Consider the following 71,910-nt stretch of genomic DNA (forward strand, 5'->3'; position numbering starts at 1 on the left):
GGAGAGAGACAGGCTTTCCTCAAATGCAGAGCACTTTATCTTGCACAGCGAAGGTTCCAGGGCATCATGGCAGCCCCAGCCAGACAGGCGGCTGCAGAGAGAAGGTCCATTGCAACCAGAGGACACGACAACTGTCACACTTGGCACAGACAGCAGCTCCCACTGGTTTTTGCAACTGAAAAACCACAGGGGTCTCCAGGTGTGTGTCTTCTGTATGTGACATGCATTTGTGCCCACTGGAGTGCCAAGGGGCAGGTAGGCTGTGAAATCCAGCAGGCGCCTGCACCAGCCTCTCAGCAGGGCCGCCTCCTTCCACAGCGGCTTCTCTGCTGATATGACAAGTGCTCTGTATAGGCTGAACACGGCCTCAGAGACACCTGTCAGTGGAGAAAGGATACTGTCCTGAGAACTGGCAAGAATGTGGAGAAAGTGAGAGACATCTGGAATACAAAATCAATCCTGAGAATCACATCAGTGGCATTGAGATGATTCCTCCAATTGTACAGTCAACATAACACATGAAAGGCAAACTAATGCCAGTCACTATGCATATAATTACAGACTGAGTTATACATTTCAGGAAGTAGGTTATCAGAAAAAAATACGATTATCAGAACTTTAACAGTCAAGATGTGCTATTAGAAATGAGAACATACACAGAAAAAAGGTGCATTGGAAAGAAAAAGCGTATCACAGAGATGAGGACGGAAATGGCACAGCATCACAGACCCTCTGCTTCCCCCATCTCCGCTGGACACACCCACACATGCACACACATGTACATGCATCAGTGGAGACATGTGTATACACACAGGTACACACATCGCTGTGTACACACACAGGTACACACATTGTTGCACACACACACGCATGCACATGTACACACATCAATAGAAACACATGTGCACACACACGTATACACACCCCTGGACACACGTGGATGTGCATACGGCCTCACCCTCGACTTTCAGTTGCTGATCAGAACAAAACTCACTTCATTTAAAGAAGAGCAATGGAAAAATGTAGCCAACTGAGGAAGAATTTGATGGTGAATGACACATTATAGGGCTTTTGCTTCTAGTTTTAATAAAAAATGATTTGCTGATGATTGATTTCAACTTAAAAAGAAAAAAGATAAGCTCAAATCGCAATGTTTTGTAACAGCCAATGAGGTTTCTGAGGACACAAAGGGGTGTAAATGACCGAAACTGGAGAAAGGGACCAGCCATTCATGGGAGATGAGTAGCAGAAAGACAAAAACGGTTGACAGTAAAGAGAAGCTGAGAAGCCAGCCACGCTTTTCACATCTGCGTATAAGCAGGGGTCAGCACCCTAACTAGCCCACCTCTGGCCGTTTCCCACAGGTCTCCCTGGAGTCCTTCACTGGGTCCTGAGGGCAAAAGCTGGGAGCAGGGAGTGAGTGCTGCCACAGACTCCTCCAAGATGCGCAGAGCCTCACCCTCACTCCTTCCTCACCTGGGAATCAGTCTCTGAAGACAGGCAATGAGAGCGAGATAGCCCAGAGGAACACTTCCCAGCCTGCGAACCTTCAGAGAAGGATGGGTCACAGCTCAGATGGGGCCTGGAACCAGTGTCCACACTCGGCACTCTGCTGATTAACCCTCAAATACGTGAGCACGTAGTGAACTGAATAAAACTAAGCTATAACCAAACCCCAACCCTACTCAAGCCACAGACTGGGCTGATGGATCTTCACTCCAGCAGCCTGACAGAATAAAGCCTATTCTTGTCGTTTTTGTTTGTTTGTGAGACAGTCTCACTCTGAGCCCTGGGTAGAGTGCCACAGTATTGTAGCTCACAGCAACCTCAAACTTTTGGGTTCAAGTGATCCTCCTGCCTCAGCCTCCTGAGTAGCTGGGACTACAGGTGCCTGCCACATTGCCTGGCTGGTTTTTCTATTTTCAGTAGAGATGGGGTTTTACTCTTGCTCAAGCTGGTCTCGAACTACTGAGCTCAGACAATCTACCCACCTTGGCATCCTAGAGTGCTGAGATTACAGGCATGAACCACCGTGCCTGGCCGTTAGGATTATTAAAATATTTATTCCTAGAATATAAACTTGGGGACACGTTTAGAAGCTCACACATGTCAAGACTCTGTCCTCCATGTAAATTGCCCCCCCACCCAAGTTTCAGGCCCCTCAGGAGGGCCATGTGCCTCGGTCTCCCCAGAGCCCCCCATTCCTGGAGCTGTGCTTAGGTAATGTCCCAGGTTCCTCTTACTCACCCCACTCTGTTGGTCCCATGGTGGCCCCTGAGCAGTCCAGGTGTGGAGGAGACAGGTAAGCATTCAGAAGGGGGATAACCATGTGGAGGGAACCACCCGCCCTCTCCTGCCTCCTTTCCAAAAGGCTCCAGGCCCTTCCCTAGCATCCCGGCTAATCCTGGTTATTAACTACGGTGCAGAGAACTGGAACCAGTTCCATCGCCCAGTGCTGCTTGGACAGTGGTTCACCAAAAAGGTATTCTTGTTAAATATACATCAGTAACTCCAATTTGGGGGGGTATTTTTACATGCATAGCAATAAAACCACAGAAAATGTTTCAATCATATCTTGATCAGCACATCCCCCTTGAAAAGCATCCACAAATTACACCCAAATCCAGCTATTTACACTTGAAATCTTGGCTTGTGCTCCATAAAGAAAATACTTCCTGTCCTAGAAATGTTAGGTAGAGTCTAAAGAAGCCAGAGCTGACCAGGGCAGCAATGCTGGTGATGCTGGAGTTGCTCCCTGGTGCCTTTGTGAAGCTTCAAGCCTCAGCCTCCCCCTCCACAGCTGATGTGCCCGATGCTCTGTGTATCGTGACGCCTCGCATTGTCATGTCTGCATTACTGACTGACACTAATTGATTCCCCACTGGAAGCTTTAGAAAGCGGAGGTTTGGAACATCAGACGGAAGTAGTGTCAACATTAAGAATTCTGCCACCAGATGGAGAAAGTGTCCCAGCCTAGTACAATTGCGGCAGGAAGATACTTACAAATGCCCTTTGTTGGGATTTCTCTGGCAAGTACACTTTACACCGACAAACAATAACCTCACCAGCTCTTCTTAGGCACAGTACTCCCCCTGTAGTTTTTGGTGTCTGTGACCACCCGTGGGGCTCTGCAATCTGTCTTTACCACATTTCACTATCATTCCTGTTGAGCATCTGAACTTCTTGAAAATCATTTAAGTTTTGTGTTTTTGTGACAATTAGCACTAAGTATGGCAAATTTCACTTTCAGTTCTACCGCTGATTAGATACAATATTGATGTTTGCACCAGGTTAAATTACCTCTCTGGGATAAGCTCTTCACCACCTGCTGCAGAGTAGCAACCACACAGAGTAACGAGACCAACCGCACATTTTACGTGTCGCCTTTATTTTGCAGAAAACTCTTCCTGCTGATTGTCTTTGGCTACTTTGGCAAAAGAAATACATAAAACAATGGTAGGTTTAACAGAGATTAGGTAATTATGCTCAAAATAAACACATTCTAGGGCGCAGAGCTGTCAAATTTCAAATTCAGCTAAAAGCTGCTGCCCCTGAACTATGACTGTACTGTCTGTAGCAGCTCTATTCTAACTATCTGAAAGCAACAAGGAGGAGATTTGAAAGTGTGCTTTTCATCTCACTAAAGTAGAACCAATGGGGTTTACAAGTTCTGGAGTGCGAGAGTCCCCCGTACGGGAAAAAGAAAGGTTCTGGACCCTGGCAAACAATACAGACAGTGACCCCTGGGGAATTGGGCCACCTGCATCTTTCCATCCTTGGATTCCCCAGTAGCAAGAAGCCCCTCAGGGCAACGCTGCTGCCATAGATGCCAGCAAAGGGACGGGAGGGGACTCTTGCTAAAGGCCAGAGCATGTATTCCCCTCCTACTCTGGAGAGACGTCAGGGACGCTTCACGTCCTTCCTTAAACCCCGCAGACGGCCATCTGTGCCTCGAGGTCAATCCCATCATCACTGGTCACCAGAACAAACAGTCACAGCACACCGTGAGACAGGGCCTTGATTCACATGGACGGTGGTGACACAGGCGTCCATGAGGCTACGAGGCGGCCTTGGGCAGAGGCGTCATACTGGCTGTCAGGAATGTCTGTGGCCGTGGCAGCCCCTTCGTACAGAGGAGACCCTGAGGAGGAGGAAGCCGAGACTCCGTGGCCAAGGGGTGTGTAGTGTGCAGGGGAGCCTCGGAAGAACTGGGCTCCCAGGCCGTTGGACACACCGGCCGTCGCCTGCGAGCCTGGAGTGATGGCGCCGTTGCTCACAGACCACAGGCTGGGGTACTGACTGCAACAGAAAACAGGGGAGTCAGGCCCGGGAAGAGCCACAGGCAGCCACAGGACAGACAGACCAATGCTCAAATCCCATCCCTAATAATTGCATTATATAATTTTTCAAAAAGGTCATTTTCTCCATATTTTTAAATGACTAACAACTACATTCTGAGAGGGTACAGAAGTTATTGTCACACATTAGGAAGAAGACTAGAAAGGTTATTCACAAATGCAGAGCTTACAGCAGAGTACTATTAAGTGCTTCGGTGAGTATCCAGACCAGCAGTTTTGCGCTCTCATTCAGAACATCCTATTCCCAGACATACTCCATCAAAGTTTCAGAAAATGAGCTTAGGCAGCTGCTTCTCACTGGCACACCCCATATCCCCTGCAGCCCTTCCTATGAGAAAGACAGGACCCTCCTATGCAGTCAGCAGTGAAAGGCATTCCGCAGAGTGACACCAGTGGGCAGGTGTCTGCACAGCGCCTCAAATCCACCGGGGAGGCAGGTCAGGAAGTCCCAGTTCTGCCTTTAATTAGCTCTGTCACTTTAGACTTGGCCCAAGACTACTTTTGACATTTTTTTCCCAATGTATCAAATGAGCAAGTTGGGAACGGGAATGAGTGTTAAATCCTCCAGTCTAAATGTGTAGAACTGAATCATATTCAATTATGGTAAAATTTTATGTGGGGAAAAATCCGTAACAGTCTTTCTGTGAGTAACAAGGCCTTGTTTACATTGCTCTTCTGCTTAGCAATCCATGTCCTATATTCAGTTGTACTTGACCTTGTACACAAGCCCAAGTTAGTCAAGGCTGATTATTATCCCATTTTATAGATGAAAGTTTTCATCTCTTGAGATGCCCAGTTACAGCTGCGGCATGGTCAGCAGTCTGTGGTCTGTGCGTTGCCTGACCGGGGACGGCCTCCTGAGTGGGCCCTTAGACCCGTGGAAAGTCCCCTGTCTGTGCACAATTTGCTTGTTTTTGGCCGGGGCTGGGTTTGAACCCACCACCTCCAGCATATGGGGCTGGCGCCCTATTCCTTTAAGCCACAGGCGCCACCCAATTTGATTCATTTTTAACGGTAGAAAATTAGAGAAACTGTTTCCTAGACAAGCAGAATTAGATCTTAGCGATACTGTGAATTCTAAACAATCTAGAATTCAATCTAATGCACAGCCCTTGAAGTCAAAGATCACTTGACCCTGCTTGCTCTGCTAAGAGCTAACAGCTCGACCAACCATTTCACACCTTGGGTCCCTTTCTTCAGTAGAAAGTGAGGGTTGACCTGTAGATTCACTATTGTACGTTTTTATATTGATCCTATTTACCACCCTGCTTGATTGTTAAGTTTTTCTCCACTACATCATTGCAAGTTAATAACATAACCGTCATTCTTTTAAACACTTAACCAGCACATATGATAAGGACTTATATCCACAGAAAAACCAACAAATTTAATTCCTTAATTTAATAGCCACTGCTGAAAAGGTTCTGGAAAAATTTCTTCACACTACACCTACTGACCCCACAATCCTACAATAGACAGGCTGAAATTGGGGTTATTCCCTATCTTCTTTCTATATAAGAGGAAGCTGAGGCTCACAGAGGCTCTGTCATATGAAACACAAGTGGCACAGCCAGGATGAAGGTACGGGTTTTGTTTTGGGATGGGATAGCCCAGCTCCCTTTTCACTCCACAGTTCTAAAAGAGCTCCAAGTCCTCCCAGGGAACAGACTGCAAGAAGGAACCCAATAGTCATGTACCCTGGGGTCCCTGGATATAGCTGGCTAAGGGGAGAGTTATAAATAAAAACCGCCCACCCCTCAGGGATGGGGCGGAGTGAGGAATAAGGGCCAATCTGAGAGGGGACAGGATAGCTGGAGGCAGAGTTCCCAGGACTGTTTGCAGCGCTTCCCACACACACATACCTAGAGCCAGCAGACGGACTGGCGTGACTCCCAGGGAGCATGCTGGCAGAGGCGGGCACTCCGAGGCCGGACCAGTTGTCATGGGACTGCAGCATGGATAAGCATGCGGACGAGTTGTCAGGGTAGGCTGGGGGGCAAAAAGGCGTAGCTGTTGGATGGGGTCTTCCAAAAACAACAGAGAGCCTAAAAGACTACCAATAACTGGGACTACCTAACATTGAAAACAAAACGTGTACGGGGCACTAAATAAGAAAGTAAGTCATTAGTCTGCCTCATCCGTTATCCAAGGCTAGTGTTTATTGCCAAATGTTCAAAAGTCCTCCCTAAAGACATCATGCCTAGGGACACTGGGAAATTACAGCTGACTGTACCCTCATTTATACAAAACACCGTTACAAAATGTGACAAAACACTTTCAAAATATTCTCTACATATTGACCACCTCTTTGTAACATTTTGCAATGAAGATTTTATAAATAAAGTACATTTATCTACAATTTCTCAGTTTCCCTGAGTGTGGCAACTTTGGGGGTGACTCTTAGGACACTCTGCAGGAAAACACCTTCCACTAAACCCAAGATTTTTTCTTCACAATTAAATCAGTAGATGCCCAGTACACATGAATCCTACCATAACGTGACTGGGGAATAGAACTGCTCACCTTTAAAACACACACACACACACACACACACGCACACACGCTATATGCAGAGGTGCCAAAAAATGTACACACATTTTACAAAATGAAAAAACTGCATTGAAACTGTAATACTCAAGTGATGTTTGACTTCTACAATTACAAAAGCTGTTCAATGAGACTTGTACTCATCTTTTGTTATCAGCATATATGGGATACTATAATTTTAATGTAGCTTTTTCTTTTCTTAAAATGTGTATATTTTGGCACCCTCTGTATATATACACTTAGATCTTCTGTAGCCGACCACCTCCCTACACTGACCCCCTCCTAAGTTGCCCTCATTTTCATAGACTGGACGTGCACCACTGAACGTACAGCAGTACAGCAGGCCTAGTTCTTTAAGGCCAACACCTCCGGATTGACCAGTTTGTAACAGGCCCATGGGTGGTCAACTTACAGAAGCTCTACTGTATACCACTGTGCTACCTTTAACCAGCTTCCTTCATAAGAATGAGCTACAGAAATGTTACTGCAGGCAAAGTTAACAATGTCACTTTCTTGCCTCCAAGTCTAGTTTCTGGCTGAAGGAGTCCCAAGTGCCATTTCCTTACCCAACAAGCTCTTTTCATTTTAAATCAGCTTTAATTACTTAATTGTTTTATGGTGTTCTCCGGCTATTTTCCTCCTTCTGGAGCCAGACAAAATTAAGTCTAGACATATGCAGGGTTGGGGAGAACTCAGCAAGGCATCATTATGGTCCGTCCCAGTGTTCATAGCATTGGAGCACCAGGAGAGTCACTGGAGACTTGTTAAAACCCAAATCACTGGGCCCACCCGAGAGCTGAGAGCTTCCAGTTCCATTAAGTCTGGGGCACGGACTAAGAACCCAGTTCTCAGGTGATGCTGGTGCCCGTGTCTGGGAGACACTCTTGGAGAATCACTGGTATAGTCAGGAATTTTTGTTCCTGGCTGATCCAACTTTATCACTTTACAGAGATTCATAAAATATTTGAACCTAGGCTCTATGCATTGAGATTAACCTACAGCTGTGTGGAGAGCCCCAGTAATCGGTCATTTTAGTAATTTAGAGCACTAACTCTAAGCCACATTGAACACTGCAAGCTTCAGAGTATAGATCTTGGTGCTTGAGCCAGTGGTGAGCAAACACGTCTCCTGTGGAGCCACTACAGACCTGGCTTGCATGTGGGCTCCAGAAGAGGGTCTCCCAGCCACCCACCAGCTCTGGCAGATGCAACTCGGGACTTACTTGGAGAGTTGTTCCGGTGAGCGTAGGGGCTGGGATATGGCGAGGACCGGTGGCTCCTCAGGGCCGGGTACCTCTCACAGCCGTGTGTGGGAGGGATGGGGAGGGGGCCTCCAAACTGAGCGTGGGGGTTGGCAGGTGGACAGAGGGTGCTGGTTCCAGGAATCAGCCAACCCCCTGCTGTGAGAAAAGAATGCTGAGTAACTAGCAATTGTATTACTTGTATTATTTCATGAAGAGGAAGAGAGCAGTGATCTGGGATCTTCTCCTCAGGAGCCTCTGATGGAGTGAAGTATCCTAAGGGTCTAACACTCAAAGCACAGCCTACATGGAGGCAGCACCGGGCCTCAGCTCCACACAATGTCTGCACTTAACCAGGTTCCCAGCCTGCAGGGCCCCTGAGTCCGTCTGGGAAGCTACTGCCTCAACCACTGTTTATTAGAATAACTGAGCAGGTCTGAGAGCTCCTGTTCCCCCAGGGAGGTCAGTTTCCTCTGTGAATACAAAGTTAAGACAGAAGGTAAAACCCAGGGGAATCCAAAGTGGAAACAGGGCTGAGCATGAATACAATGTAACAACAGAGGCCAGAGGCAGGGGTGAGACAGAACAGCCAGCGCTCTCCCAGCTCCTCACACCACCCACACAGTCCTTGCCTGTCCTGAACCCATTTTCTGCTTATTCTTCTAAGAGGACACCTCTAAACCCACTTTTTTCAAACCCTTAATTTTAATTCAGAAAAAGCAACCCTGGGGGAGACAACTACTCTGGTTTCAATTTCCAGACTACAGATAATTCTTCAGACCTCAACCTGAGGGAAGGACCCAGCTGTGCCCTGTCACCTGCCAGAGCCGCTCTTACCTAGGGGAGCTGTTCCATAAAAACAAAAATGCATGTTCAATTCAGCAAAGGATTCTTTCAGGAGGAACACACCACGTGCTAAGAGGTTAGCAAACATGCTACCTTTCCTACTACGTGCCAGCTGCTTAACATCACCAAGGCCCTTCCTTGGGTGCAGAGGACAGGTTAATTGGAGCCATTTCTCCCAGCAGATGACCTTCGTCCTGCACTCTGCTTCAGGGAACTCCAAAGGGGAAATGGACATAAAGAAGACTCTCCCTACCCTAGTTCCACCAAAACCAACATCCCCAGAACCAAAGTGGGCTAAGAAAAAAATGTGTTCCTAAGCATCACCCCAAGGGTGGTCCTTCAGTTTTCAATCATTAACAAAAGCAGAAACCATTTCAAAGAGGGTCTGGTGATCTAGAATCTCCTCCTGCCCCAAACAGGAGAATCTAAACATCCCCCCCAAGGCCTGAGTGATCCTGGGCAGCTGCAGCTGCCTAAAGGCAAAACAATAGTACCCAGGAGGTTCTCCTCAGCTGGATTAGGACAGAGGCTAGAAATGGTTATGTAGCATTGACAGCAGAGTGCCAAGTGCCCAGCACAGCAGAAGGGGCAGCCCGGCTCCCCAGTCACACCCAGAAACTGCTGTGGGCTCCACCTCTCGCTCTCAGCAAGCGTAGGCCCTGGCTAGCTCTCAGCAAGTCTGATCCCAAAACCAGCAGCGGGGGCAAGCAGAGTGCCACAAACCGTACATTGGGAGTACCCCGGTTGCTGACTGTCCCCAGGCTCTTCCAGCATGTCTTTGTGGTCGCTTCTGTCAGAAAGAGTGTTATCGGATTGTCAAAAAAGAGAAAACTCAGAAAACAGTATGTGCAGCAATAAACCGTCTTGGCGCGTATGTATCTCTTCATCCAAGGGAACGTACAGTTAGAATTCTCTCACCTTTCCTTTGCATCAAGGAAAGCTTTTGCAAATGGGTTGTATTTAATTTTAAGAGCTGTGATCTGAAAAATAAGAAATTGCATTTACTAGTACATTGCTCATTAGCCAGGAAATTGGATTTGGCATCAAGAAATTCAGAAACACCAGTAAGACTTTTAAAATATTCAAATATAATCAGACTTCTTTCCAGACAGTTTTCTATCTGAGTCTGAAGCAGCTGAATAATTGTAAGGAATAGTACATTTATGAAATGCTTTCAAAGCCAATGTTCTGAGTAAGATTCACAATCAAGTTAATCTACTACTGACTTTGTGTGCATAAATCAAAAATGACTCAAAACATGAGCTGGTTCTCAGAAAACAATGAAGTGGTAGTTCTAGGTTGCTGTCTACACTGACATCGGAAGCAGCAAATCACAGTTTCTACACTCTGGCGTTAGGCTGAGGCACCAGTTTGCAGGCACCTAACAGATATCTGACGTCCAGCTGAGTCCCACACTGCGCAGACATGGGGGATGCCCTCAACATTTGGGAACATTTCCAAACATTTCCCTTCTCCCACTCAAGTCTTGTTCTGCAGAAATTCTCTCAGTACTAACCCTACATGCCTTGTGCACCTTTCCATTTTAACATGTAGTTGATGCTTCTAGTTTTAGATACTTCTATGGAAAATTAAAAGGGGAAAATGCTTAAATTAAGACATTTTTCAACTCCCCCCCACCCTCCTCAAATTGCAGTGAATTATTTGAAAGGACACTAAACAGTCTCAACATGGGGCTGCACAGCCCCTCCTATTCCTGGAACCCCCAGGAAGGGACACCCCAAGAACAGCCTCCCTGCCTCTCCCCACCTCACCTCTGCACAGCCCCTCCCATTCCTGGAACCCTCAGGAAGGGGCACCCCAAGAACAGCCTCCCTGCCTCTCCCCGCCTCACCTCCTCATTCTGATACGCTGTCACAGCTATGAACTGGGTCTCCGGGAAGCAGTGGCTGGTGATCATGCGTTGGGGCCCTCCGACTCTCACTATGTGAATGCGGGGCTCATACTTGTGTAAGGAGTTCAGCATGATCTGAGGGAGACAGACACAGGGCTGGAGGCCACCCTACTGTAGGACAAAGGGGCTGTTTGTCCTGCTGCCAAGGAGAAAACACATCCAAGACGCAGACAATCCTTCAGCTTCAAGAAAGAGCTTGAGTTGAGGTTTCCCATCAGGTGAGCTCCATTCTCAGATTTTATGTGTGCTGGTCCCACAGCTTGTTTGGAAAAGGGACAGGAGACGCTACACATCATTAAAGGCAATCAATGCCCCCCAGGAATTCCTGTGACCTGGTGGAATAAAGTCCTAGCTTCCAGGAAGGCTACAGACATCTTTAAAAGACAGGGCTTGTTTGCAACTCGCCACCATTCGGTCTTCAAGGAACAATTCCTAGCTAAAGAATGTTCTTTAGAAAAGGACAAATTTTTACAAGTTTGGTCCGACTTCTCACAGTGACCACTATGGTACACGTTTAGCTCCACTGTGACTGTTTACCACAAGGCTGGTACCCTTTCTACCTCCGGGAGAGTTTACAGCTGGACACAAAAGTTCTCCATAGCTGAGACCTGCCCTCCTCAAAAGTGAGGGCTCCAGCTACCAAGATAAACGCAGGAAAGGCTTCCTTGCCGGAGGCGGTGGCGTGTTCCCCACAGATGTCTTCCTCCCTCCAGTTCCCTCCTCCACGCAGCGTCCCTCCAAGACCACCAGGGAAAGGGTGGGAGCCCACGGGCCTTAGGCGGCCTTGTCACACCTACCTGGCCGCCTCCGTTGAGCTTGTTGGTGAGCTTGACTTTGCTGAAGGAGACAGGCGCCTTCATCCAGTGCGCCCCGAAGTTGGGCGAGTCAGGGTGGATGTAGACGCAGCTGGGCGCCTGCGGCTCCGGCTTGCCCCCGGGCACCCACTCTCCATTCACGTACTTCCAGCGGTGGTTGTCGGCAGCCACGAAGTCCAGGAGGAAGGAGTACATGGCGTTGGGGTCCAGGCCTGACACGTTCACCTTCAGCACTGGGAACATCCTCCTGGAACAGAAAGGGCGTGCGCAGCAGGAGGACCCCGAATCTGACCCAGGAGTCCAGAGGCAGAAAGCTCGGCGCTGACGGAGGCATCTGCTACTTCGGGGCAAAGAAAAGCCCCTTGGGAACGTCCAAAGGTGATTCCCGGGTTCCTCCTTCCTCCCCAGGCCCAGGCGGTCTCCACACTATCTCCACGGCCTCCAGTGAACAGGACCCAGGGATGGGTCTCGGTGCCCGGGCCAAACCCGGCGGGCACCTCGCGGGTCCTGGTGACTCCTCCGAGGTTGGAACCCTGGGGTTCTAGTCCCTCTTCCTCAAACTTCCACAAAGAAAGCCTCCAAGAGAGAAGGTTAAGGACACACTGGGGGCTGTTTAAGACCGGAGAGGAAACCAAAGGAAGGGCACTCCACAGCGAGACACTTCCCAGGCCCCCAGACGGCCAGCCGCCCAGCGCGAGGCGCCCGCGGGCTGGGGGCGCACCTACCTGCCGTTCTTGGTCACGATCATCTCGTTGGTGAGCTCCTTGAAGCGCAGCCACAGCTCGCTCTCCTCCAGTCCCACGCGCAGCTCGCGCTCCGTGGGGTCGCCCTTCTCGCTGCCCGCCTGCAGCTCGCTCTCCACGGCGCTCAGCAGGTGGTCCACTCGGTACTGCAGGCTCTTCCCCGCGCTCTCGGTGCCGGGGGAGCTCATCGTCCCGCCCGCCCCCACCCCAAGGCCTGATCTACCTGAGAGCCACCTTCACCCCTCCCGGCTACAGCTTTCCGAGAAAAGGGGCCGCTCAGGCCAAGACCTGCGACGGCGCCCAGGTCCAGAACAGGACCTGGAGGAGGGCGAGGACTGAGATCTGGGGGGGGCGGGGGCGGGAGGAGAGGGAAGGGGGAGTTTATTCCACTTGAACTCCCCCAAGGCGCGACTAAGAGTAGGTCTCTGGGGAGAGAAATTCGGTTCCCTCCCCATAAATAGAGCTGCAACGTCTGCCGAGGGGGGCGCGGCGGATTGGGCAGCGCGCCCTTTGAAGTGTGGGGCAGCTGCCCATTGGCCCCGCGCGGCCATATCAGACCCCGCCGGGCGGGCCTGGGAGGCCCCGGGGCCAACAATGGACTTCCGCGCGCAGGTTTCCTGTAAATCCTGGGCCCCAGCCCTCGGAGCCCCGGGCCAGCCCCTACACCCCCGCCCTCCCCAAATGTTTGCACCTCCATCAAAGCCGCAGGGCGGGCCCTGGAGGAAGGAGGGAAGTGGGGCGCCGAAGCCCCAACCACTGGTACCACAGCCTGGAGACCCGCGACGCTCCCCAGCTCCCGCCCGCCAGGTCCTCCTGGCTCTTTGAGCGCAGCCGGGACCCGCCGAGGTGCCAGCTTCGGTGTCCTGGGCGGTGCTCACCTGTACCCGAGCCACGTGCGCCTCCATCCCCTCCTGCGACAGTGCGCACAGCCAGGCTTTAGGGCGCATGGTGGCCGCATCGCCCGGGTCACTCCCGTCTGGCTGTTCGGAAGCCTCAATCCTCCATTTGAGCAGTTTCAACGCACCCGTCCGGACTCATCCCTCGCCTAGCCGCGTCGCAGGTGGCATCACCAACGCGCAGGACCGTGGATCAGCCCTCCCCAGCGTCCCGCGTGCCCCGCGGCCCTCACCTGTCGGAAGGGGAAGCTCCGCGCGCAGAAATAGATGGAAATGCTAATAAAAGATCCCCCGGGGAAATGTCTTCGTTCCCCACAGACAAACAGGACTTTGGCGACCAGGTGTGCGTATGCGGGTGCGGCCCAGAAACGTGCTTGACTTCCGTCGCCTTGTTTTTGCTTTTCAGAGGCGGGAGTGGGACAGGGCTGGTCCGCCTGTTCCCGGAGGAGCGGGACTCCCGCGCGGGGCAGCGCCGGGCGGTGTCGGCAGCGACTGGTTTATTACCTTTCGGTGAGAATCTCAACCGGGAAAGCTGAGGAAGGTGACAATGAGCAGGAAATAGTTCAATAGGGTCTCTTTAAACAATAACATTCCTCCTAAAACGAGAGCCCGGGAAGGGGGACGGAAGCAGCAGCCGTGTCGGAGCCCGGCATTGCGCTCCTGCACACCTAGCCCATCACTTAACCAGGGCCTGGGTTCCAGCCTCAGTTTCCAGGTCTTCGCGCGCACTCCGTCCACAAGCCCTCTGGAAAAATCCAATGTCCTAGATGGGGCAGGCGGTCAGGTCTGGCGTCTGTGCCCAGCGCCTGCCCTACCCTGCCGGGCACCAGGTCGGGCTCCTTCTGGGCCGAGAATCTCCCTGGAAGCCACAGGAGGGATCCCCGCCAGGAACTGAGGGACCGACCTGTCCCTTTTCTGGGACAGGCCTCCCAGGAGCCAGCCCAGGGCAGGCTACCTGCCTCCCCGGGGTATGAGCGCACGTCCAGGCTCCTTCCTTGCGTCTGGGACCGGAAACTGTGGGGAAGTCACTGCGGCATTTATGTCCCTTTTGTCGTCTAGGGAGCAACCCCCAGGGGGCCGACCCGAAGGGGGTCGTTTCCCCCTCGAAAGAGGCACCAAAAGGACCTCGTTTGCTCCTGACACCCGGACGGTTCCGACACGCCTTCCAGGGCTCACAGAGTGCGCGTGCATCACCTTCCTTATGGAAAGTATTAAAATACCTAAAAGGCCATCTTTGTGGCCTAAGACTCCCCTGGCCTCTGCGCGTAGAATAATAGGAAATATAGAAGGGAAGTGCGCGGAGGTAGGGTGCAATTCGGGGTTTCAAAACGGAGCGGAGCTTCCCCGCTGCTCTCTGCTTGGCTCCGGGCTCCCTTATCCGCTCAGCTCGGGCTTCCCTTCCCGACGGGTAGGAAATTGCAGCAGCTCGCTCCCAACTGCTGTTCTGAACGGGAGGGCGCGGCCAAATAAAAATAGATCCCCGACAGAAAAGAATGTTACTTTTCTAACATGCCAGATACAGTTTCTACACTCAGAAGGAATGATAGGATGTCTCCAGCATTAAGGAGCATGAGCCAGAAGGGTCCACCCCCAGCTGGGGGAGTGGGGGTCAGCGGTACCCCTTTTGGCCCTGAGGGGCAGCGGCTCTTGTCTCTCACTACCTAAGGATGATTTTTCCTCCCCTCGCTGAGGCTGATTTTCTGGTCTTTGTTATTTGGTTCCCAGGACCATGTCCACTCCCTCCACCTTTTCAAGGAAGGCTACAGTGCATGACAGTTTACAGCCAAAAGCTTCCTCCTGCCCAGCTGTAAAGAATTCGGGGTTAATGACAAGGTGCTTCCTTGGGGGGGAAGGGGCCAGGCTCTTCCAGCTGTTTCTGTCCCCAGGTCTGCCTCTTCTTGGGAAGCTCTGCCACACCCAGAAAGTGGACACCGCCTCAAGGCTGGGGCTCAGGATGCCCAGGGCTTACCAAAAAATGACTTGGGAACCACTGTATATAAAATGAAAACACACACACCCTTTAATTCCCAGGCTGGCAGTTTTCCGGGGCCCAACACCTTTTCAGAAAGCAAAACCATTTGTGTTTAGGAGGTAATATCAATGGAGCCACAACAGGCTGAGGGGGGAGGACAGCCTTGAGAGACCCTTACTCCACACTCCTGTCCCCTTCATCTCTGCAAGAAAAATTGGATTTTTTTTCTTATTTTATATGGGCTCAATGTAGAAAAATACACACAACCTCTGACAGTTGACCACCCAAGGGACTGTAACAAACGGATCAGAATACAGAGGTGGCAACACAAAGAACTAGGTCCACTGTGTAGACACACACGTGTACATGTGGTGTGAATCCAGTGTGTGAAAAGGAGGTCCACTTAAGAAGGTGGTCAGTGTATGGAGGGGGGAGCTGTGGGGGTTCTGCCTTGTGTGTGTGTATTAATGGGCATCCCTCCGTATCCACCAGGGATTGGTTCCAGGCCACCGAGGATGCCCATTTATAGAAAATGGTGTTGTATTTGCCTATAATCTGCACTTATCCTTCCATGTACTTTAACTCATCTCTAGATTACTGATGATACCTAATACAGTGAAAGTGCTATGTAAATAGCTGTTAAACTCTATTGTTTTTATTTGCATTTTTACTGGTGATTTATTATTTTGGATTTTAAATATTTTCTATCCATTCAACCAGCCACAGATTTGTAACCCACAGACAAGGAGAGCTGACTGTACATGGGTACACATATACACGAAAACGCAAACCTCAAGCCCTAATCTGTGCCTATTGTGACGTGATTTCCTCGTCTTTTTTCATTTTGTTCTCTGGTGAGCTCATTCTCTCGTACTAACTAATCAGATTTAACACAAGCATCCCCAAGTTCTATGTTAGAGATGACAGCAGGGGATGTCATTAATTCATGGCAATTAATTCTGTCACCAGTTGGTTTATTTGTCTCCCCCATTAATAGAAACTTTGTTTACTATTTTTAAAGGTATACAACATAATTCTTTATACTTACCATTGAAATTTTTGAAAAGGATATTGGGTTGTTTGGGGTGACTGTGGTTTTGTGGAAAAGAACAGAGACATATTTTTAAAAGTCTTTCTCTGGGGACAGTGTCCTTGCACTCTATGGAGAGGCAGCCGGCTGCATCTGAGCTCACACTCTCCACTCCCTGTCCTGCAGGGGAGGGGTGCAGCTTTGCAGAAACTGAGGCAGCACCTCAAGACCAGGTTCTATCCTGGCTCTTCTTTCTGAGTCATTGGGCTTTGTCACACATGACAGTGGTTGGTTTAGTGACAGGAGTTCACACATTGAAAACAAACAAGCCAGCCTGGCCAGGCTGAATGTTTGGGATTATAACTTTGCTCCCTAGAATGCCAGACCCCTGATGCTGTCTCTTTGGGGTTCCAGGTTCCAGAAGAGACATGTGTGGGCAGCTGGGTATTGGGATCTTCCGTGGCAGATTGCTCAAGGGTTTTTCTCCCTAGATGTTTAATTTTTTCCATGCTGATGATTCCCAGTTTCCTTGGTGTTGTGAGTGAGGGGACCCTCCCTCACTGATTCTGCCTGGAACACAGGGAGAGCGCTTTCCACCCAGCAGGGCTCTCCAGCTGGGCCTTGTTCCGTACCTCACCTACTCTTGGTCTCTCCTGTGCCTCCCCTGTGTCGGTCCATCTCTTAGATCTTTCTGCATACATTCAATGGCTTGTGAGATGTTTCTTCCACACCACCCTGTCAATTTGCCTCCATGCTGCTTTGGGTTTTTACTGCCTCCAATGCACATTTTATTTCTCTGCTGTAGCCATGGTTTTCTGGCAACTGTCATTCCTCCACGTCCCTCATCACCATGTCCCAGTACTTCTGGAGCAGCCTCTTTGCCCCTGCAGGCTCTGCTTCAGTTTCCTAGAGGCCAGGGTTTTCTGTGTCCTACTTAGAAGGCCAAACAGTTTTCGAAATTCCTATTTCCGATGCCTCTGGTTTCTGATTTCCTGAGGCTACTCTCCCTCAGGGTCTTATGAATAATCCTCCTCACAGACCATTTGGGAAGCACCATGCTACTTTGTCTTCCTCCTTTCTCCTCTTTAAAAGGAGGACCTGCTTGGACACCCTTGCCACGGCTCTGCCATGTGCTATGAGGTGCCAGGCCTGGCTTATTCATTGCGATCCCAGTTGTCGGCTCATAGTGGGGTCTCCCCGGGCCTCCACTGAGTGACTAAGTTGGCAGAGCTGGAGTCAATAGCGTTCATCTCACAGGAGCAGCTCAGCACCTGTCCACCCAGGGCTGCATCCTGGAGCATTTCGATGACAGCGCTGGAGGCAACTGTGGCGCCTGACGTTCCCTAAAACTCACCAGACTTTCTTGAGTCACTCACTGGTCAATTCAAATAGTCAGTTGTCTTAAAGCAAGTAAAGGAAGTGTTCTCTGTGGTATTAAACGGCACCTCAGGAACGTGTAGAAATGAGCTGTCCAAGGGGAACAAGTGAAGGGGAGGGGAGGGGACATCATTCCAGACACAAAATTACTCCAGACATGCTGGCTGGGGACGCTGCTCTGCCATTTCATTAATGGTTGTATATGTGTGTAACACTAATGGACATTTTATTTCTCCCTTGTGTACAACTTATTTATTAAAGTCCTATTTTGGCACTAAATGAAATTCAAAGCCCCCAGAGCTTGCAGAGAAGTAAGTTGGACTTAAATGCAGAAGTGCTGATACCCGCACTTACGCTGGACCGCTGGAATCTCCATAACCCGAGGTAGCAGGAAAGGTTGATGTTATTCCAGAATCAGCAGGTCAGGATGTTGGTTACCCAGTGTTGGTCCGGCAGGCTCTGGAGGCAGAGCAGTTGAACGTTGAAGGGCGCCGGGCAGGGTGGGCTCAGGCCCAGGAGCTGAGGGGGCTCCTGCAGGGGAAGACCCCGCGCGCTGGCTCGCCGTGGGGGTGGGAATGCGCAGAGCGCAGGGACGCCTGACAAGGAGAGGGCCCCTGGGTTTGGAAAGTACCCAGTGTGGCCAGCGATGAGGACACGGGAAGAGGAAGAGCGGCTAATTCAACGCCAGCGCAGACTCAAGGGACTCGGTCACGTAGGACAGTGAGGCGGGAGGGGCGGGCCTGGCAGGAAAGGTCCTGGCGCAGCAGACGGTGCCCCGTGTGTGCTGTGGACGCGGAATGCCGCGAGGAGAGGCCTCTGGGGGGTGGGGGTGGGGGCTGGGAAAAGGCACCGGGCAGATGTTTTTAAAACTTTATTCAAATTAATATGAGGGTGCAATTTTGGGGGGTGACATTGTTCTCACTTCCAGGGTAAAGTTCCATGTGTAGAAGAGCCCCTCACCTGGGCAGCGTGTTATACACCCTCACAACGTTAGGTGAGAGCCCGCGGGACGGATGTTGTAAATGGGATTTCAGTATCTTCAAGGGACCGAGCTGGGAGAACTCCAGAAAGGACTTGGAATGAATGACTCCAGAAAGGCGTGGAGCTCTCCTGGAAGGGTCCTGTAGAAACTCCTATGAACGCTGCAGACAAAAGCGAGGAGGCCTAGAGGAGGGATCAGGGATGGGGCGGGAAAGAACCGACGAGAGAGGCGGAGCTGAGCAGGAGTCTGCAGAGGGGCTTGTGGTGGCCCCGTGAGAGGAGGAGGCTGCAGAGGGAAGTGGAGGAGGAGAAGGCTGAGAGACGGAGGAAGCTGCCCCTGGCTCGCTGCACGTGCAGGAAAGGGGAGGTAAGATCTGTGCTCCCTATACATCCAGTGCCAGACTGACAGCAAAACTTAGCACACCCTTGAGAGTCACAATCAGGGGCTCCCACCACAGGGACTTCTCCAGCTGAAGACACTGCCTGGGAGGAAAGTGCATTTGGAAATCAGAATTAGCACACTTTGCAGCCAACACGCAGGCTTGCAGGTGACAACCTGTCCCAGCTCCAGAATACAAGGAGAAGGAGGAATCGGTGTTCACTGACCAGTATGTGAGGAATTGTGCAAACACTGTCCCTTAAGCACAGTGGCAGGCAATATCCCTCAGGTACATTCATGGCGGGAACGAGTAACAGTGGAGTAGCAGTTTGATTTCTGATTTGTCTTATTAATCTCATGCAATTTCCAGGCTAAACACAGCAAGAGCAGAAACAAAGGTCCATGCGAAGACAGGGCCTAATCATACACACACATCTGTTTATAAAAGAAATCCGGTGTGCACACATGGCTCGTGTGTACGTGTGAGTTCTGGGAAGGGAGACAGGGAGGGGAATTGGTGGACTTAACTACTTTTGAAATCTGAAAATAAAAGTGTGGTAATCTGAGGAGGGAAAATCTCCTCCCCTTAAATAACAAATCCAGTCTGACATGAGGTTATAACGACAGAGGCGGCAACTGGAGAGAAAAGCCAAGGCTTGCACAGAGTGCACCATCCTGGTTGACTTTCCAAAAACCCTTGCGATATTAGTGTGATTATCTCCCTCCTTTTAAAATTTTTATAATAAAAGAAGGGTAGATCAGAGACATTCAGAAGTTTGCCCAGAGTCACACACTTAGAGTGGAACCAACATCCCAAATTATGCTGATGGGCTGCAGGAATTCCAAAACAAAAGTAGGAAGGCTCAGATTGTGTTTGTTGGTCTTATACTGACTCATTGTATGATTATCAACTCATCATATAAATTTTAAACAAGGTCAACCTCGGAATCTAACTGTAAAAATAAAACTGTATTACTATCATGGCTCCAGGGTGTCATTTTTGTGTTAAAGGGATTGAAATTAAAGGCAGTACATAAAAGCATAGAAGGCCCTTGCGGCAGCTCAAACCTGTAATGCTGCACTCGGGGAGGCCAAGGCAGGTGGATTGCTTGAGCTCAGGAGTTCAAGACCAGCCTGAATAAGAGCAAGACCTCCCCCTACCACACTGCTATCTCTAAAAAAAAAAAAAAAACTACCAGGCATTGTGGTGGGCCCCTGTAGTCCCAGCTACTCAGGAGGCTACAGCACTCTACCCAGGGGGACAAAGTGAGACTCTGACTCAAAAAAAAAAAAAGGCAATGATAGGAAAACTAGAGTGTTATAGGACCTTTGTTCATTGCTGGCTAGTGAGGTTTGAATGATACGTGAAATTCACAAATATTTCTCATGTTTGAGGGAAACGATAGTGTATTAAAAATTAAAAACTTAAAACCTAAAGATATGGGAATTTTATTACTTTTACAACAGGAAATAATGTGAAACATCAGTGGGCTAGTTGGCTAGAATACAGGATTAAAGATCAGGTAAATGATAGCCATTTGACACCTTTGACTGAGTTTCTTCCACAATTTGGAACATAGATGTGTTGCTTCCACGCAAAGGTTTGTGTAGGTTAATGAGAGGTAGTTCTGAGTCAGTGGTGTTTTGGGTTATACAGTGAGGCAAGGAAAGGTCCGCTTAAAATAAATGAGTTCACCACCACACAGAGATATAGACTCATGTTTTGAGTCTTTTAAAAATAGGCACTTCCATTTACAGACTGCAAGAGACTGAGATCAACAGGGTTACATGGGAAGCAAGCACTATTCTCTTCACTAACCCCAGAAAACATCTTCCACTGGGAAGATTATAACAGGTGTATTGAATGATTGATCATTCTATCTAGAAAATTCTTTTTTTTTTTTTTAGAGACAGAGTCTCACTTTATCACCCTCAGTAGAGTGCTGTGGCATCACAGCTCACAGAAACCTCTGGGCTTAGGCGATTCTCTTGCCTCAGCCTCCCAAGTAGCTGGGACCACAGGCGCCCGCCACAAGGCCCCCGTTATTTTTTGTTGCAGTTTGGCCGTGGCCACCACCCCACCACCCTCAGTATATGGGGCCTGTGCCCTACTCACTGAGCCACAGGCACAACCCCAAAAATTCTTTCCGTGTATTTTAACATTCCTGTCTATTCGTTCTTTTACTATAAATAAGTTCAGCAATTTTGTTTCCTTCTGGAGACTGTAGTGTGTATCTGTCTGAAGTTCAAAATATTGCAGAAGAATTATGTTCTCTTTAGGCTATTTCCTTCTCTTAAGTCTTTTCTTATCCTCTGACCAGATGCGGAGGAGACCAAGTGGCAGGCTTTCCTTTCTTTTTAAAATATGTACTTATCATCAGTAACATGCTAGTTGTGTATAATAAACCTTATAATAAGCCTTTAATTATCACCAATGAAATGCGGTAACAAGGACACCATGGGTTTATGAAGTCACTCTTGGCTCCCTTCCCATAGCTAATTAATTCTTTTATTTTCTCCAGGCCCTTACAACTCAATCCATAGGCACCAGCAACGTTACAGACTACGGTTCCATCTGACACGACCAAGAGTCCACTTTCTTCCTCACGTATTTACACAGTTACTCCATCAACTTCAACATAATCCTTCTTCATAAGATGGCTTTTCCTAGAGTCTTCTAAAGTCAGCCCATCTTTCTTCTCAAGTCCCTGTGAAACAGAGGAGGATATTTAAGACTGAATTTCCATTTCTTAATTCTAGCGAGGCCTTCCCAGGTAGCTACAGAAGGACAGGCTTACATAAGCACTCAACAAACGCCACAAGAGAAAAACCAGGTCATAACTTCTGATTCCCCCCAACAGAAACTTGGGAGAGGCCAGGATGGGAACCTGGGGGAATAGCCTCTTCCACTGACCTCTAAGGCTAGTCCCACTCACCTGAGCAGATCTGCACAGGCGGGAAGTAAGGGGTCAGGAAAGCAACGACCCCCCCGGGTCCCCCAGTTTCTACAGCACAATTCTTTGCAGCAGCTATTCTGCAAATTGTTGTTCCTTCAGATGAATTTCCTCATTTATCCAGTGGCCGCTGAGCACCTCCTATGTGTGGGAAGGAGCCGCCATCCCAGAGGGAGGTTGCAGATGCTGAACAGGGCAGAGGCAGAATCTCGTGTTAGGTGTGCACTTACTATAAAAAGTGACGCCCAACATGATGTTTGTACACTGAAGGGGGACAGCAGTCCCAGGAGGGTCAGGGACTGTCTCCCCGGAGTGGGAGGCCTTTGAATAAGGCCATGAATAAAGCCAGGAAGAGTGGAGAGAGCAAGAGAATGTGTGGGTGGGTGTGGGGTGCTCTAGGTCAAGGGAACTGTGAGGGCAAAGACCCCAAAGCCAGGGTCTCCTTGGTGTATTCCTAGAGCAGCAAGTAGGGCTGGAGCAGAGTGAAGGGCAGCGAAGTGTGTGCGGGCACAGGTGTGCACACATGCCCTGTGTGTGAGCCTGGGGGCTAGGGAGGGTCTTGAGGGTTGGGGTACAGGGACTGTTTCCAACTACTGTGTTGAGTGGGGGCAAAAAAACAGACATGGTACTGCAGCAATTCCTGGGGACCACATAGTTCCTAGGCCCAGGGAGATGGGCTGTGAAAAGGACTCAAACTCTATGTCGGCTATGAAGGTGGAGCCAACGGGGTTTGCTGGGCAGGCTGGCTGCAGACGCCTGAGACAGTCATAGGCAACCTCGTGCAGGTGCTGCTACAGTTGGAGCCAGCGGTGCACCCCGGAGCTGTTGGGACTCAGGTGGTTTTAGCCCTGGGGCTGGGGGACCTCCCCAGATGAGACGGATGACAGTTCCAGCTCCAGCCACAGGCCTGACAAGGATCTCCAAAGCTTTTATAGTCATCCAAAAAGTAGATGCCAACCTTCCTTAGAAATAGGGACATGTACCCGGAAGCCTTGGAGCCTAGACATGCCAGGTTCCATGGAAAATTACCCAAATGGCATTAAATCTAAGATCAGATTGGAGAGAACTGATGCCTTTTCAATGTGGCATGTTGCAGGCCTCCGGGAGCACAATACACCTGCCTAGGTCTTTAATGGCTCTTAATCACATTTTATAACTTTGTCCACAAAGGGCTTGCAGATATTTTTCCAAATTTATTCCTAGTTAATTTTTATCCATTTTTATTGCTATTTTAAATGGCATCTTTTAAAAAATTATTGTTTTTTAATAACTTTTATGTAAACACTTCTATAAATTCTCCTTATAAAGCAAACCTGTTGCTAGCCACCACCCAGGTCAAGAAATTGCCCATTTCCAACACCGAGGAGTTCCCTTCCCAGTCACAAATCTCTCTCCCTTTTCAAGTTAACCATTTTCCAGGAAATTGTGACAAATACTTCCTTGCTTTTCTGCTCTTATGTGAGCTAGATTATTTCCAATGGATGTAAATAGTTTAATTTTGCTTCTTTTCAAACTTTGTGTAAGATTGTGGACTGCATTCTCTTGGGTCTATCATCCCGCTCCACACTGCATGAAGTTTCTGAAACTCACTGGTGCTGTTGGACATGGCAAGTTCATTCACTTTTATTGCTATTATGGAATGTCTTTATTTGAATTTTTCACATTTATTCCTTCTACCCCAAACTGGTTGCTTCCAGTTTGTGTCCTTGGTACATAAGAGAAGTGTGCTGGGGATGTGCCCAGGGGTGGAATGACAGAGTTACAGGGGATTCACATGCTCAGCTTTCGGAGATGAGGCCAGTGGCTTTCCAAAGCTGCGGTGCCAGTCCACACCTGCAACGTTGGACAACTCTGGGCGCTCTGCACCTGTGGTAGGGCTTGGTGTTCTTCATCTTTTCCAGCATAGTTTTTGGTAGTACAGTGATATGCCACCGTGATGTTGATTGTCGTTTCTGATAATTAAAGCAGCTGAGCACATCTTCACAGGTTCACTGGCCATTTGGTCATTGCCCCTTTTGAGCCTCTTGTCCAGACCTCATCCGGCTTTTCTCCATTGGGTTGTCTGTCTGATACTATTTGTTTGTAGTTCTTTACAAATTTTGTATATGAGCCAGTTGTCAGCTACAGGTATTGCAGACCTTGTACCCCAGTTTGCCTTTTGGGTTTTTTTTTTTTTTTTTTGAGACAGCCTCACTATGTCACCCTGGGTAGAGTGTGATGGCGTCGCAGCTCACAGCAACCTCAAACTCTTGAGCTCAAGTGATTCTCTTGCCTCAGCCTCCCAAGTAGCAGGGATTATAAGCACCCGCCACAATGCCAGGCTATTTTTGTTGTTGTTGTTGTTGATGCAGTTGTCATTGTTGTTTAGCAGGCCTGGGTTGGGTTAGAACCCACCAGCGCCAGTGTATGTGGCTGGTGCCCTACCCACTGGTGTACTGAGCTACAGGAGCCACCTCCAGTTTGCCTTTTAATTAAGGCATGTCTGTCTTTTGACATGAATTAGTCATTAATTGTCTTTTAATTTAATATAATCCAACTTATTGATATTTTTCTTAATGACAAATGGCTTTGTGCACTGTTCATGAAATGTTTCTTTATTTTGGCAGCGTAAGGTTATTTCTTATGCTGTATACTGGGATCTCTTCCATTTCACTTTTAACATTTAGATCTGTGATCTATGTAGGATGGATTTGTGTATTTCTTCTAATTTTATCCAGTTATCCCAGAATCACTTATTGAAAAGACTGTCTTTTACTGTGAATTATGTTCACGTATGTGCGGGTCTTTTCCAGTGCTCAGTTTTTTCTTATCTATGTTAGGCCTATTGTTTTAATATTTTCATAACTGATAGAGCAAGTCACTCAAACTCTTCTTTGAGAGGGAATACTTTGTCCATTCTTGAAACTTTGCATTTTTATATAAGTGTTAGAATCAACTTGTCATTTTCCTTTTTCTTTTTTTTTTTTTTTTTTGAGACAGAGTCTCACTTTCTTGCCCTTGCTAGAGTACTGTGGCGTCACAGCTCACAACAACCTCTAACTCTTGGGCTTAAGCAATTCTCTTGCCTCAACCTCCCAAGCAGTTGGGACTACAGGCACCCGCCACAACGTGGCGGCTATTTTTGTGTTGCAGTTGTTTAGCTGGCCCAGGCCAGGTTCAAACCCACCATCCTCAGTGTATGTGGCTGGCACCATAACCACTGTGCTACAGGCGCCGAGCCAAAAAAAATCTAAGAATCTTAAGAATTTAAAAACACACTATGAATCCTCCCTGCAAGAAAATCGTATGTACATAATTGTAGACAACATATTTTAAGGGACTTCCTGCTCCAACGCTGCTGAATCCTCACTTAAACGCTGTAAGTTTGCCAACATTTTCTCCATTCAGTGGGTTCTCTGAAGGCTTTCAGTCATGAAATCTCTTTGGAGCACCCGTCACAGTCACCAACATCCCCACCTCCTTTCCTGACTGCATGAGTCCACAAGGCTATGTTATCTCAAATTGGAAATGTTGACTGCTGGGGAAATCATGGGAGTGTTATTCCTGATTTTGGAGATACAACATATAATATTTGGATTAGCTTTTTGTACCTAATAATTCTGCTTTGGGGGATGTTTTTAGAGGCACAAATATTGGTTAAATAAAATAGCATCTGCTGGGGCAGCTCCTGTGGCACAGTGAGTAGGGGGCAGGCCCCATATACAGAGGGTAGTGGGTTCAAACCTGGCCTCAGCCAAACTGCAACAAAAAAATAGCCGGGTGTTGTGACGGGTGCCTGTAGTTCCAGCTGCTCGGGAGGCTGGGCACGCAGGCATCCTCAAACTTTTTAAACAGGGGGCCAATTCACTGTCCCTCAGACCGTTGGAGGGCCGGACTATAGTTTTTTAAAAAACTATGAACAAATTCCTAGGCACACTGCACATATCTTATTTTGAAGGAAAAAAACAAAATGGGAACAAATACAATCACACTGCCTCGTGTGGCCTGCAGGCCACAGTTTGACGATCCCTGGGCAAGAGAATCGCCTAAGCCCAAGTGCTGGAGTTTGCTGTGAGCTATGACACTACAACTCTCTACCGAGGGCGACAAAGCGAGATTCTGTCTCAAAAAAAAAAAAAGTTTGGAATAAAAATAGCATCTACTTTTAACAAGACACACTAATCTTCACCAAAACAAATTATCAGAGAAATAAAAGCAAATCACTATCCAGGCAGACGTGTACATCCTGTGTCTCTCTGTGTGTGTCTGTGTTGTATATACGGGAGATAAAGAAACAGTCTCTCCAGAAACTTAATGAAAATTCCTATTAGTGACTGATACATTTGCAGCAGCTATCATGTTGGATTGATATTAATGTCTGTAAGAACATCATACATGGATGGATTCTGGAACTAGAAGACAACTTCCCGGACAAAGTTCAGGCAGATCCCATCTCTGGTGTGTGGCTCCACCATCAACCCCATCCTCAGAGGGCAGAAATCAGGCTGGCCCTGGAGTGGACAGCACTATCTGTCTCCTCCTCAGTCCCTGGCCAGCAGTGACCACGCAGGCCTTCGCAGGCGCCTCTGGAATCCCATCTTTCCTGGACGCTGGAAAAGCCACCTGCCTGTGTGCTACATCGTAGGACCAGAGAGTGTGGTTGTTACATGTTAAGGTGTAAGATGCTCTAATTGAAATATTACCTCTGTTCATCTCACTCAATCTGGAAAGGACTCCACAAAGAAAACCAGACCTGGAAAAGACCAAATCCTGTGTCTTGTGCTGGAGGCTCTACCAGGCCACATTGGGTTGGACCAGCACTCAAAGTGGCTGCCCTCGATCCCGCACGCGCACTTTGAACAGGCCAGGCTGCAGGGGGCTGCTCTCCGGCTGGACACAGGCTCACTGGGTTCTGCAGCTTTGGGGTACTCTCAGCATTAGTTGTCAAGTGACATTTAGTTCCTGAGTGTAAACTTATAAACCCCAAACCCCACGCTGCCTGTAATTTTCTGCCTTACTAAGTTCTGGGAACACAGCAAGGTAACTGATCAGATGGCAGCCCAGGGTGCCCCGTTTCCCCATCTCTGTGAGGTTACTGGTCACGGCTGGGGGATACCTTGCACAGGGGAAAGGCTCTGTCATACGCTGTAATTACAACTGCTATCTGCGTAGACCCAACTTATGCTGTGCAAAGAACGCACGTTTAAGGAGCTTGCCCCACAGGCTGGGCGTTCTGTCATTCTGCTTACATCTCTGAATGTTATCCTCCCAACAAGCCATGGCAGGTCTGATACATCCAGTGTACAGAGGCGCCCAGGCTGTATGGGAAGGCAGGGCAGGGGCTCAGGTGAGCTGACCTGCAAGGCTACTCTGCCTGGCTGTGAGAGTGGGAAGGGGCATTTATGTTACAGAAGAAAAACTGAACCAGAAGGAGCTGACTGACTTCCTCATTTCAGGAAAGTAAGTTGACTTTCTGCAGTGTGCCAGTTACCATAAGAGAAGCAGGAGACACCAGTGAGCGACTCAGCTGCCCCACAAGGGCGGAGCCAGGCTGAGTGACAAGCCACCCTCAGCATCAGGGGAGGGAAATGCTGAGATGTGGAGGTGCCTGGTCGGGGCTGGGCTGGGCACCACACCCCAGGGACACCGGAGAGGACCCTCCAGAAGGTGAGGTTGGGCCGGTGGGACCTAAGTATGCACTTGCCAGCCCATAATTCAGGCGTCTGAATTCTCAATTCTTCTTACCTTCCACTGCCAAACTCTTCTCAAAAATCGACATATGGTTTTTTGCAAACATTTCCCATTTCTGGCTCTTTTTTTCCCTGTTACTCACATGCCACATAGGGCCTCCTGGTGTCTGCTGTTTTCTAATTAGAGTCCCTTTTTCTACTGACCAGGCTCTCCCACTTCAAGAACCTGAGAGGCAGCAGCGTTAGAGGCTGCAGTCCGTGGGTCTCCCACCCTGGCTCCTGGCCCGCAAGTCTTTCCTCGTGTATATCCACTTGGGAACACATAATCCGGCTTTTGGAAGCAAAGATTACTGTTTTTCATTGTTTTCATCACATTGAAGAATATCAAAAATAATTTTTAAAACAAAATGTAATAAAGTTAGACTAATAATGATTGTTAAAATGCGTGCTTATTCACATTCAAAATTTTTCATTACCTAATATTCACCAATTTAGGAAATAGTTATCTCACTGCCAAGAAATAACAATTCCAACCCACTGTGATCCCAAGGGAGTTTCTCCCCTCCCTGGTGCCCACCACACAGTGGCTTCCCCAGGCCAGGCCCTGGAAGTGCAGGGAAGGGCTAGAATGGTGCTAGTGGTTTTGGTTTTGTTCTGTTTTGAATTTAGGCTCGAGATTAGATTTTCATTTCTCTGAATCTGAAACTGACCTCTCTGACCCCTGGTCACCTCCACAGCAGGATCAGAACTAAATCACAGTATGGTACAAATGGGCTCCCTCGACATTCTCACCCCCACCTGGTGGCCAGTGAGGGGAGGCCCTTCCTGTAGCCTCAGGGCTCTGATTACAGAGTCTGAGGAGAGGCACCGGAAGGGCCTCCCGTCACCCCAGTCCCCCACCACCACCACCGTGTGGCCTCTCCTGGTCCAAATTTAAGGAAGGACAGAGCTTCCTTGGGCTGCTTCTGACCCACAGGACATGGAGCAGTCCCGCAGCTGTGCCCTCTCCGTCCCACCTGCAAACCAGCCACGTCTCTCCAGCGTCTCTCCAGCTCCAGTAGCGTCAAACAGAGAAACATAAACACAGAGGGTCTGCTCGGCACCCCCTGAGTACATAGTGACGATTGTATAGTGTCCCCAATATTTTTGCTGCTGGAAGACTTTGGCTGGGACTCATCTTGAACAAAGCAAAGGTGGAGAAGGCTCTCTGGGTCTCGGGCAGCGCTCACACTTGATGGTCCTGTAGCTTCTGGACCCAGAACACGCGGGTGGCGCTCACATGCATATGGTCCTGTAGCTTCGGGGCAAAGCTCTTCGGAATCCACACTTCACTCTAGACCAGAGACTGCCTTCCCTTTACTCTGACAGAGGGTTGGAAACAAACCCAGCATCAAGTGGGCCTGATCCCAGAGTTGGGGGCTGAAGGACCGCCATTGCAAAAGGGGCTGCCTCCTGGAATGGGCTTGGGTTCCCGCTCCGTCCTAGCGCCTGCGGTTCCTGGCACACAGTTTTCTGATCCACAGTAGGTGACTGATAGTACTAATGACTCACAGGGCTAAGGGTGAGGTGATACACACTTTATTGGAGATATAAGAGCACAAGAGGCACTCAGTAGCTCTCACTTCCCTCTCCATGCTAATAACAGATGCAACATTTGGCACATGGCAAACCCTCCTCACCACCTCCCCATCCTGGGGACGGAGGATGGGAGAATATGTGTCCTATGGAGAATTTCCTCAGGCCTTAGTCAGGCCTAGAGGCCAGGAGGACAAGGGGTCACCCCCAGGGCCTGTCCGAGGTGGACTCATGGTCCAGTGACAGACACCGGGAGGCTCCCTCTGCTCCTGCCAGCAGTGGCATCTTCCCTGCACGCTCGCACCTGTTCTGTGTCATTCTTGTGCGTCTGTTTTTGAGGACCCAGGCTGGTGAGTCGGTGTAAGAGCTGATGCTGCCCAGTGGGCTGTGGGCTGAAGGCAGAGCTGGCGGGGGCTCTGAGTGGGCCAGTAGGGCCTCCAGGAGCTTCGCCTCCAGGACAGGACAAGACACCTGCCCCACAGCCGTGCCTGCTGTTTGTCCTTGTACACGTGACAGAGCAAACACCAGGGCAGAAGCACCCACAGCCCTTTATAGGTTCCTAGGCACAGCTGTTAGACAAATTGCTTTCCTTGGGAAAGTCCTCAGGCCCATGGGAGGATACACAATTGTTAGAGGATGTGGCACCTGCCTTAGAGGCCCGTCTGGATCTCAGACAGCTGAAGAGCGTAACTCAAGGAAGGGAGAGCTAAGCTCCAGTTGAGCAGGAGGGAGCGAGTGAAGGAGACATATCTGGGAAGGCTTCCTGGAGGAGGTGGTGGGTAAGGAATGGAGTGAAGTGGGGAAAGGAATATCTTGACTAGAATAATAGATGAAATGTAGTTTGGTGCACCTGGAGGCCTTCTGAAAAGGCATTTTAATACCACGAGTGGTTTTGTGTTGCAGCCAAGCATGGCAGAACCGAGCAGAGCAGCAGCGGGGGAGCCAGGGATGTTCCTGTTAGCTGTCTCCAAGCCGCTCATTGTAATAATGTCTTTCCTGGGAGGGAACCCACAGCCCAGCCCGCTGGGTGGCAAGGAGCGCTGGACACCCTGCTATCCTGGGCCTGCAGGCTCACAGCCACCCCTGCCTTTTGCAGGCCCCTGTCCTTGGGTGGTTGGTGAGGAGCTTCAGAGGCGGCCCTGCCACCCCCATCGGGCCCAGGAACTGAAGCCCCTAAGTGTGGACAGGGCTCCTGAGGACCTGCGGCTTCTGCTCCAGTGTCAGTGTGCCCAGACAGCAGACTCTGATAAACTCTGGGTTGAGCTCCAGACAAGTCAACGTCTCCAAAGACTTTTTTTTTTCAAATGGGTTGCCCTTAGTCCTCTGCATTTTTATGACTATTTCTCTATACACATTCTTAGAAAATGTAAAAGCATATCCATAGTTTGTGTCAAGAATGTTCAATATCCTTTTTCTTCTATTTATTTATTTTTTGAAACAGAGTCTTACTATGTCACCCTCGGTGGAATGCTGTTGTGTCACAGCTCACAGCAACCTCAGACTCTTGGGCTTAAGTGATTCTCTTGCCTCACCCTGGGACTACAGGCTCCTGCCACAACTCCCAGCTATGTTGTTGTTGTTGTTGTCATTGTTGTTTAGCAGGCCCAGGCTGGGTTCGAACTCACCAGCCCCAGTATATGTGGCCAGCACCCTACCCTAACCACTGAGGTCTGGGCGCCGAGCTTCTATTTCCTTTCTTTAGCTACTTGGAACTATTTATTATTTTTAACCATAGTCATCCTATTGATCACCATACATCATCTGTATCAATACATTATTATGTACTCCATGAAGCTGTACAATTATTATTTGTGAATTTTAAAATTAAACAAAAAAACGGGAACAGTGGCTCATGCCTGTAATCTTAGCACTCTGGGAGGCTGAGGCAGGTGGATGACCTGAGCTCATGAGTTTGAGCCACGCCTAAGCAAGAGCAAGACCCTTTTTCTAAAAAAATAGCAGGGCATTGATGCGGGTGCATGTAGCTCCAGCTACTCGGGAGGCTGAGGCAAGAAAATCACTTGAACCCAAAAGTCTGAAGTTGCTGTGAGCTAGGACACCACAGCTCTCTACAGAGGGTGACAAAGTGAGACTCTGTCTCAATAAATAAATAAATGTTAAAATGAAAATTAAATAAAAAAGAAAATGTAATGCAAACTGAAAGAAAAAAGAGGCAAACTGGGGATTTTTGAAAACTTGGTCTTTCATCTTTGTAAACTTAAAATCTTGTATTTTTTATTGGCTACAAAAGTGACTAGGATGTCTTCTCTTCAGCATGTAAATTAAATACTGTAAACTACTTCAAGTAACTCCCTACCATCCGGAAGGGACCTTCACTTCCCAGAGAGTTAAGCTCATGTTATTTGGATCTTACCCTCAACCTGCCACACCGCCCACCTTTTGGCCCCATTTGTGTGTAGGACCCGCTGGGTTGGCTGATGAAGACTTTGACAGTCAGCCATTCAGCCAGGTCCTTTTGTATTTCCATTATTATTTGGGTAAGTTTAATTTAAACAGAGAATATTTTGAAGACCTTCAACAAAATTCTGCTGGAAAGGATGTCAGGAGAGACCTCAGATCCCAGGGAGCTGCTGCCCCAGGATCAAGGGCTCCTATGGGAAAACCCAGGACATGAGGTCCATTTGCATTTCCGAGGCCAGAACACATGTTTCCTATAAATTGCTGTTTCCCCAACTATTCAAACTGATTAAAGGGTGCTAGAAAATTACTTAAGCCCTTAAATTGCAACAACAAAGGCTTGGTTTCTCTTTTCGATCAAAACAGCATGGCTGCCTGATTCAAATGCTAATAGCCGGGGCCTGAATTGGTCCCTAAGTGAGGGAGACACTGCTCCGTGCAAATGACCAGAAGCCACTCCTCTGTGACAAAGACCTGCAGCCCTCCCCCAGTGGGGTGTTCTGTAAAAAACTGCAGGATAGTGGGAAGACCTCTTGGCTGTCTGGCTGATTTCTGGGGGAGAGGGCCTTCTGCCCAAACACACTGATCCAAAGGCTTATACCAGTAGCAACCCATCCCCTTTGGTGCGGATCTGGAAGGACTTCTAAGAAGCCAGGACAGGACTTCTGTTGGCCCCAGTTGCAGACTTGGCTGCTGCCCTCTCAGTTCACTCTGAGAAAGCCTTGGGTGCAGGGACTGTAAAGACAGGACGTGATTTCTCAGCTCCCTGTTGCCACTCCCCTGCCCTAGTCCCTTGACCCAGCACTGCGGGTGGTTACCACCTGCACAGCCTGTGGCTGGCCAGCTGCCCACTGCCTGGCTTGTTCACTGCTTGGGACAACAGGGCTTGGGGACAGAGGATGGAAGTTCAAGTCCTAACTCTTCCCGCTGACGGGGTGACCTGTAACCTGAGTCCCCACTCAGTACAGAGCATCAGGAGTCCCTGCCCACCTCTTCACACCATCAGGAAGGCACATGCCATGGATAGGGGACCATGAGTCAGCAGCTGGGACTGGGCTTTCCCTCCACCACTGACCCGACACTGACCAGGATGCCTGCATCTCCTCTGTGAGATCTCAGGGGCAGCAGCACCCGGCGTAGAAGACCGCCCTTGGCAATACAGGTGCACAGAGGAGAAGGCAGCTGGCAGGGTGCCTGGCAGAGCCCTTGGAGCGGAGGCTCCGAAAACACCTCTCCTCGATCTCTGTGCCTCTTTTTTTTTTTTTTTATCATGATTACAGTTTGTCTTTTTATTTTTATTTTATTTTATTATTATTATTTTTTTTGGCTGGGGCTGGGTTTGAACCCACCACCTCCGGCATATGGGACCGGCACCCTACTCCTTGAGCCACAGGCACTGCCCCAGTTTGCCTTTTTATATTTGTTTTTGTATCTGTCTCATCTACCAGGTAGATGGGCATGCAGCTGTTGACTTTGCACCTGCCCCCATGCCTGGGGTGGCGCGCAGTGTGGCTGCACAGTGAGTGCCCATGCCTGGTGTGGCACGCAGTGTGGCTGCACAGCGGGTGACACACACAGCACCCCAGGGGCAGATGTGCTGGTGAAAGATGATTCTGCTCCACCAGGGCACACACATTCCGGAGGAGCAGTACTAACTTTAAGTTTTTATGAGTGATCCGCTATAGTAATTCCCAGGCCTGGGGATCGCATTGATCTCATAGGTAAGAATCTGTCACCTCCTATTTCCTACATCCTGGACAGTCTCCAAGGGCACAGGTTCCCTTCATTTACTTTCTATGTTGACCCTACACTTGGTTCCTTCTTAGTGATTAGACGTTATGTCCTTTGGGAAATAGTCCTAATGCTGTTTTATCAAGTGGCAAGTCTTCAATATATCCTGGTGGAAAGACTGTGACTGTCACTGTGCACAGACTTATTTAACATACACATTAAAATATGTTTTAGGAAAGAACATTCCTTCTGGAGAATTCCATGTTGGCAAGGAGGTAGAACGTATCCGGCACAAGCAACTAAGATAGATTAATGTTTTACTTTGAGAATCTTCCTCATCTGATTTATAAGCAATCTTGTTCTGAAAAAAATATTTTAGTTTTTAAAATGTTTTCTGTGCATGTCTTACCTCTGCAGCTAGAATATTCGACTGTCAAGAATGAAAATTTAAACCACTTAGGTCCCTGATGTGCAAATCCATGCACTGCGCACAGCGGAGGCGGGCATGCTGTCATCGCATCTCAGTGACCACAGATAGCCCCTGTCCTCCTGAGTTGAATCTTTACTATTCTGCCTTGACCTTCCAGAGTCAACTATTCACTAAGATCACCATCAAGCCGTCTCACCAGAGAGCTAGAAGCCTGAGCTGGGACTGGCAAAAGACCAACCAGTGTCATTTTACCGTAACGTAACTAAAGGTGGTACCAAGTGCAGTATTTCAGATAATATTTAAAAAATCTAAAAATAGTGACTTAAATTACACCACTCCAAATTAGAAAAATGAGGAGAAATTATTTAAAAAGAAGGAAAGGTAAAAAGCTAAAATCAATTGGGTCCCCCATAATAATTGACTGTTACATTAGAGAAAATTTCAGACAGATGAAAACGTACCAAGAAACGAAACAAGAAGAATATGAAAATACCAGAAATGGGAGGCTGAGAAAACAGTCGAGCAGCCGCAGATTCTCAGACTGCTAATGTCCACATGGAGGGAACAATGACAGATAAATCAAAGTGCGCTCTCCTTCAACTCCAAAGGATGAGTGCTCTGGTCACAAACTGTCCTTTAACTTCACTTACGAAAGATATAATTTCATTTAAGCCAGAGGTAAATATTATTGGGCTACCAATAATCAAGTCAGAACTTCCAGACTCACCTAAGCATCAGAATTACAGGAATTACCTGAGAAATGTGACGAAAATACAGGTCTCTGGGTCCCAACACTGGGAAATTGTACACTTTTACCAAGAGCCATAGGCCACTACCGTGGCCCAGCTCATTTGGAGAGGGCACCCAGCTGGGGTTGGGTGTGGCCCCGAAGAGAGAGGGAAATAAACAAAGAGGCTGCGTATCTTTCAGACAGCCAGAAAATGTAGCCACCTAATTTGCCCTCTTATTCTTTGCTCAAGGAGTAAGATTTAAAGCTAGACTGTATTAGTAACACAACAGGATTTGTTTCATGGGTGAACGCCTTAGAGTGGGTGTGTGTCTCCAGCTTGGCTAACCCAGCTAGGTGGTGGCTGTCACTCGGCTCCTCAATTTCTAGCCATTCATGTTCGTAGAATTTTATAGTCAAAATGAGTCCCTAAGAAGAGCATCTTGTCAAACCTCTTATTTTACAGTTTTATACAGTGTGCATTAGGTGAGTTTGGGTATCCCAGTGCTTGTGAGTATACATTTACAGGTGTGTCTTTTAGTCTTTTCTGAATTTGGCAGAATTTTTCAGTTTAGAGGTTACCTCCACTGGTAACCTCTATCCTGAAAAATAAGTTAAATAGAATCCTATTCTGGCTTTCATAATCCAGGACAGTAGTGCTTGAAGGAAAGTTTGTTCACCACATTTTGTGAGATTCCAGAAGCACCCCAAGATCACAGACGTTCATGATGCGACACCTTGGTGACCAGACCTGTCTGGCTCTGGGGCTGGTTTTTTGGACTGGCCTCAGACAAACAGGACATCTGCTGCCCTGTGGCCATGTCAGCTGCCGTGTTGCGGTGACCACGGTGAAGAAAGCGTCAGTCCACTTCCTCTCATTTCTTCTGCACTCTTGATTCTTCTGAATTTTGCTTTGAAAACCCTATACCTTGGGCCTTCTCCACCAACATAAGTGTTTAAAGCCTTGGTGGATGGGGGAGGAGGGAAAGGAGCCACCGAGATCCCCCAGAGGTGGATAGGAGGCCCAGGAAGCTCACCCCCTGTCCTGGGGAGGCTTCCCTGAACTTTCTCCCACTGACACTTTCCCCACGTGGAGAAAGAAGGCCTGGAGGAAAATGACACAGGTCTTTCCGCAAAGATCCTTTGGTATCACACTTGACACTGTCAGCCAGGCTGTGCTCCTTTGCGTTTCCACTGCCACGTGCAGACTAGAAAACTCACCTGGTCATTTGCACTATCAAGGCTCAGCTAGATGCAGGGCTCAAAGTCCCCACTGTCATTCAAGGCTCAGACTCCGAACGAACGCACAGTGCGACTCCAAACCCAGATGTCACTGGGAATTCTCACTCGGTTCTAAGATGTGGACACACTGTGCTTTGTCACCTCGACCCTCTGGTCTGATGGTGTCCGGAGCCTCTTCATCCTGTGCAGAGAGTTCCTGCTGCCCTTGGTCTTTATTTGCTGGGTAGGTATACGCTAAATGGATCAGATAAAGGTTAGACAATATTAATTTCACAAGTTCAGGAGGTTTCTTCCTTCAGATTTGTCTGTTTTTCTTTTTTTAACCATCTCTGGAGGAAAAGCAGGAGGCACCTCAGGGCCTGCTCACCCACCCCTGCTGCAGGGCCTTGCAGTCAGCTGCGCCATGAGAGAGAGGGAATCTCCAGATTTGGGAGTTTGATCTTTCTGGTTGGAACCCCAGCTCTGAAGCCAGGAACAGTGGCCCACCCTTCCTAGCACTCTGGGAAGCTAAGACAGGTGGATCCCTTGAGCTCAGGAGCAAAAGACCAGCCTGAGTAAGAGTGAAACCCTGTCTCTACTAAAAATAGAAAAACTAGCCAGGTGTTGTGTGGGTGCCTGTAGTCCCAGCTTCTTGGGAGGCTGAGGCAAGAGAATCACTTGAGCCTGAGTTTGAGGTTGCTGTGAGCTATGATTATGCCACAGCACTGTACCCAGAGTGTCAGAATGAGACTATGTGTCCAAAAAAATGATAATTTTTTTTAAAAAAGGACTCCCAACTCTGGCTCCTATTTCCTGTGATTGTTGGTAAGAGACTGAACTCACAACTTCCTTTGCCTCACCAACATGGTAAAAACAATAGCTAATCAATTGTAAGGGTGAGAGATAGGCTCTGCAGAAAACTTGGCAACAAGCAGAGTCTAATCCACACTAGTTGGTGAGGGGACCAGGCAGAGTCTAATCCACATTAGCTGGTGGAGGAATCAGCTAGAGTCTAATCCACACCAGCTGGTAGGGGAACCGATTGGAGTCTAATCCACATTTGCAGGAACCAACTGGAGTCTAATCCACTTTAGCTGGTGGGGAAACCAATTGGAGTCTAATCCACACTAGCTGATGGGGGAACCAGGTGGAGTCTAATCCACGTTAGCTGATGGGGGAACCAGGCGGAGTCTAATCCACACCAGCTGGTGGGGGAACCAACTGGAGTCTAATCCACACTAGCTGATGGGGGAACCAGGTGGAGTCTAATCCACATTAGCTGGTGGGGGAACCAGGCGGAGTCTAATCCACACCAGCTGGTGGGGGAACCGATTGCAGTCTAATCCACATTAGCTGGTGGGGGAACCAGGTGGAGTCTAATCCACATTAGCTGATGGGGGAACCGACTGGAGTCTAATCCACACTAGCTGATGGGGGAACCGATTGGAGTCTAATCCACATTAGCTGGTGGGGGAACTAGGCGGAGTCTAATCCACACCAGCTGGTGGGGGAACCAGGTGGAGTCTAATCCACATTAGCTGGTGGGGGAACCAACTGGAGTCTAATCCACACTAGCTGGTGGGGGAACCAGGCGGAGTCTAATCCACATCAGCTGGTGGGGGAACCGATTGGAGTCTAATCCACATCAGCTGGTGGGGGAACCGATTGGAGTCTAATCCACACTAGCTGGTGGGGGAACCAGGCGGAGTCTAATCCACATCAGCTGGTGGGGGAACCGATTGGAGTCTAATCCACATCAGCTGGTGGGGGAACCGATTGGAGTCTAATCCACACTAGCTGGTGGGGGAACCAGGCGGAGTCTAATCCACATCAGCTGGTGGGGGAACCGATTGGAGTCTAATCCACATTAGCTGGTGGGGGAACCTATTGGAGTCTAATCCACATTAGCTGGTGGGGGAACCGATTGGAGTCTAATCCACACTAGCTGGTGGGGGAACCAGGCGGAGTCTAATCCACATCAGCTGGTGGGGGAACCGATTGGAGTCTAATCCACATCAGCTGGTGGGGGAACTGATTGGAGTCTAATCCACATTAGCTGGTGGGGGAACCGATTGGAGTCTAATCCACACTAGCTGATGGGGGAACTAGGTGGAGTCTAATCCACACTAGCTGGTGGGGGAACCAGGTGGAGTCTAATCCACACCAGCTGGTGGGGGAACCAGGTGGAGTCTAATCCACACTAGCTGGTGGGGGAACCAGGTGGAGTCTAATCCACATCAGCTGGTGGGGGAACCGATTGGAGTCTAATCCACATTAGCTGGTGGGGGAACCGATTGGAGTCTAATCCACACTAGCTGATGGGGGAACTAGGTGGAGTCTAATCCACACTAGCTGGTGGGGGAACCAGGCAGAGTCTAATCCACATCAGCTGGTGGGGGAACCGATTGGAGTCTAATCCACATTAGCTGGTGGGGGAACCGATTGGAGTCTAATCCACACTAGCTGATGGGGGAACCAGGTGGAGTCTAATCCACATTAGCTGGTGGGGGAACCGATTGGAGTCTAATCCACATTAGCTGGTGGGGGGACCAGGTGAAGTCTAATCTACATTAGCTGGTGGGGGAACCAACTGGAGTCTAATCCACATTAGCTGGTGGGGGGACAGGGTGGAGTCTAATCCATACTAGCTGGTGGGGGAACCAGGCGGAGTCTAATCTACATTAGCTGGTGGGGGAGCTGAGCAGAGTCTAATCCCACAGTTGATGGGGGGGAACTGAGTGGAGTCTAATCCACACCAGTTTGTGGGGGAACCAAGCAGAGTCTAATCCACACTAGCTGGTGAGGGGGGGCGGGAACCAAGCAGAGTCTAATCCACACTAGCTGGTTGGAAAACTGAGCCTCTTTGTCTTTCAGTCTCAATGGGGAAGGCTGGCCCATTCTGGTTTCCATGGCCCCCCAACAGCCCTGTGTCACCAAAGCCAGCCCTACCTCATTTCTGTCCTCTGGATACCCCAGCCTTGCTTGGCCTGGAGCCTGTGCAGAGGCTGCTCCCTGGCTGGACCATCCTTCCATCTGATGTTGCCAGGCTTGGCTCCTCCCAGTCACTTCAACCTCTCCTCAGTGTCATCCTCACAGACCTAAGCTACCCAGTGACAGCAGAAAGGTGAAACCAAGTGGAAGCCTCAGAACACGCTCAGCAGTTAGAAGCATGGGAGCAGGTGCAGACAGAGAAATATGGGCCCCCGAGCAGGGAGGAAAGGAAGTGAGGGGGGGACATGAAGACGCAGCCAGGACAACCCATTCTTGCACAGGTGCCGGTGCCAACACAAAGCTGTACAGTGAACATGGCCAGGGGCTGCCCGTCGGGCAGGGGCTGGGCCAGGGAAGAAAGGGGACACGGGTGGTCATCAGGCATCACGTGACACCAGTTAAATTCTCCAAGTGGCACGTGTCACCAGGGAATATTTACAAACCTCAGGATTTATCTAAACACAAACAAATTTCTATTTCTGAGTCCTAAGTACGTTGGAGCATACTTATTATTAACTGGGATAAAGAAATTCAAGGATAAATGTGGTACAGAGAGGCCCAGAGTGAAAGTGGGAAGTGAATCTCATTGTTTGTATTTAGTGAAGTTAAAGGTACATTGATCTATTAAAGAAAAAAGTAGAGCAAATTTGTGTTTTTTTCCAAGTCATTACCACAAGACACAAGAATAAAACTGCACGTTGAACAAATCCAGAGCTGACATAGCTCAGAAGTATAACTTCAATATACAAAGGAGAAATCAATTTTAAGTTCTAAGTAAAGAAATTTGAAGAAAGAACATAAAATTTAACTATGTCTTTCAAAATAATAAACAGCTTAAAAATTTGGAATTAAGAATTATATTTAAGGTCTAAGAAAAAAGCATGGCACCAGTGAGACTTCAAAGATTTTTTTGTAAAGTAATAAACATAGGTGGCGCCTGTGGCTCAAAGGGGTAGGGCGCCAGCCCCATATGCAGGAGGTGGCAGGTTCAAACCCAGCCCCGGCCAAAAACTGCAAAAAAAAAAAGTAATAAACATAATCGACTTACTCAAAATTGACAGAGGAAAAGTTGAAAGTTTCGACTTGGTGCCTGTAGCTCAGCTACATACAGTGGAGCTGGCAGTTTATAATCCAGCCTGGGCCTACCAAACAACAATGACAATTATAACCAAAAACAAACAAACAAAAATAGCCGACCATTATGGTGGGCGCCTGTAGTCCCAGCTACTTGGGAGACTGAGGTAAGAGAATCACTTAAGCCCAAGAGTTTGAGGTTGCTGTGAGCTGTGACGCCACAGTACTCTACAGAGGGCAACATAGTGAGACTCTGTCTCAAAAAAAAAAAGAAAAATTGAAAGTTTCAAATATAAACAAGTATAGTAAATTCCCCCAAATGAACGGATAATGGCAGAATTAATGCAAAGACCACAGAAGTGTGTCTACAGCCATGACAACGTGGTGCCATGGAGGAAAGGGGCTTCATCCCGAGGACCTGCAGTAGGAAGAGACGTCCACATTCCCTGGGAAGGAGCATAAGGCTAGAGCCAGCATCTGCAGGATGGGGAGGGCTCACTGGGTGGAGGTGGAGGAGGGGCGGAGGAGTCCAGGGAGGACTGTGGGCCTGGCTCTCTGTGAGCACGTACAGGGCCAGAGAAATGGGAGCTGAGGCCCCGGAGAGTCCAGCCGTGCCCCAGGGATGCATCCCCCACATTCTGGGTTTTTGTCTTTATCTTAAGAGCACTAGGAAGGCACAGAACCGGCTTGTGGAGCAGGCTGAGGAGAACACAGGTGTGCGTTGAAACTGTTACCTTAACCAGAGCCAAAGTGGACACAGAGAAGCCCGGATAGGTCCAGCTGGCAGAAGATGGGTGGTTGGGGAGCTTAGCCACACAGACAGGGTGAAGAGAGGGTTGAGGCCCCCCCCACCGACCCTGTGAGCCTGGCTGGGCACCCAGAGAGGCAGAGAGGGCGGAGGTGGCAGGGCCCCTAGGGACCCCCAAGTACACCTGTCACTCCTGTGGGCTGGACTTTGCCCCTAACACCACTATGCCTGGTGGGCACCCCAGGACCTCCCAGCAATCCCTGGGAACCCACTGACCACATTAGCCCAAGGCCCCTGGACCCACAGGCTGCAGGACCAGCCCCTCTGTGTGGGGGTCATAATTTCCTCATTTAACACAATATTTGCATAATCTGGTACAATGTAACTATGAAAATGAGTTATTGCCTAAAACTAAAATAAACCATGCTGAATGCCTTGGGAAGGTATGATATAGGTAGGCCGTCTCACAGAGCAACAGCAGATTGGGTGAAGGTGAGAAAACCAAAAAATTTGGAAAAGGATTCTCCACTTAAGCCTAGCTCCTACGCTGTGGCGCAGATGTGGCCTCGTGTCACACTTTCTATCTGGTCCACTTTTTCCTGACTGGGCAGCACAGATAGCGTGAACCACACCAGAGCTCACATTTTCTGTAGCACTCTTGGGTTAAAGTAGAGGGAATCTATAGATTCACAGTCCAAATAACAACAGAACAATTTGTAGAGTGATTTGGTGTAGTTGCTGGTCACGTAATTTTAGAAATTGGTTCATTCTGGAAGCCATTCAAGTAAATGTGCTTGAAGCTAAATCAAGGATCATACATTCTTTCAGCAAGTGTTTTATGAAGGGCCCAGGCTTTTCCTTTGGGGTTGGGTCTGCTGGTTAGAATTTTGTGGGGTTTCGGGCGGCACCTGTGGCTCAAGGAGTAGGGCGCTGGTCCCATATGCCGGAGGTGGTGGGTTCAAACCCAGCCCCGGCCAAAAACCAAAAAAAAAAAGAATTTTGTGGGGTTTCTTGCATCATGAAAACCTTTAAAACACATCAGACTCTTTCACTCAGCAGTTCTATTTCTAATGTTTTATCACATTGTGCTGCCACACATTAATCTATGCAGAAAGGTTTCATCCTACACTGATGATCAGCTTCTGTGGGGGGTCCTCCCTGCACCCCCACCTTGTCCTAGGCTCCCACCCCCCCATAGCTATTTCATCCCAGGCTCCTCCCAGTCAGGCAGTGAGCCCAGCACACTCCCTGCTGGTTGCACAAGTGCTGGCCTCCAGCAGGTGAGTGGCTGGGTTCAGAACTGCTGTTATCAATACCCTGACAATGACTTGGGATTGCAGCCCCACAGCCTGGCCTCCCGGTGTTGCCCTGCTTCTGTGGGAATAAAGGACTGTCTGTGTCTGGTAGAGACCCTGGCGGCATTGGGAATGCTCTTGGCTGCTCTGTCCAAGGCAGCCACAGGGATGTGAGTACTTGAAATGTGCCCAGTGCAACTGGGGAATTAAACTTCAATTTTATCTAATTGCATCAAATTTAACCTTAAAGAGTCACATGCAACTGGTGGTTATAGCATCGGACAGCAGGAATGTAGGCTAACTGCCCCACTTTCCAAATGGGAAAACTAAATAAGAAAGATAAGTGATTGGCTTAAAGTTTTACAACTAAGTAATCAGTGACCATTAAACACTCCAAATATGATATTGGAGTGAGGGCCCCTGAGTTAGTATTAGAATTAATTTCCACCTTACAAGAACAGATGGAAAGTATTCATGCTCCTTTAAATACTTTTGAAGAAAAAAAAAGAGACAATTGTAAGATTCCTTTTTCTCTCTAAATTTTATTCTGACCTGGGAACAGCCTTTTATAATTGTCCTAATTCTTACTTTTGAATTGAACATCAAAGATTCTAAACTTGATCCATTTTGCCTACATTCTGTTAAACAAAAAGTCAAGACGGTAGTTAAAGGAAGTTTGGAACTCACAAAGCAGTCAAATGTGAGGAATGTTATGTCACTTGAAGGGATTCTTTCATGGTTCAATGGTGTACCAGGCGTCCTCAAACTTTTTAAACAGAGGGCCAGTTCACTGTCCCTCAGACTGTTGGAAGGCCGGATTACAGTTTAAAAAAAAAAAAAACTATGAACAAATCTCTATGCACACTGCACATATCTTATTTTGAAGTAAAAAAAACAAAACGGGAACAAATACAATCACACAGCCTCATGTGGCCCACGGCCGCAGTTTGAGGACCTCTGGACAGTTCAAACTGGAAGCTCAAAACTCAAAATCAGCAAGTTTTCCAAAGAAAGCTACTGAATTCTCTCCCCCTCCCCCCGCCTCTCTCTTTCTTACACACACACACACACACACACACACACACCTTGGGGAAATTTCACACTAAACTTTATAAAAGTGACAGAATAATTAAAATCCTGGAGTCCTTTTTTAAAGAAAAAGAGAAAAATACTGATAGCAAAGTAGAAAGAAAAAGCATTAATTGGAGATTAAAATTCAGATGTGAAATTGAGAGGAATGTAACATCAGCACTTGGGTTCCCTTCCGCAGGGAGTCTGTAAGGACCCAAGCCGGGCCGTGCGCGCAGCGAACGCGCGTGGGGAGACGCGGGCAGCGCACGGCCGGGCTCCGGGCTGCAGCCCTAGCCCCTGCTTGTGTGTGGATTCACAGGCGCGTCCGGGCTGACCTGTAAGACAGTGCCTTTTGGTAAACCGACACATCTCTCATTTGCTAATCCTAAACACGACCTCTGAAAGGCAGAAGCCGCTGAGAAAGGGCATCCAGACGCTGAGAAGCGCGCAGACCCTAGGAAGGGAGGAAGCGCATCGTCCCTTGTAAAGTCAGCCGGTAGCGCCCTCAACATACCTGGGACACCAATTCAGAAAGGGAAAAGGAAGTGGTCAAAGTCATGCTTTTTTGTAAACTTCAAAGGTGAGCCTCCTCCGCCCTCTTTACATTTTACTGTCTGGTGAGCGGCCGTCTGCAGCTGTCGGAGACGCTCGGCGGCGGCGTCGAACCTGCCTCCTTCTCACGGCCCATAAAGCTGCAGCGGGACCTGCGCAGGTGCGGGCGGACGGCAGGATGCCCTTAACGACCCCCCGACACCCGCCCGAGCCGGGGGCGCTGGGGGGCCGCGCGGCCGGGGTGCCCGGCAGGACCACCCCTTCGCCCCGGTGCTGGTCGGCTTTTACCGGGTCTGCCGGACTCCGGGCCCCTGACACCACCCAGGAGAAGCTTCCGTGCAGCGCAAGCCCAAACCCTGAGGAAGAAGCCGCGTTCGCTCGGACATCTGATAATCCAAGCTTTTAAACAGATGTCTCAAACAGCACAGGAGCTGTGCCGGGCGCCTCTGCAACCCGCGAGGCTGGAGCTTTCTTTCCCTCCTCAGGCTGGGAGACAGAAACGCCAATCAGATGTGTTCAGAGATGTCAGGTTCCTGTCGGAATTTAATAGTGAGAATGTAACACGCTTTGCCCTTCTTGTTTTCCCATTCCAGGGGGCCTGTTGGTGGATTGTGTGAAACCTTGCAGATCGCTAGCTCTTTATGTCTGCTTGGTTTGTGCCAATGTTGTGAAAACAGAAGGGAAAACAGAAAATCGATTTACACACATTTGTTTGAAGAAATAGTAAAGCAGAGGTGGCTTTTTTTGCAAAAGAGGGAAAGAAGGAGAGGGAAGGGTCTTAGAGCCAAGGAACCAGGTCTTCTGCGTTTATTAAGCCCTCTCTGTGCGCTGAGTCATGGGCGGAGAGCTGAGAACAGCAAAGGAGAAAAAATGAAAGAAAGATAAAAAGTCCAGTTTGTGCCCTCAAGGACATTACTTTGTATTAGGGATACCCAACAAATTAACATAAAATATACTTAAACACATTTTAAAAAACAGCAGCCACAAATTTATCTTATATTCTTGAATTATTTTCATTCTCCACTATTGGGTTTGCTTTATACATGCTGCTGCTTGTCAAGGTCATGGTTGATAAGCTGTATATGTTGGCTTTTATGCTTTGAATTCTATAGAAAACTAGTGGGGTTGGCATAGGGTAACCTTAGGAACACTTCCATGATGGCAAAAGTAGGAAAACAAACTACAATAACAAAAGAAAGACGTCATTCAGAACTGAAGTCACCCTTTCAATACTGTAGAATTAGGTAAACGTTTTCTGAGACTCTACCATAGGACTAGGGTTTGGGCACATAAGGATTAAACAGAAAAAAAGCATGTCGTGTAAACAGAAGGAAGCAAGAGCATAAGGAAGGTGGTTTTCGTATTTCAGATTCCAAAAGATACATGACATGTTCCAATTCATTTTTCCATAAGTCCAAAAAAGGAGAATCACCAAGTTAGCATCCTAGATTAGAGGTCTTTAAACCACAATCCAGGGGCCAAATCTGTGGTTTTACATTTTTAAAGGGTTGTTTATATAAAAAGGTGGGGGGAGGGAAGGAGGAAGAGGATGGTGCGCAGAGTGTGACCCACTAAGTCTGAAATGATATTTCTCCAGAAAAGGTTTGCCGGATTAGAAGAACAACAAGAAAGTCACACTGGGCACACCCTTTCCTTCCTGTTCTCCAAGTTTTCAGGGTGTCAGATATGTGGGGGTTATCTTGTTAATTTAAATTAATTTTAAATTTGTTTCCAAATTCCCAATTTAGCATTTGTTATTTAACATTTTTCTTTTTCTTTCTTTTTTGAGACAGAGTCTTACTTTGTTGCCCTCAGTGAAGTGCTGTGGCATCACAGCTCACAGCAACCTCAAACTCTTGGGCTCAAGAGATCCTCTTGCCTCAGCCTCCCAAGTAGCTGGGACTACAAGCACCGGCCACAATGCCCAACTGTTTTTTAAAAGGCAGGGTCTCGCTCTGGCTTAGGCTGGTCTCAAACTCATAAGCTCAGTCTGTCCACCCGCCTCAGCCTCCCGGAGAGCTAGGATTACAGGCATGAGCCACTGCACTCAGCCCTGTAATATTTTTCTTAACAGAGAATCAGTGCATTAAACATTTCAACCGTCTTTGAACTTAGGTGATTTCTGAAAGGAATTTCTGGACATTCTACTGTGTTACGTCTGCCTACTTTGTGTGGCTGAAGGAAACATATTTTGGAAATCCACATTCCTAGGAACCACAATTTCCCACTGCAGCTGAGCCACAGAGATTGTTTCATTTGAGGACAAGACTGTTATTTTTCAGGTATAATTAAAGGCAAAACTGTATTTAATCACCAAACTGTAAAACTGTAAAATTATGCGTATGTTCCCCAGTAACATAAAATTGAAGCAAAATTTCACATTATGTCAATTTCTACAAGGAATAAGCAATGAAGCCACTTTGATTCCCACTGATAAACCTACCTGCTACTTTTCCCGTCACTTGTCTGTAAAGCACTCATACTATGAAATTGAAATTTCCAGAATTTTTACTTTATATGTTTTGCATTACTTTTAAGCACTTTTGAGGTGAATGGAAATGTACACATTTTTGAAATTGAGAAAAAACAAATCAACCTGGACTTATGTATGCATATATAAATCTAAGAGGATAGAAAATCACACAAGAAGGAAATTTATTTTCAATTCTTCTCATTTCATTGATCATATGTTTGCTCCATATAAACATAACAAAGACAAGTTTTCCTAGAACTGGGCGGAAGGAAAGTTTGATCCTTGATCTGGGTGGAGGATATGATTATATGATTAGCTCCTAAAGCCAATGACTCCATTTGGCTTATACCCCCTTGAGGTCATTAATGCCATTTGTACCCCCCAGGGCTGCAGCCTCACCTCGCAGGGGGCTGGATCTGACAGGGACTATTGTGCTGCAACCTACCTGCAGGACCAGGGAAACTGATGAGGAGCATGTGGCCTGCCCCAATTAGGCAGCTGCGTGTAAAATTCCCAGCTGAAGCTGTAAACCACGGGCAACACAAGTGGTTCTTAAATCTGCATAACTGCAAACAATTCTGTCAGCTACAACTACGTAGGGGAAATTGAGCCCTGATCTTTAGCATAAAACTCCTTCCTTCTTAAGAGACCCAGAGAATCATGAGAATTGCATCTGAGCTGTGTATGTGCAAGATACACATGGTCTCCAAGAGAGAACATACAGTTACGGGAAGGATTCTAGATTTCAAAGGTCTCTGGATGCTAGAGGCAGAGGTTGTGCTCAAGGTCTATAATTTTGCAAAAACAAAGTGGAGACATTCTATCAGACCTTCTCCACATCCTCCCTAATCAGTGCTAATGTCGGACACGCAGCCTTTGTCTTCTCCTTCCTGTTTTATGATAATAAATATGGACCTGAGGTTTACCCGGGAGGGCTCCCCCCAGAATGCCTCAGTCTCCGACACAGACTTTGTATCAAGCCTCTTCCTTCCTTGCATCAAGACCCCTCATCTTGTGACCCGGAGCCCCTTCACAACTACACATTTTCCCAACTTCTGTGCTTTTCAATATCTTAGCATAGAAGGAATCTTCACAGCCTACAAAACTCTGACCAGTTACAAAGTTCTGGGCGAGATGTGTCAAAATAGACCAAGTAGTGGTTGCTAGATTATTAGAGTAGGTCTGAGGACAAGGAGGCTTACGGACTGCCATGAGTATTCACTTTGGGAAAAAGAAACCTCCAGAAGCATGGGTGTAACTTTCCTTCAGTATAAATAAAATCAAGCAAGAAAGATGTCCCCTGCGTCTGAGGGCCACGCCGGCCACCTCCCTCAGCAAGAACTTTCTGCCTGGACCGGATGGCGAGTGCTCTGGGGAGGAAAACTGGGATCTGAATGTGGTTCCACTTGGCATATCCCTCCATGGCTCCCAGCCAAAGATCCCCACCCCTTCTCTCCTAGGAAAGAATGAAATTATGCATTGGGTGCCTGTGATATGGAACTAAATTGCAAATTATAAAGTAATTACAGAACATGGTCATGACATACCTGAATAGTTTTCTGAATGTTTTCTGAATTCTCAGGAGAGAGATAACATAAAGTGATGCTCTTTTTTCATTATTTTCAATTCTTTACTTCGTATTCTATCAAAACCTTTAAATTTAACATCATTATCACTCTTTAGCTGGAGGACTGAAAAGGGAAGTTTTCCCTTTTGTGGGAGGAGCTTTGGATAACTAAATGTGGGTATTAAAACCTTCAATATCCCCATAGGGAAGGTGTTGTGACCGCATAAATGATCACCTGAGGCACAGATTGACAGTACACGCTGCAAGAGGTGAGGCTGACCACAGGTGCAGGACAGCCCCGAGCACTTCTCGCAGAGTCCTTTTACTGAGAAGATACATAATGGGCAGGAAGATTACAGCAAAGACGCGCAGGGGCTGCGTGCTCAGGGAAATGATCTCAGAGGTGCCAAGAGAGTCTGTACTCAAGGAAATGATCTTCAAGGGTGGTAAGGGACATGATCTCCAAAATACTACATGCAATTTTTCTCCACTAATCCTTCAAGGAACTGCCATAAAATGCTTAATGTTTAACATTAGCCTTCCCACTACAGGACTGAACTCTGCTCCTCCAGGATTACGGAGTTACCGGGTGGCTTGCCTTCCAAGTCACAAGAGATTTCCAGGCTTGCCGGGAGACTGTCGTGTTCTCAGTAATTCCTTAGGTGAGTTATGATATTGGTGGCTGTTGTAGTAAGTCTGATGTTTAATCCTCTCTAGGAAGGAATTACTGCTCCCATTTTAAAGATAGGGAAACTAAAACGTGAAGAAAGACCCCATTTCCAACTTCCTTACTTACCCAAGGTCTGTAGCAAACAACTGAAGGAGCCAGAATCAAAATCCACATCTGACTGACTTGGAATAACAGGACAGAATCGCATGTTACAGTTTAAAAAAATTTCCAGTAAAGCCACGAAGGAAATTGTGATGAGGCACAATTGTGAATATGCTATATGTAAGTAGTAAATAAGCTTTAAAGGTATAGTTTTCCCTACTTCTTTACAGTGTGTCCCAAAATTCACCCCTAAAGTCCTCATACATGGGGAAAATGGGAAATTATAACTAAATGTATTCACAAAATATTTCGCACAAAATTTTACAAAAAGGAAAATAAAACATTTGCAACCTGGGGCCCACCAGTTCTGATAAATACTTATTTCTTCTCTATTATGTACCCTTTACTCCTTCAGTTTTAAGATACATAAATACTTTGGGCTTAACATTGCTGATTTTTAAAAAGTATATTTGGTAGATGTTAATAATTTCTCTCAAGTCACCAACATTTTTCTTCATGGCAAAGAAGGAAAAGATTCCCTGAAATGGAAGTTTTAACTAAAACGTAAAAATTATAAAAAGGAAGACAACCTTCAGCCTATATCTGTGACATCAGGCATCATGGCAAACACAGGGGTACATGGTGCTGCGCTGGGCATCATCTGTCCTGACCACAGTCGGGAAACGTGCTCTAGTTCCAGCACCATGGGTAACCTGTGGTCTTTCTTTTGTCATGAGCTGAGCTCAGTAAATATGTGTCATGTGAATGGAAGGAGCAGGGGTGGAGGACTCCTTCTGGGGAGCTGATTGATGCAGAATGGAACCAGTGGCGACTGCCCTAAAGACCTCATTTCCAACCAGTGACCCATGTGACACATCTCAGGAGTGGGAGTCAGACAAAAGACTCTTCTGTTCCTGAGGTTTAGATCTTCAGGCCAATGGTCAGGGAAGACACTGAAGAGTGAAGATGGAGGACGCTGCTTAGGGAAGGTGAGCATAAACTGATGTTGATTCACCAGGCAAGAGGCAGGCTAACTGGGCCGCTCCAAGGGACTCGGGCACTCTGTGGCAGAGGAGTCCCCGGTGCCAGACTGAGCCCCGAGTGTGGGCAAGAGCTGCAGGTAGGCTGGCCTGGGTGCCTGAGCCAGCACTTATGGCCTGCTCCAGAGCTAAATGGTGCCAGAGAGAACTTTTGAGAAGAGAGAGGGTCTTTCAGGTAGGTCCACCTGGGAAGCCTGGACGAGAGTAGCAGAGGAGACACCCTGGTGGGGGTGGTGAGAATGGGGGCGGCAGGCTGAGGGGCTGCATGGCACACGCAGGGAGAAGCTCAAGGGGGCACAGGAGCCCTGCCAGGGGCTGAGGGTTTTTTACCAGGCATGTGGCAGAAGGGCTTGAATGCTAGATCTGACTCTTCCTTTAAACAGCCTTAATTCATCTTAGGTTCACGGTTCAGAAACTGTATGTAATAAAAATAAAGTGAAAAGCCTTGACAAAAAAAAAAACAAACATTTCTTAGGAAGTTCCCTGACCTTTCAATTATTTGCCAGATATTTATTGAATGCCAGGCCCTTTCCTAGACACTGGGGATATACTGGTAGGAAAAAAATACTCAGAAAGATGAATAAATAAAATGTAACTTGCATCCAATGCTGGTAAGTGCTGAGAGCGGAACTACAGCAGGGGAAGGCCTGTAACTCCAGGGGAGGGGCTGGAGGTGGCCTGGGCCTGTCGCACAGGTCAGGCAGCACAGGTCTTTAGCAAAGACCCGAGGAAGTGAGGGAGGCAGCCCTGGTGACATCTGGGAAGGGACATTCTAGGCAGAGGGACGTGCAGGTGCAGAGGGTTGGAAGTTCTGGGGGGTGGGGAACAAGGAGGCTGGTGTGGCTGCATAGGGAGAGCCAGAAGCAGACGGGCTGATGTAGACTAGGCAGTGGGGTCTGATAATGAGGAGCCAAGACCTCAGGCCACGGTTCAGCTACCAGAAGGTCATCAGCCCTAGGTGACAAGAAGTAAACCTCAGCTTTCTCCTTATAGCACAGCATCATCTTCAGTCTTCTTTGTACTCATCTGACACAACAGATAAATCCATTCTGAACTTCTAGCTCCTTCCTAACATAGCAGAGGGAGTTAGCAGGCAGGATTAGTTTTAGAAGTCAAAATTGTGGGAAATCCTCCTTTAGCTTTTGGGAGCCTTTTGTAGGAAATCCATGTGGTAGGGACTTCACACTGACACTGAGACCTCAGGGTATCCAACTGTCTGAGCCATGGCTGGCGAGGGAATGTGGGAATCTCCCCAAAACAGCCTGAGCTGCCCTCAGAACAGTTGATTTTCTGCTAAGACAAACCCTGAGACAGTATGTTTTCTCAGAAATGCATGAGTGCCGAGTGATGCCGAGTGCTAAGTGATGCTGAGTGCTGAGTGTTGAGTACTGAGTGAGTGCTAAGTGCTGAGTGCCACAGGCTTCTGTGAATGGTGGGCAAGGGCCTGAGACATCCCTGTCTAGTTCCCACACCCTGATCCATCCCTGAGAAAGTGAAGGGGGAAACTGGATGTGAGGCATTTGGGAGTACTTCTCCCAGTAGAGGGGAGGCCTGACTGGGACTGTCAGAGCTTTGAAAGGCAGAGCTAAGAGAACCCTAGCACAGAGGGGTCATACAAGGCGGAGGAAAGGCGACCTCTGCCCCTGCCATGTTATTGGAAGTAGAATCACCAGCTCCTGGGGGTGCCCTATGCTCCCTAAAACCTACACCTTGGCTTTTTACCAAAAAAAGCCAAGTCTGGTTAACAGAAGTGGAAATATTGAGGGAACTGACCCACCATCACAAGTGCATTTGGCAAAACGGCATCAACGTGAAACGTGGAGTGAAATAAACGGAAGTATTTACAAGCCAAGGCAAATGTTCAAAGGGACACTCAGACACCAGAACAGATGGTGGATGAGAGAGCCCCGGTGCTTTGCCAACACCCACAAAATGCAGATTTCTTAAGTGCCTTGAAGGCTGTTTATGGTCTGAGCATGGGACAGAGGTGTCCTCACTGCATACTGGGGGGAGTGACGTTACCGCCTCTTCCCAGGAGGTGTATTTTTTACAAAACCATCACCTCTGCCTTAAAAGCCAGTCACACTCTTCCTGTTCTTAAAAATGAAGTGAAAAAGAGGAATCCATATACGAACGATAAACCGTAACATAATGGACCTGCTGTCCTCCTGCGTTGCAGGGGCTGCCAAACCCTCCAGGACCTTATGACACAAACATTTCTTTAAAAGCCCAATTTTGGGAGCTCCATAAAGAGCCCTGCTCGTTTTTTTACTTCTCGGGAACATCTTTGCAAAACATTCCACTCATCTCCTCCACATTCAGCGTGGAGTGCGCAGGGTGAGTGTCGCATACAGATGAGGGTCACCAGTGGGAGTGTGCAGGAAGCAGAAGCCGGAGCAGTAGGTCTACAGGGCACGTCCTCACAAGCTCTTACTTCTGATCCCTCCATACTCCTCAACTACGAGGGCTTCAAAATCATGAAGCTAATAAAAAACAAAATGTAAAAGAAGTTGGGGGAGGGGAGAACAACCAGATAACGGTCTTACAAAAGCATCCTCCCGTGTTTCTGACACATGCTGTTATCTATAAAGCACAAAGGATTCTTAGCACCATCATCTGGGCATAGTAGTATTACTATAGTTTGCTTTTTCTTCCACCCTTACTGAAAAAATCAGCAGATATCCCTTCCATAGTGTAAAAATGAGGAACCACTCCCTCCAAATTTAAAGATTCTGTTACTGGACAAAGCAGAATGGACTAAACATCTAGAATCAGAGACCAACGTCTGTCATCTATTGCACTATGTAAATGGAGTAAACCCGTTCTTCATGTCTCATTTGATGCAATTCCCAAGTCACGTGAAATTAAACAAAGAATTCAGCACTGCAGACCTACGAAAGAACTATATCTACATTATTTTATAATATTTCACTCTTAAAACTGTTTTGTTTACCAACCAGGAAAAGGTGGGAAGAATTCATCCTTCTGGGAATTCAGGACCTAACTAGATGTGGGGAGAAGCTCTGATCACCTCCCCACAATTAAATATGCGATTAACAGAAGCAGTGCAGCGGCGTCACTGCCAAATCTGACATAAATAAATCCTGCCACTGAGCAGGCCCAGATGGCACTAGGTGTTACCGCTGCCTTGTAACAGCGGTGGCTACCCCCGTCCTTGCTCAGTGCTGGCTGACCTCACCTTCGTAGCACCTGCTGTCTCATTCACGCAGGACACTGCCACAGCCCAGGGGCTGGCAATAGGCAGTGTTGTCAGGACCCACGTGGTCATGCCCCCTCCCAGCAGTGTGGCTGCTCTACACAACCTGGCCTCAGCCCTGGGACAGTAAATGTCCTCTACCGCGGGTTCTGCTGTGTGCTTCAGAGTGTACTCATAAAATATAGTCCAGCAGTTCAATAAAAACACACGCGTGGGTTTCCCTAACGTGCACATATGTGTCTTCTCTACTCCTTCAACACGCATTTGCCGTGTTCGCGCTGTGAGCCAGATGCTGCTGTCAGCGTTGAGGACAACAGTGAACTAATCAGTAGGAATTCCTGCCCTCGAAGAGCTCACATTCCAGTGAGAGCAAACAGACAGACAGACAAATAAATAAATAAACCGGCCTCGGCTTCTACAACGCGAGGGCCGTTTGTAGGTGTTGGCTGACATTCACTCGCTGGCTGGCCTTGCGAGGCGGGGCTCTCCAGCCAGCCCTGGCCGGTCCTCCTCCTGGTGAGCACCTGCGGCTCCCCCACCCAGAGGGGGGAAGTGTCCCCCATCCCATGACTTCGAGCAGTCCTGCGCCTTTTGGCCATTAAAAAAACTGAAATCATGTCACTTGCAGAAGCATGGATGGAACTGGAGGTCGTTGTGCTAAGAGAAATAACGGAGACCCAGAAGGACAAATTCCACATGTCCTCACTCTCAGGTGGGGAGAGACAGAGTGACAGAGACGGGAGGCCCATGGGGATGACGGGAGCTGGTGAATGGGCACAGACCTACAAGCAGGTGAAAGGACGTGCAGACCAGGCATCTACACTGGGCGACAACACACACTGCGCATTTCAAAGTGGCTGGAAGAGAAACAAGATACAGCACCAACATGTGGAAATGATGACACTGAAGATGATGGGTACACCACATTGATTTTTACTCATTATAAACATGCAAAAAACACTCGCTTGTACCCCAAAATATTATGTATCAAAAAAGAAAAAAAATCTCTTCTCTAACATGGTTTCTAAGACTGTTTATTTTCCATTCAATCCTCTGTCCTGCCCCAGCTCCTCTCAGCTCCTCTGCTGTCCTGCAGCAGGGTCATGTCACCCACAGCCTGGCTTCACCCACACACCATGTAGTGCAAGGAGAAGACTTCAGCAAAAGCAGAGAGGTAGCTGCAGCGTCTGCAGGTCGACTGCAAAGCCAGCTTGGTATTCTGGGGATGTGGCCTACGGTATTTCTGCTGTAGAAGTGCTCTGTAAAGCATTCAAGGGTCCTACAAATATTAGCAGCCATTGTTATTAATAAAGGGATTTAAGATGAAAATGAAAGACAGGTCATGTGCAATCAATTTGACTTTGAGGCATATTGAATCTCTTCTGGGAACTAATGTTGGTCACTGCTGTGAGCTCCAGGAGCCTGAGAGCCTGAACTGCTCAGAAACGCTGAGAGTGATTCACACACCGGGAAGATCAGCCTCCTGCAGACGTTGCTGCGGGTGAGAGGGCACCTGGGCAGGCTTGGCCTGAGGCCTGCAGGCTCAGATCCGGTGCTGATGGTAGCAGGCTCAGCTCAGAGGCTGGGGTGGGGCGTGAAACTGGGAGGGCTGCTCCGGCCAGTGTGCAAGACAAAGGACGGTCACTCTCAGAATCAAGCCCTCCTGTGAATTGTTCAAGTCAGGCCTCTGTCATTAGCAGGTCCCAAAGTGGGGCTCCTGACAATTAAATCATTTCGTCACCCAAGCTGGCTTAGCATCTCGGGCCACGGTTCTCAGACTTGAGTCTGCATCAGAATCGCCCTGAGATCTTGTCAAAATGGACTGCCAAGCCCCTACCCTAGAGATTCTGATTCATTTCTAAAAGTTCCCAGGAGCTGCTGCTGGTGTATTGTACAGGGCTTATAGATTGCCGTCTTGAAAAGGGTGAAGAATCTCCCCCCAAACATCTAAGAATCTCAAATTTTTTTAATATTACCATGTCTGTGTAATAATTATCTATGACAGAGACCGCATGTTTTAGTAGCAGACAGATGAGTCTATGATTTACAATTGTACATCAACTTTGCAGAAAAGGGCTTCGATGTATACAGCAAGAACACTGATGATCTCATAGATTTCCAGAAATATCCAAACAGGTGAGAGTAAGATTCTTCCACCTGAGAAAGGCAGATCTGTGCTTACACCTCACTCGGTAAGAAAGAAGTATTGATAAGATGATGGCAAGCGTCCCGGGCGCAGTCAGAAGTGCCCTGCCAGTGTGTCTTAGCCAGAGCCCACAGTCTGCCTTTGAAGGGGGCAGTTCCCACAGTGAACAGGTATTTGTTGTTTTTGGTGGGGGATTTGTGCCCAACCAAATCTTATGTTCTCTGACAGTGCCACTAAAGATGTGTCTGAGTCTCTGGGAGGCCCCTCCAGTGGGACCAGCCTTGGCACTCTGACTCCAGTGCTCACAATTCTTTCCAGGATTTTTTGACATTCAAGTGATTCAGCAGATGCAGGCCCAGCTGTTTAAATTCCATCCAGCACCTCACACCAGCTGCTAAAGTCACACATGAACTTGAATAGCATCATTGACAGAAACCACAGCCTTGTGCCACATGGTTTTAGGCAGAAAACATGAACCTGTGCAAGAAAAACTACAAACTACAGGGGCTGGAGTCTGCAGCCGAGCAAGAGAATCTGAGGGAGGCGCCCATCGGCTCCGATTTTCTGCTTTCCTTTCATTTTCTCTGTTGTCATCCCTTTAAAGCAGGGCTGGCCTGCGCTTAATTGTCCTGCCTGTTGACAAGCCGTTGGAGTTATCACCTTAAATTCATTTTGGATTTAATTTCAAGTGCCACTTCTTCTCCTTTTCATGTTAAAAAGAGTCTTGCCTCATTTTAGTTTTATTTTTTTCTCACCTTTCTGTGAACAATCTCCTTCTTCAGTCAGCTCTTGAGTGACAATGTTGGCCCAACGATGTGTGTGCCTGTGTGCCGGCAAACCAAACAGGAGCCCCCGCCCGCCCGCGGCCAGGCCCAGATTAAAGCCTGAGGGGGCTTTCTCACAGTTTGGTGCAAGCTGCACCTGCTTGCCTTGAGTTTGAAATCAATTTCCAAATTCACTTAAGGGCCCTGCCACAGAAAGGTTTCTGGTGAAAACACCTGTCAGGTAGCAGAAAGCAAGATTGTGATGGAAGGAATCTTTCAGACTTAAAAGTCACTCTATATTCATTTTATTAACAACTCTTGATACTGGAATGGGTGGTCTCATAGCCACTGGTCACCAGGAAGGGCTTCTTGTGCACATTGGTAATTCCGAGTCTTCTTGTGCAGGGGGTGAGTGGAGCGAGGCCTGAGGGCTTTGGAGGCAGGCTGGGTTTGGAGATGGGCTAACTGGGGCACCCTGGGCAAGTGTGTTACCAGACAGTCCTGTTTTGTTTCCATTTCCTTATCTGTAAATGGGTTTGCTAGAAGATAGTAGGTTTAGCACTTCACAAGTTTTGTGCAAAAATTGAGGTAATCCATAAGCTATGCTTGAAACGTCATGCTAAATAAAGATTTAGTGCTATTACTTTAGTCATTTGCCTAGCCCGGATCTTACTGCCATAACATGAGGTAAGAACTTCATGCAGGATTGTTTTTTTAGGTCATTCTCTAAGAACTTTTCCCCATAGCACTATAACTTTTACAGATTTATCCCTGTAAAATAAGTCTTATTTAAATTTGATAAGGGTTTTTTGTTGTTGTTGTTTTTGAGATAGGGTCTCGCTTTGCCACCCTTTAGAGTGCTTTAGCATCACAGCTCACAGCAACCTCAAACTCTTGGGCCAAGTGATCTTCTTGGTCATGACCGCATAAATGATCACACAGGAGAATGTCTTATTCTCAGCAATTCCTCCAATGAGTTATGAGATTGATGCCGTTCCGTTGTAGTATGATGTTTAATCCTCTATACCTCTTGCCTCAGGTACCTCCCACAGTGCCCGGCGAGTTTTAGAGATGGGGGTCTCGCTCTTGCTCAGGCTGGTCTTGAACCCATGAACTCAGGCTCCCAGAGTGCTGGGATTACAGGCTTGAGCCACCATGCCTAGCTATGGGGTGTTTTTATATGAAACAATGTTAGCATACCATAAAAAGCTGTAAAGTTGAAAACTCTATAGCATTACGTGTGAACAAGCATTACATTCACATAGAGGCTTCTGGTTCATAGACTAGTGCACATCCACTCAGGCAGTGCTCCAAACAAAGGGTTTTCAGTATAGTGTCTTTGTTTTTCACATTGTGTGTTTTTTAATTTTTTTTAGTTGTTTTATCTGTATATTTAGATTATCGCACATTTTGATTAGAAGAAATATTAGTGTCTACCTGGGTGAAACTTTCTCTCGAAGCTGGGATCCTTTGGGGTGTTGGGGGAGGTTATGTTGGGGTGACAAGGGAACATCCAGCTTCAGATTACACAGGTCCACCTTGTCAGAGGTCAGCTGATCACGAACACACTTCAGTCATTTAAAACAAATCCCCTCATAGTGAACTGAATTCACTGCTTTGTGAACTGAATTCACTGTTTTGTGAACTCTTCCTATCGACCCTATTTCTGGTCTCTGCAGCTAGTGAGGATAAATATGAAAGGAACACAAAATATGTGATTGGAATATTGTCTTAGATTGGGCGACATAACAAAACACCGTGGACTGGGTGGTTTAAAAATTAGGGATTTATTTTCTTATGGTTCAAAGTCTGGAGCACCAAGATCAGGGTACCAGCAGGGCGAGGGTCTGGATCAAGCGGTGACCAGGCCAGTCAAGGGCTGAGGCTCCTGCTCCCATCCTGGGATCCCATCCTCGTGACCTCAGCTAAACCAAATCCCTCCCAAAGCTCTGTCTCCAAGTATCATCACATTGGGGGTTCAGGATGCAACATGTGCATTTGGGGAGTAGGGAGGATGTAATTCAGTCCATGGAAGAATATTAAATAAAATATGGAATAAATATGAAATCCACATGTGGGCCCAGGTGTCAGAGTCTGCTCACACTTCCCGTTACACCTGTCTTCCCAGATTCCCAGCCCCAGGTGCACCCATCTGGACCTTTCCTGTGTGCAAGTTTCTAGAGCTTTAACAGCCAGCCCAGCTTTCTTTAAAAAAAAAAAAAACTATATTTTGGGTGGCGACTGTGGCTCAGTGGGTAGGGCGCCGGCCCCATATACCAAGGATGGCGGGTTCGAACCCTACCCCGGCCAAACTGCAACAACAAAAAAATAGCCAGGCGTGTGGCGGGCACCTGTAGTCCCAGCTACTTGGGAGGCTGAGGCAAGAAAATCACCTAAGCCCAGGAGTTGGAGGTTGCTGTGAGCTATGACGCCATAGCACTCTACTGAGGGCAAAAAGTGAGACTCTGTCTCGACAAAAAAAAACTATATTTTCATCGTTGTCTTAAAAACACCATGAAATCTCATAAGCTCTCCACTAAAATTCTTCCCACTCTTTCCAGCACTGAATATTTTTATACACACACACACAGGGACAAATCTTCCTTCAGTTCAGAGGAGTAACCCAAAATAACAGCAGAAACATTTTAAATGTTTCCATTTCTGCAAAGACAATAAAGATGGTAACTTTTTTCAGAAGCTTCCCATTTCTAACATTATTTGCAAAAAGTACCTAGTGCAATATGTAAGATTTAGTTTGATGTAATAGTATTAAATGGAACTTTTGAGTCTCCAGACAGGAGAGCATTTTGTCTTCTTTCCAGAGAATTAACACCCACTGCAAATTAAATTTCCAGCCATCTCCAACCTTCTGACAGATTGGCCTCAAAAATAGGGCATTGCCTAGCAAACTGAGAATGATGTGCTCCTGACACCCAAGTGAGAAGGCACAGCCCACCCGGCTAATCCAGGAGAGCCCAGCTGTGAACTACACTCAGGCCCAGGATCTGCAGAGAGAGAACAGGCTGAAACAGCCGCTGCCTCCGGGAGCCGGGGGGTGGGGGTGGGGGAGCAGACAATTTCTAGGGAAGAAGTTCAGGACACAACATACTAAGTTGTTAAAAAAAAAATGATAAAACCATAAGCAACAAAATTATATATTTTATTTATTTATTTATTCATTATTTATTTTTTTTTTCTTTTTTGAGACAGGATCTCCCTTTGTCACCCTTGGTAGAGTGTCCTGGCATCCAGCAACCTCAAACTCTTGGGCACAAGTGATTCTCTTGCCTCAGCCTCCTGAGTAGCTGGAACTACAGGCGCACCTCCCACAAAGCCCAGCTATTTTTAGAGACTAGGTCTCACTCTGGCTCAGGCTGGTCAGGACTCGTGAGCTCAGGCAATCCACCCGCCTCGGCCTCCCAGAGTGCTAGGATTACAGGCGGGAGCCACCATGCCTGGCCAAAATCACACATTTTAAACAGTACTCATTTTCATTTTTACCTTTAAAATGAATTTGTACCAGGCAGTTTCGAGTAGGTCTTTCATAATGATCTTATAAAATAGGCATTTTCAACATGACTTTCTAGATGACAAAATGGCTCAGAGAGGTGGAGGACCTGCCCAAATCACTCACTCAGTTGCCACATCAAACCCACAAGGTTTTACTCCAGGACTGGGCCTTTTCCAGGACCCCACCCTCAGTATGTATGAGCACGCAGCGCTATAAAACAAGGCAAACAAAAGTCTTAATTTTGAAATCTAACTGGTAAAGTGCAAGTGTGAAAACGCATTTCATAATGTTCTAGAGCCTTCTTTCATTTCCAAGTTGTGGCTCTCTGGTTCTATGAAGAGGATTGTTTAGCTGCAGGGTGACTGAGCTTTGGGAGGATGGAGATGACAGAATAACCAAAGGAAGAGCGGAAAACACACGTGGGTCCGGAGTGCCCAACGCGCGTCCACGGTAGAGCCGCTTTCAAGGCTGATGACTCACACCAGCCCCAGAGATGGGACAGACACAGGCCCTCTCCTTCCCACCACACAAGTCCCCAGAACATACTGAAACCTACTTCCTACAGGAAGCCTGAAATCATTTGCACCCTGATTTTATATGATAAAGAACAAAACCACCTCATTTTCTTTTTCTCTGAACTAGTGCTTCCGTTGGGTTATTCTGTTATTCCTTCTGAGTCATTTTCATCTTATGCGCTGTCTCCCCAGACACACCACACTCTCTTCAAGGGCAAAAATCATGCTTGTCTTTTTTTTTTTTAAATACCTTCCAGATGAAACTATGTGCATGGTGTAAAATATTACTTTGCATGCAATAATAATTGTAAAGTAACTGTATACCAGTCACTTTACTGGACAAATAACTGTAGTGCTAGGTAATAAAAAAGAGAGAAACATAGTAGCCATGCAAAAAAAAATCCCTAATAGAAATAAAAATATAATGTTAAAAATGCATTTCTCATCCCAGTGAGAAGTCTCACCTGTTTCCCCTGGGGCATCCCATTGTTCTTATCTGGTGAATTTCTCTCCTACCAGAGTTAGCCATTGGAAAGAGATATTTTAGAGTTATCAAAAAGGCAATTTGCTCCTGGGGTAGTAAATACAGCATTTGATATTATAAATGTTCATTACCCTGTAAGTAGGAAAGATTTGAATTCACAGTGAGGTATGCTGCTCAATATTTAAGATAGTAAGCTTAGGGCGGCACCTGTGGCTCAAAGGAGTAGGGTGCCAGCCCCATATGCCGGAAGTGGCAGGTTCAAAGCCAGCCCCAGCCAAAATCTGCAAAAAAAAAAAAAAAAAAGATAGTAAGTTTAGCACGTGAACAATAAATTAATTCTTTTTGCATACAACTGAAAATGTATATGCAAGATTTATTTTGGTATTTTAATATTCAATAATGTATGTGTATATATAAATGCTAGTAAATTTTTAAGTTCTTATGTCAAAGTAAAAAATGTTATTGATGGGCCAGGTGCGATGGCACTCCTGTACTTCTAGCACTTTGGGAGGCTCAGGTGGGTGGATCACTTGAGCTCCTGAGTTAGAGACCAGCCTGAGCAAGAGTGAGACCCCATCTCTACTAAAAAATGAAGAAAAACTGAGGCAAGAGGATCGCTTGAGCCCAAGAGTTTGAGGTTGCTGTGAGCTATGATGACACGGTACTCTACCAAGGGCAACAAAGTAAGACTCTGTCTCAAAAAATATATATATATAAATATATAGAGATGTATTATTAATTCTTAAAATTCTGGAGAAAACTAGCCTTTTTATTCCAAGGCAGGCAAAAAAACCCACTTCATATATATGTTTTAAATATTCCAAAATTATAGTAAACAATGCTTGTAGACAACTATTTGGATCAAAATCCTATTATTTTCTAGATGTGGTACTATTTTTCTTTTGTGAATATTTATGAGCAGGCTGCTAACCTCTCAGTGCTCAGATTCCTTCATGTTAAACACTTAAGTCTATTTCCATGACTACGACAGATTTTTTATTACCAAGTAACTACTGAGATTGCCAGTTGCAATTGGGAGGAGCCCTTCTTCACATGTGTCTTTTGTGCATGAAAAATAAAACATTAGTAGTAGCTAAGAGTAATATTTTGAAGACATGTGCGCTCCTGGAACTGTCCACTGTACCTTCACACACACACGGTTTCAGCAGTGAGGAAAGATTTGTGTTCCGTACTTTCTCTCCCGAATGGAAGACCTTTGTGCAGGAGTTCCCAGCTTTCGGTGTCCTTTCTAAAAGACCTGGGAGTTCACACGGAACTCAGTCCTGTTTGCACACGTGAACAGGAAGCTCTCAGGGAAAATGCATCAGACACACACACAGCTATGACCAGCTCCGAGGGCCTGGCCACCAGCCAGCCTCCTGGGCACTGGCACCTCTGCCTGGATTGCCCAGAAAGCGGCTCCACCCAAGCACAGGGAGAGAGCAGCACACCAGCCCAAAAACTGTCGCTTAAATTTTTCCATTCTCAAAAAAAGAGTCAATCTACTAACAATGTTTAAATACTTAAATTGTCTCAAGAAGTTAAACTTCCCTATCACAACTTACTTAAAACATCTGAAGGCTTGAACAAAATGTCTTTGGACATTTACCTGGGAGCAGCCCTTTACATAGCAATATGTAAAGCCCCTGGGTCGGTAGCTGAGAAACACAGCTGCCGACAAATGACAAGTAAACACGCAGCCACAGGAAGCCATTAAGCCGAGTGGGCGCTAATGAGCGCGCAGCGGGGCCCCGCCGGGGACTGTCCAGCGCCGCCCGGAAAGCTGTTTGTAGTCGCTGGCCGGCCACTCCAGGTTTGTGCCGTCAGCCGGCAATGACTGTCAGCCCCAGTGAGACCCTCGGGGGAAAGAGAAACGAGAATGGGGCTGTGTGACCGCGCAGGCTCTCACGTCCTGCCCCGGGCGGGCAGCTCCACGGTAAAGGCCGCGGGTCCCTCGGCCCGGACCCACTCGCCGCTCTGAAAACCAGACTTGAGGATTCGGTCCGTGTTCCAAGGCGTCTTTTCAAACTGTCTTTTGAAATCAACCTCGGAGCCCCTCACATTCTGAACCTCTCTTGAGAACTTGGTTTTCTTTCAGCAGCAGAGGTCTGTCCAGCGAGGATCAATGTCCTCCTCCTTTGCTGTCTAAACTACTTTAAATGACTAACGAGTTTTAACTTTTAAAAGGGCAGGTGGTTCTTTTGGGGGCTGGTGGATTCCGGCTCCGCCGTCTACACCCGCGGCGCCGTCTACACCCCGGGCCCGCGCGGCTCCAGGAGCCCGGCAGCGACCCCCAGCGGTCGCCCGTGTCCCTGCCCCGTGGGATCCGCGTGGTCCAGGGCGCTTCCTGGAGGCTCAGGGCCTGGGACTCTCACAGGTTCCGTGCTGCCTGCGTAGACCACACACAGCGAGGGGGTTAGGAATCCCCAGAGCTGAGCAAAGGCGCTCCCGACGCGCCTGCCTTCTTTTTTTTTTCTCTTTGCGGTTTTTGGCTGGGTTTGAACCCGCCATGCCACCTCCGGTATATGGGGCCGGCGCCCTACTCTGTTGAGCCACAGGTGCCGCCCTACACCTGGCTTCTTTTATGCGGGTTTATCTTCCCCGTTTTAGGAAGTAAGTGGGAAACTGGCCTAAGCATGAAATTCAGGTCTGCCCTAGGTGTTTGTGCAAAAAGGTATTTGCTAAGCATGGCCTGGGACTAGAGAAAGCTTTCTGTACAATGTACTTGATTTATTTGTATGTGGTATGTTCCCTTTGTGGGACAGAATATAATTGATCGTAAGTATTACAAATCATCATAGATACAATGATAGCATTTAGGAAGGAACAGTCACTTTAACCCTGAAAGGAATTGTGGAAAGTGCAGTAAGCATACTCCCGGCTCAGGTGATTCTACTGTCTTCTGGGAGGGGGAGGGGGACTTTGTTCCTTTATGTTTCTATCAGTTTAACTTCTCCATGAAAATTAAATATATTGTCATTGTTATATTGTAATGTATTGTGTCCTGAACATTGAGTTAGAATAGCTCGATTAAGGTTCAAAAATGAAATCACTCTCATATTGATTTGAATTAAACTAGAATTGGAATCACATGAATTCCATATAGAATGTATACAGGGTGCCCATAAAGTCTGTGTGCAATTGAAATCGCCCACAAACCTCATGGCCACCTGCATGTATGTGTGTGTGTGTGTGTGTATGTGTATGTGTATGTATGTATGTGTGTGTAAGTGTGTATGTGTATGTATGTGTGTGTGTGTGTGTAAGTGTGTATAGTTCTATATGTGTCTAGTTCTTGTTTTTATTTCTAAATCGACGTTTTTGATCCTGAGGCTAAAACTTCTCTATAAAATGAGTTGGATTAAATGACCTCTGTGTGATAATTAATAAAAATATTATCTGAAAGAATAAAGGAAATGCTTGCCTCTGCGTTATTTCATGTGTTCAACATAATTGTGAAAATGTAAAAATATTTATAAATCCTCATTTAAAAACATATTGATAAAAGTAAATAAACTGAGGGGAAATAATCTACCTCTCTAAAGCTTAAAAGCTTGAAAAGTGAATAGTCTAATGTACGGAAAGGCTGAAGACTTTGGGGTCCATCTAACTTGGTTTCAAGGCCAATCTCTATCCTTTGGGAAAGTTACTTAACTTCTCTAAGCCTCAGTTTTTTCCAACTGTAACCTAGACTTAGTAACAATACTTTCCTCCCAGGATTGCTGTGAGGATAAGATAATGTCTGTAAAGCACCCAGAGCTGTCTGGGAAACAGTAAAAAAAATGAATGTGTATTAAATAATACTTGTGCGCTCTATCACATGAGTCTGTGTTGTGTTTCTCTTACTAACTTGTATCAGCTAACACTTGAGGGCTGACTATGCAGAATTACTTCGATGTGCAAAATTGTTTTACAGTCTTAACATTGATCTATTTCATAAACTGAGCTGAAAATGTTCTCCAAGTAATAAAAATAATGATGCAAACCAATATTTTGTAGCTACTAAAATCTTAATTTATATGTAGGTATTATCCTCTTTACTCATATTAAGGGAATAAATTGTATGCATTACCGTCTATTGTGTGTAACAAATTACCACAACTGCAGCAGTTTAAGACAATACGCATTCATTATCTGACAGTTTCTGTGAGTCAGAAGACCAGGTATGGGTTAGTTGTGTCTTTGTTTTTCTTTTGGGACAGAGCCTCACTCTGTCACCCCAGGTAGAGTGTTGTGGAGTCGTAGCTCACAGCACCCTCAAACTCCTGGGCTCAAGAGATTCTCTTGCTTCAGCCTCTCAAGTAGCTGGTACTATACACCCCCACCACAATGCCCAGATAGTTTTTCTATTTGTAGTAGAGACGGGGTCTCAGGCTGATCTTGAACTCCTGAGCTCAAGCAATCCGCCCGCCTCGGCCTCCTAGAGTGCAGGATCACAGGGGTGAGCCACCATGCCCAGCTTGGTGTCTTCTACTTCCGGCCTCACACGGCTGCAATCAGGGTGACAGCGGGCTGGATTCCATCCCAAAGCTGGACCCGGGAAGCTTGCATGCCCCTACTTGTGTATGGTTGGCAATATTCAGTTTCTTTCCGCTGCAAGATTTTGTGGTGGCTTCTTCAAAGCCAACAAGGGCAGAGAAAACAACTGTCCTAGCAAGACAGTCTCCTGGGATGTGACGCTGGCCCAACTATATCCCATCACCTTGCAGTAGGCCACTGCTTAGAAGCAAGTCATGGGTACAGCTCTCAACTCGGTCTAGGAGATCACACAAAGGCGTAAGCACAGGGAGGCACCCTGGGGTCTGTGTGCCACTCACCCTCTGCCTCCCATGATGCACATCTAGCTGGCATGTAAAAACATTCATCCCCTCCCAGGATACCCCAGATTCAAGATTGATGTCACTTCATACCATCAGCTCACAGTCCAAAATCTAAACCAGGCCAAAAGTCAGAGGTGCCTCATGGATGTAATCACCAAGTGCAGGTCCCGAGACACGATTCCTCCCAGTCTATGGACCCCTGAAGAGCCGTGTTCTCTGCCCAGCACACCCAATGTACAGTGGCGGGGCAGACACAGGGTGTAGCTACAGACACTTCAGTTCCAAGGGGAGGAAATGGCAGGAAAAAGGAGTCTTTATGCCATGGCAAATTCAGCCAGGCAAAGGCGGACGAGGTTTCCAGGGCTAAGAAGAGTTCTGAGAGCCCCCTCCAGGCCCTGGGTTCCAGCCTTTGGGGTTTACATTTTTGAAAGGTAGTCACCCAGGTGTACAGCCCAGGAGCTGTCATCCTGCTTCCTGCAGTAACCGCGTCGGGTCCAGCAGCCCCGCTTCCTTCCGTACCCTCGCCCTCCCTTCCCACTCAGGCTGGCAGCATTTCTGTGGAAGTAACTTCCTCGAAACTTTGTGTGTGTCATTTCAATGTGATTTGCTCCATGACATGAAGGCTTCCCAGATCTTTCACCTCTCCTCTATCTCTGGATCCTACTGAGACAACTCAGGGTTGACGCCCTCGGGCTTTGTAGTGGCTTCCTGGCTTGTTCTAGAGGCACATCTGTGATTTCTCCAGAAGACCCTTGGTGGTGCAGAGTACCCGCCCACAAGACCTTCCTCAGGCCTTAGCAAAGGGTTGTTCAGTCATGTCTCAGCTTTTTTCTCTCAACTGCAAGGTCTTAAGTTGAGCATCTTTTGCTGTCTGAATTTTAATTTCAGACATGTGGACTCCAGAACTGTGAGACAATATACTTCTGTTCTTTGTAAGTTCCCTTTTTCAAGTGTTCTGTTATAGCAGCAGAAAATGGTCTAAGACACGTGGGTAACAGGATTTAAAACTAATTTCAACCCTAGCAGTCTGGGAGACTGAGGCAGGTAGATTGCCTGAGCTCAGGAGTTGGAGACATCACCTCTAAAAATAGCCGTGCGTTGTGGCTGGCGCCTGCAGTCCCAGCTGCTAGGGAGGCTGAGGCAAGAGAATCACTTGAGCCCAAGAGTTTGAGGTTGCTGTGAGCTGTGACACCATAGCACTCTACCGAGGGTGACAAAATGATACTGTGTCTCAAAAATAAAATAAAAATAATTTCAAAGGCATTGCTTTCATTCTCATTTGATATTTTTAAAAATGTTTCCCACTTTTCTCCTTTCCTGGCTTCTTTGTTTTTGCTGTGTTTCATCATCATCACTTTTACACAAGGAAATTGTAGGCAGATTCTTTAACTCTAAACATCACCCAGGGTCTTCCTCTACAATTGCAATCAGTGTAACCTGGCTTATTGTACCCTCAATGAATCCCCGACAATAAAAAAAACAAAAACAAGAAAGTGATTTCCACTCTGTGAGCACCAGCCAAGTGCCAGGCTCTGTGCTGGCCTCCCATTTCATCACTTAGCTCAACAATTATTTATTTTACACATTATACGACAAGTCTTATTTATATGCTACAATATATAGTCACAACAACCTGACAAAGTCGATATTTTTTAGGTGAGAAAACTGAGGCTTGTTAAGACACTAGAACAAGACTGACTGTGATTCCAGCCAGATCTGTCTTACTGGCTATGCAGATGGTGCTTCTCCATGAAAACATCTATAGAGTTTACGTAGTTGGGAGTTTTATGCCATTTTGTTTGGTGTTTTGAGTTTTGAATTATTCTGTGTACACTCTTCCATGTAATGCGGTGTTGCCTAATTATTACGGTCACATTATTACATTCTAACATCTATCTCCATTCCGCTAATTTTCATTTGGTGAACATCGATTGATGCTTTATGTGGTAGGTTCTATCAGACACGGGGGATTCAAAAATAATTAAGATGGGGTCACTGCCCTCAAACTCTCATCGAGCCAAGAGACAAACATGTGGAAACGCAAGTGTGATACAACGTGCCGCACGATTTATCAATGGCATAGTTTTTAAAGATATGCATATACATAGGTGTACATACATTGCATGCATTTGTGCAAAATAATACATGTAGGCTGGGCGCAGTGGCTCACGCCTGTAATCCTAGCACTCTGGGAGGCTGAAGTTGGAGGGTCGCCCGAGCTCAGGAGTTTCAAGACCAGCCTGAGCAAGAGTGAGATCCCACCATTACCAGGTGTTGTAGTGGGTGTCTGTAGTAGCAGCTACTCGGGAGGCTGAGGCAGGAGGATCTCTTGAGCCCAAGAGTTTGAGGTTGCTGTGAGCTATGATGCCACAGCACTCTATCAAGAGTGACATTCTGTCTCAAATAATAATAATTATAAATGTAGATTTAATGTCACTATGAACAGCAAAAAGTACTCAACTATGAGTAGTGAAAATAATGATGCTAACATATTGAGAAGGGTTGTCTTGATTTGGCCTGATCACCCTGTTTGGAGGACCATTGTATTTTTTTATGGGATAGTCATCTCCACTGAGTTCAAAACCCCAGGAAATTGTATACCAAGTTTCCTGACACAACGCACCATTTTAATCACATAATCAGTTATTGTGATTTTTTTTTAAACCAAGCCCACAATAAAAAAGCATTTATTATGCACCTAATGTATGTAAAACAGCAAAAGAAATAGAATTTTCTATGACTTTGAAAAACATTGATAATATTAATGTTTTTACCAGAAATAATTTAGTTATAAACATTTTTCTATTCTGATAGATATATATTTGTGTCAATTTTTTATTGACATAAATATCTTCAAGTATAATAATAATAACTACTATTATTATTTTTTAGACATAGGGTCTCATTTTGCCACCCAGGTTGGAGTACAGTGGTGTGATCATAGCTCACTACAGTTTCAAACTCCTAGAATCAAGCAATCCAACCACCTCAGCCTCCCAAGTAGCTGGGACTACACATTTGCACCACCATGCCCTGCTCATTTTTTCATAGAGATGGGATCTGGCAACATTGTCCAGGCTGATCTCAAACTCCTAGCTTTAAATGGTCCATCTTGGTCTCCCAAAATGCTGGGATTATAAGCATTAGCCACTGTGCCCAGCCTTCAAGTATAATTATTAATGTAACAAGGCCCACTTGGAAAATGCTTACTAAAAATAATAAATTATATCATTCAAATTCATCAAAATCTGCCACTTTCACTTATGTTTCAATTCCTCCTCAATTATTAACACTTACTCTAATGAAGCTCTTTAAGTTAATAATTTCATCTTGGTACTTGTTGACTCTGAGAGCAAATTTATAGTCCTCTAATTCTGCAGCAAAGGCGGGTTGATAATCCTGGAAATGGGAGAGGTTACAATTTGCCCTCTTCAGGCTTCTAACCACAACCCCTCACCCCACCCCACCGCCGTCTTCCCTGGAGCGTGGAGAGTGAGAAACGCAGCACCTGTTCAGAGTCCAGCTGCGTCTTGGATCTTTCATTTGGGCTTCAAAGCCCGGACCACGCCAAGTTCCATGTCCTAACCAGGCCTGTGGCTGACTTCTTCTAAAATACCTTGCTCTGCTCACTAGTCCTTTTGCTTAATCTGTATATTTAAGACTCTAATGTCATCATCAACACCCCATGGAACAGAAAAAAAGTGGCTCACATGTTAATAGCTACTTGGACAGAAAAAAAAAATATATATATATAGGCTTTGAGTTTTTCCTTCAAAAGTATTGGTGCCCATGAAATGCATTTGTAGGGCTGGCTTTGAAACAGGGCAGAACCTACACAGGGCTAGAAGGGGGCAGAGGTTACCTGTGAGGTCCGGCCAGTCCCCAGGGCGCCTGCGGATTCTCTGAAGTTCCTTTTCCTACTCTGATATTTTGACAGCAGGCTCGACCCTGGTGTCTACTGATTTGGCTAAATTCAGAAGTCTAGATCCTTGGAGTGAAAGAAAAATTAAAAACATGGAAAAGTAAAAACCAATTTCAATTTATCAATTCAAGATGTCATAAAACTTGCAATCATATCCTTTAAAATGTTAATTATATTGTAAGTCTCTGGTTAAAGAGAAATGGAAATCCTGAAAAGAAAATTTAAAAATGTACTATGAGAGAATAATTCATTTTTAAAGTTCAATGAATTCAAAACAACATATATTTATTAAAAGACTGAAACGCGTTCAAACCATGGGTAGAATTAACTAATAAAATAAACATAAAGCTTGATGTCATCGCTCATATATATGGGGCCATAACTCCCAGGTCCCCTGGAGGAGCCTCGTTCTGAGTAAGTCACTTCATTGTTCTAGGGGTCAGTCCTTCTTACTGCAAAAAGGAAGTTCTTTCCTGCATCAAAAACTTCCTCGCGTTCCTCCCTCCTCAGGAAGCCCTGAGAATCCATTCCCTCTCCTCCTCCTTTCATTCCTCCAGCATTAAATGAGCTGTTTGAACAGAGGAGTCCCTCCTAAGTTGAAAATTCACTCTCATTTATTTATATTTCATTTCTTATACATATAATATGTAAAATCTGCCCAATACCTCAAAAGTTAATTTTTAAAAATGTGTTTGAGGGCAGTCCTTCTTTGCCCACCACTGACTTAGCTTTGGTGCCTGGGAAAATGACACAGGCCACTGAAGGCCGCTGTAAAGAAAACCTGGGACAGGAGAGCCTGGAGCAGGTGCTCCCACCGGCCAGCTCTCTCCTCATGCAAGCGCATCTCCCAGACGAGGAAACTGAAGCTGCGATGGGAAAGGCTGGACAGTAAAATTCAAATCTCCTTCCACAGTTATTGACCTAGACTTTAAAGTCTGCATGATGATGCTTCTACAAATAAACCCAGGCTGAGTCTTAACTAGACTGTCCTATAGAGCAGGGAGCAACACCCCAAATTGTGGTCAACATTGCAAATAATAAATAAATAAATGGGCCCTAGTCTTTGATTTTATTCACTTCTAACTAGCAAGAAAACAGACTCCGTTAATGATTAAAAATTGTTAAACATCGCTACCAAAAAAAAAAAATCATGATTTCCAAAGCACCGCGTCCAGACAGAAAGCAAAGAATAAGGTGTGACCTCGGGCCGGGATTGTGTGAGTCGCCTGAGCTGCCAAACTCCGGGCAGATTTTTGAAAACATCTCCCCTTTCCCTTGGTGGGGAAATACCAGATAGAACAAAATTACGTCTGAGGTCTGTTTGATGCAAACACTGAAAATTTCCCAATCTTTACATATTTGGTCACTAAGATGAAGTCACTAAGTGAGTAAAGTATAGCTTTTAAGATCTTAAAAAAATCAGTCTCAGAGACAGAATTTTTTTGTCAAAAAAAACCACAAAAACTATTTTAGCTTCTTGGGGGCATCAAAATTATGTACCAACGAAGTCTGTTGTAAGCACTTTAAAGTTTTGCATTAAAAATGATGATTTTACTCTTGGTAGGTACCATTTTAGAATTTGCTTTAATGATGAAATGCTATTTTGAGTAGGAAATTCATTGTCTAATATCTACAGTCCATAAATATTTTGTTAGGAATCTTTATATTTTCCTCATAGGAACATGGTTCCAAGTCTACCACATTGCGGTATTTACCCTACACATAAAAGTAGGTGCTGGTTAGGTATCAGTGTTCATTCCCTACAAAATGCTGCGTCCTTTGTAGCCACCTAAATTTCCTAAGAATGTTTTCTAAAAGCCTCGCCTAAGCTTTAACAAGGACAGGAAAGATGCCAGCTGTAACCTCTGGGCTCCCATTAAGGGGACACCTCAGAAATGGGTTAAGGAGCCGGGAAGGAGGGGTAATTTTCCTTTAAAATGGAGAGGAGTTTCTTTTAGGAAGGAAATTCCCTGAGGAAGTTGTTCTAAAACAAATAAATGTTCAGGATGAAGCCAGCAAAAGGTGTGAAGAGTCTCCTTTGATTTCCCGATTTGTGTATTTGGGCTCAGACAGGACAACTTTTTATGTGCATATTAATGGAATGCTAATAAGCCTCCTGGGAGGACAGTGGTATTTGACACTAAGTATTGTCAACAGAAAGGTTTTGGTGTATTTTTAATCTCATCGAGGTGCTCTTTGGGGGGCAGCGTTGGGGGAGGTGGAAAATGTCCGTGCCTGGGAATGGATTCCTGGTCGGACTTCCAGTGTGTGTGATAGGGGGGGAGTGAGTGAGTTAGGAATTATCTCCACATCAATGAGTTTTCCGAAAGGTGCAAACCGCTCCTTCAAAGTCTTCAGGTGACCACATTTATCTAACCCTATCCTGCTCCCCTTGGGGCCGTGGTTCTTAGGCTTGGGTGGACCTCAGAACACCTGGGGGGCTGTGACAACAGTTTGCAGGGCCCCACAGTAGGTCTGGTGGGCGTGTCGCTGACAAGTTCCCAAGAGACTGTGCTGCTGGCCCAAAGACGACACTTCAAGACCCACTGCATAAATTTTGATTCTCACATGCTCCAAAACTTTCATTGTTCCTAAAAAAAAAAAAAAGACAGCAAACTGAAATTTTACTACATGTTGTATAAAGAAATTGTGCTCCTTGGGCACCAACAGGATGCCTGTTTTGAAAGATTTACCAAGCCCTACGGATAAAACGAGCCAGGTGGAGGTGGGCTGAGGGCTTGGTGGACCAAATCCTTTCTTCAAGCCCAGAGGGCTCCCTAGTGGAGAAGGAAAGGCCACTCAGACACAACATCATGCAGCATGCTTGCTAAGGAGACTCCAACTGCTGGGATGGCATAGTGTTTTGAGAATTAACTGGGTGAGTCTTCCTGTGCAGAAATCTTTCTGTATCACTTTCCTGTGAGTTCAGGTTTTATCTTTTGTTTTTCAGGATTGTTTTAAAGCTTTTCTCATGCCTATATTTATGAAATAAAAATATATTTTATACATATGAAACTTTTTCTGAGATATTTGTGAAGTCACATGCTGCTGTGAGAAGTGGAGCTGAGGCCCAGTCCCCCCACCGACCATCTCTCAAAAGTCTCACACAAGGTCATGAGCAGGACAC

At 47.0% G+C, this 71,910-nt stretch overlaps 1 protein-coding gene across 1 annotated transcript; it reads right to left on the reverse strand.

Moving 5' to 3' along the window:
* Positions 1–4,022: 4,022 nt before the first annotated feature.
* On the reverse strand, positions 4,023–12,914 carry TBXT (T-box transcription factor T). The gene is made up of 8 exons (XM_053591707.1): positions 12,444–12,914; positions 11,701–11,965; positions 10,844–10,978; positions 9,910–9,971; positions 9,720–9,781; positions 8,128–8,304; positions 6,221–6,347; positions 4,023–4,299 (listed from the first exon to the last, which is right to left on the reverse strand). Exons 1-8 carry the CDS (start codon positions 12,647–12,649, stop codon positions 4,023–4,025), a joined length of 1,311 nt encoding a protein of 436 aa, XP_053447682.1. The 5' UTR covers positions 12,650–12,914.
* Between the last annotated feature and the right edge of the window lie 58,996 nt (positions 12,915–71,910).

Source organism: Nycticebus coucang, chromosome 5 (genome assembly GCF_027406575.1).
Source record: "Nycticebus coucang isolate mNycCou1 chromosome 5, mNycCou1.pri, whole genome shotgun sequence".
NCBI lineage: Eukaryota > Metazoa > Chordata > Mammalia > Primates > Lorisidae > Nycticebus > Nycticebus coucang.

Bases quoted from the DNA above. Each gene is read 5' to 3' on its own strand.
- TBXT (XM_053591707.1), bottom strand. From the start codon at position 12,649: ATGAGCTCCCCCGGCACCGAGAGCGCGGGGAAGAGCCTGCAGTACCGA. The intron at 9,782-9,909 runs GTGAGAGAATTC...TCTTTCTGACAG, and splicing joins TTCCTTGATGCAAAGGAAAG to AAGCGACCACAAAGACATGC. The intron at 6,348-8,127 runs GTAAGTCCCGAG...TTTGCCCCCCAG, and splicing joins TCACCGGAACAACTCTCCAA to CCTACCCTGACAACTCGTCC.